General features: G+C 45.6%; 3 protein-coding genes across 3 annotated transcripts in view; all 3 read left to right on the top strand.

Annotated features, from left to right (window-relative positions):
* OAS1 (2'-5'-oligoadenylate synthetase 1) overlaps positions 1–6,025 on the top strand; it is a 22,762-nt gene extending 16,737 nt beyond the window's left edge. The window contains exon 7 of the mRNA XM_030939099.1: positions 5,765–6,025. Coding sequence (XP_030794959.1) covers positions 5,765–5,768 — 4 coding nt within the window. The 3' untranslated portion in view covers positions 5,769–6,025. The remainder of the gene's footprint in view (positions 1–5,764) is intronic.
* A 6,383-nt stretch (positions 6,026–12,408) lies between these two features.
* Positions 12,409–41,013, top strand: OAS3 (2'-5'-oligoadenylate synthetase 3). Its single transcript, XM_010368753.2, has 16 exons — positions 12,409–12,961; positions 15,848–16,130; positions 18,711–18,886; positions 20,975–21,213; positions 22,171–22,324; positions 23,089–23,433; positions 24,931–25,213; positions 29,171–29,346; positions 30,783–31,033; positions 31,444–31,594; positions 32,338–32,511; positions 33,840–34,125; positions 35,514–35,689; positions 36,031–36,269; positions 37,694–37,841; positions 38,048–41,013. Exons 1-16 carry the CDS (start codon positions 12,785–12,787, stop codon positions 38,057–38,059), a joined length of 3,270 nt encoding a protein of 1,089 aa, XP_010367055.2. The 5' UTR covers positions 12,409–12,784; the 3' UTR covers positions 38,060–41,013.
* A 10,569-nt stretch (positions 41,014–51,582) lies between these two features.
* Positions 51,583–71,098, top strand: part of OAS2 (2'-5'-oligoadenylate synthetase 2) — a 32,907-nt gene continuing 13,391 nt past the window's right edge. Inside the window, exons 1-3 of the mRNA XM_010368755.2 lie at positions 51,583–51,972; positions 60,082–60,352; positions 68,977–69,155. Of these exons, the coding sequence (XP_010367057.1) occupies positions 51,796–51,972; positions 60,082–60,352; positions 68,977–69,155 (627 nt within the window). The 5' untranslated portion in view covers positions 51,583–51,795. The remainder of the gene's footprint in view (positions 51,973–60,081; positions 60,353–68,976; positions 69,156–71,098) is intronic.

Raw genomic sequence — 71,098 nt, 5'->3', positions numbered from 1 at the left:
CAACAAATGGTGTCTGGAAACCTGAATGTCCACATGCAAAAGAATAAAACTGGACCCTTACCTTACACCACACACAAAATCAACTCAAAATGGATTAAAGACTTAAACATGAGACCTGAAACTGAAACTACTAGAAGAAAACATGGGGAAAACTTCATGACATTGGTCTTCCCAGTGATTTCATGGATGTGACACCAAACGCACAGACAACAAAAGGCATTTATGTTCATATGGCATGTGAGGAAGGGGTTCAGTTCCAGTTCTTCCAATGTGGATGCTCAGTCATCCCAGCAGCATTTGTTGAAGGGACCATGCTCTCTCCACTTCTTTGCAAAACCACCTCTTAAATATTCTCAGAGTCCCTCTCTGTGGGATTCTGTTTCTGGACTCTGCTCTTTTCCATTGGTCTATTTTTTGTGTCCTTGAGTTAATACAACCTTGTCTTAATTACTATAGCCTTATAATTCTTAATATCTTTGGGAGAACTCTGTTCTCTTTTTATCAAGTCTTTGGTTCCTCTTGGCCCTTTTTATTTCTACATTAATTTTATACTCAATTTGTTAAGCTCCTCCCAAAATATGGGGAGGCATTTGATTAGAATTACACAGATTAGCTTGGGAAGAATAACATCTATATTATATATATAGATATATAGATCCATGTAGAATTTGATGATTCTGACCCATGAACTTAGAGTTTCTTTTCATTCATTTTAGTGTTTAGTGACAGTGACAATGTTTTATCATTTTCCCTGGAGAGGGCTCTCATGGTTTTTGTCATATGTATTCCTAGGTATTTGTTTCAGTACTATTGTACTTGGCATGCTTTCTTTAATTTCATTTTGTAATGGTTGGTTCATGGGAGATTTAAACGTTTTCAGTGGTGATATTTGGCTATAGTATTATAGGTGATCTTTATACTTTTCTAAATTTTCTGTGGCCATGGGAAATAACAAAGACACTTTTCTTGCCAAAAAAAAATAGCTTTTGACAAGTATTTCTCTCAGCTAAGCTCTGATAGTTTATGCAAAGTTGGCAGGCACAGGCTACAGAAAGCTCCGGGGTGCTGTTGTTTGGAGCTGCTGGTTCAAGGACAGATTCACAAGATCTGGAAACAGAGGAGCAAGTGTGTAAGGACAAGGGAAACTATCATATAAAATTGAAGCACCTGAGCTGGAAATTTCTGAGCCCCCAGAGATAAATTTCCTCAGCTCCTCCCTGAGGAGAAAACAAAACTAAGAGAGTTAACGTTTAGCCAACAGAAATGAGAGCGAAGTTCATGGAAGAAATTAGGACACAGTGGAAGTGTTCAAAATGAGGAAACGCTCAATGTCAAGTTTGAGGTCCAGGGTCGATGGGTGAACTCTGCACACTCAGCTTCATGTTAGGTCTCCTAGCTCAATGAGGAGGTGAATTTTGATGTACTGCTGTCTTTGAGGCCCTGTGTGAACTCTCCCAGACCCTCCCCCTTTTCCTCACACAAATCCCCTCCTTGCACAGCCCTCACACCTGTCTGTGAGGTGCCAGGGTCCCCTCTCCCAGCCAGCCACAGGCCAGTATTGCCCCTCTCCAAACTTCCCTTCAGGCAGATCAAACCCAGGGCTCTGGAGTCAGACTGCCTGGGCTCAAATCCTACTTCTGAATCTTACGAGATGTCAAGTCACTTACCTAACTCCTTGGTGAAACAGGCTCTCCTCTGTCAAATGGGAGGGCATGCTTTGGGAGGCCAAGGCAGGAGGATTGCTTGAGCCTAGGAGTTCAAGACCACCCTGGGTAACAGAGTGAGGTCCTGTCTCTATAAAAATAAAAAAAAATTAGCCAGGTGTGGTGGCTCATGCCTGTAGTCCTAGCTACTCAGGAGGCTGAGGAGGAAGAATTGCTTAAGCCCATGAGGTCAAGGCTGCAGTGAGCCATGATCAAGCCATTGCACTCCAGCCTGGGCAACAGAACAAGACCCTGTCTCAGAAATAAGTAAATAAATAAGTACATAAATAAATCTGGGTGCAATTGTGGCTCTTAGTGTTATAGAGAGGACTGAATGAGCTAATGGATGATGGATTTATGCCAGTACCTCACATATAGCTTATCCTGAAGGAAGTTAGAGCTTATTATGATGATTATTCAAAAAATATTTATCAAAGGTCTGCTGTGGGCCATGTTCTGGCTCAGTGCTGGGGATGCAAAGATGAGCAACAGACTTCTCAGGGACAATTGTCTGATGAGGTAACAGGCACTATTTATGAGTGGTCTAATCAATAGAGTTCTATTTATCTTATAATTATCTAATAAATGATCTAATAATTTATTAGAGAGCTAATAAATCTGATGGCAGGAACCTGTGAGGGGCAATGGCCAGTTCTCACTATGGTACCCAGGCTGGTCTTGAACTCCTGGGCTCAAGCAATCCTTCTGCCTCCACCTCCCAGCATTCTACAATTACAGAGGCATGAACAACTGCACCTGGCCTAAAATTTTATGTTAATAGAAAAATGCATGTGTTTGAGGAGTACAACATGATGCTTGAACATCATACTGTGTCAGGGGAAACCAGCCCCCAATACTTCAAAGTAGATTCTTTTCTATTTTCCCTAAGTGTTGGCTGGTCTGAGAAATAAAGGGCAAGAGAACAAAAGGGAGAAATTTTAAAGCTGGATGTCCAGGGGAGACATCACATGTCAGCAGGTTCCGTGATGCCCCCTGAGCCATAAAACCAGCAAGTTTTTATTAGCAATTTTCAAAGGGTAGAGAGTGTACAAATAGGTGTGGCTCACAGAGATCACATGCTTCAAGGGCAACAAAAAGATCATAGAGCAGAAGGTCAGGGTGAGATCACAAGGTCAGGGTGAAACTAGAATTACTAATGAAGTTTCATGTCCCGCTGTGCACGCATTGTCATTGATAAACATCTTAACAGGGTTCAAGAGCAGAGAACTTGTCTGACTAGAATTCACCAGGCTGGAATTTCCTAATCTTAGCAAGCCTGGGGGCGCTGCAGGAGGCCAGGATGTAGTTCATCCCTTATCTGCAATGGCATAAGGCAGACACTCCCAGAGCACCCATTTTAGAGACCCTACACTGGGAATGCATTCTTTTCCCAGGGCTGTTAATTATTAATATTCCTTATCGGGGAAAGATTTCAGTGATACTTCTCTTACCCATTTTCAGTAATAGGAGAAATAAGGCTCTGCCCTACCTGGTTCCCAGGCAGTCAGACTTAATGGTTATCTCCCTTGTTCCCTGAACATCGCAGTTATTCTGTTCTTTTTCCAAGGTGCCCAGATTTCATATTGTTCAAACACACATGCTTTACGAACAATTTGTGCAGTTAACACAATCATCACAGGGTTCTGAGGTGACATAAATCCTCAGCTTATGAAGATGATGGGATTAAGAGATTAAAGTAAAGACAGACAGGAAATTATAAGAGTATTGATTGAGGAAATTATACATGTCCATGAAATCTTCACAATTTATATTCTTCTGTCACGGCTTTAGCAGGTCCCTCCGTTCGGGGTCCCTGACTTCCCACAACATCACTGTATACCTGAAATTAGCATCGATTCTAATTCTCTGGTCACACGTCATTCAGAGCATAGGATCTTCGGTAAATTTAAGAAGTGCCTCTCTCCCTACTTTTAGCCATGTGACTCCCAGAATCCTGTGAAAGTAAAGATCTTGTGTTTGGCCATAGGAGACTTCTATTCACCATCTTTGCTCTCTCCCACAAATGGTGAGGTCTCCACAGTCTCCCACATGACAGCTTTGTACTAAAATCAACCTTACTCTGTAGAACATGCATGATTATGGCAGGACTACTACGATCTTGGTATATCACATGGGACAAAGTTTGATGTATTAGTTAGGATAACATTAGCTGCTGTAACAAGCAGTCCCCCAAGCTGCAGCATGGCTCAGATGCAGTATAGGCGTCTTTTTCACTTATATCAAGCAAGAATTATCAGATTTTCTGATTTTTTTTCCGCTGTGTAGGGAGAAGTTGTCAGAGGTCACATCACAGTTCACAGCAACCATCTATGTTTGGAAGCAAGGATGCTGGAAACAGAATCCAGCATAGTTGTAGCTTGTCCAAAATTACAGACACCTTTGCATTTACTGAACTGAATCCTATGACTTGAAGACCAAAGACTGTATCATGCCTAAAGGGACAGCCTCAGAACTGTGGATGCCTGTCCCTCCTGGTTTGGGTTTGTGCTGACCATAGGCAAATCCACTGAACTCAGGATCACTGTATAAATATGTAGGCTCAATATGTAGGCTCACATATTGAGCCTAGTGCCAAAATAAATCTGAACAAAATCAGGGTTCATTTTAATAGCAACAGGCTGCTAATGCAGGCATCAACTCCATCAAACTGTGTTCCTTCAAATGTTATGTTCCCCTGAGAGTATCCCACACCCTGACATCACACATTCACTCAGTGAAACCCACATTCATTCGGGGAGCTCTTTCTCTTTCTCTTTTCTCCAACACACACACTCTCCTTGGTTAGCTGGCTGCTGATTCACATTTCTGGATATACTGGTTTTCGGGAAAATAGGATGGTTGGCTTCCAACCCCAGATTTTTCACTGATGGGTTCCATATTTACACCATCTTGGCCAAAGTCTCTGGGTCACCACTTCCATACATACCCACACACTATAAAGAGATGCTTTTTCGGAGCCTTCTGTTCATGCAGTCTGGAATTGTATTTACTTTTGTTTTGGGGCATCCTGGGTAGCTCATTCCACTAATAGGCATAACCATAACCATTGCAGTCTCCACTTATTGACATTTACAACTTTCCAGACACATGCTAGGGAACTTACATTCATTATTTCATTTAATTCTCACATCACAACCTTGTGAGGTGGAGGAGCATGATGGAAGGAGGAAGGAGCTAAAAGCAAGGAATCTGGAGTCCAACTGCCTGGGTTCAAATCCTGGCTCTACCAATTACCAACTCTGTGACATGGGGCTAATTTCCTAACCTCTCTATGCTGTTTCCGTATCTCTAAAAGGAACCTGACAATAGCATCTACCTCATAGGATTTGTACGAGGATTAAATGAGTTAATATTGGCCGGCACGGTGGCTCAAGCCTATAACCCCAGCACTTTGGGAGGCCGAGACGGGTGGATCACGAGGTCAGGAGATCGAGACCATCCTGGCTAACACGGTGAAACCCCGTCTCTACTAAAAAATACAAAAAACTAGCCGGGCGAGGTGGCGGGTGCCTGTAGTCCCAGCTACTCGGGAGGCTGAGGCAGGAGAATGGCGTAAACCCAGGAGGCGGAGCTTGCAGTGAGCTGAGATCCGGCCACTACACCCAGCCTGGGCGACAGAGCGAGACTCCGTCTCAAAAAAAACAAGAGTTAATATTTATAAAGTGTTTGGAATGATACCTGACATCTGGTAATTGTTTGATAAATAAAATCCATTTTAATGACGAGGAAACAGACTCAGAAGAGGGCACTCATTTGCTCATGTGGTACAGATAGGTGTCAGGCTCAAACTCAAGACCATCTGACTCCAAAACATCTAAAACTGTTGCCCTGCATTCTCTTCATTTGACAGATAATAAAACTGAGGCTCAGAGAAGCTAAGTGACTCACCTGGGACTGCACAGCAAAACAACACGAGCAAGACCTAGGGTCTCCTGACTGCCAGAGCGGAGATGCTTCTATAGGCTTTTCTCACTGATGCTCTCTGGGCAGACAGGCTGCTTAATATGAGAGTGAGCACACACTCCTTTTTTCATTTTCAGGTAAACCTGACACCGGTTGGCAGAAGGCACTACACCAATAATTAGTGAACATGTGGTGAATTTGCAGCAGACAAGAGGAGCCTCATTATCCCATATTTTCCAGGTTGCTTAGGGAGGCAGGAATCACAGCAAGGAAAATCTTCAATAATAAACAGACGTCTCATAAAATTAATTGCAACCCAACCTCTCTCTCTACTTAAAATTAGCATCTATTTCCAGCTCTGCTTTCAATGCCCCCATATGCATACATGTGAACTCCCTCCCTCTCTTCCTCCCTGTCTCCTTCTCTCTTTCTCTCTCCCTCATTAAAAAATAAAATTTAAGAAAAAAATACTAGGTAGATTTACACAAATAGTGGGATCTCAGTCTTGAGTTAGCTATGTATGACTGAAAAGGATGCTGTGGTTTAATCTTAATAATCATCATAAAAACAATGATATGGCCAGTCACAGTGGCTCATGCCTATAATCCCAGCACTTTGGGAGGCCGAGGTCGGCAGATCACTTGAGGCCAGGAGTTCGAGACCAGCCTGGCCAACATGGTGAAACCACGTATCTACTAAGAATACGAAATTTAGCCGGGCATCATGGCCAGCCCCTGTAATCCCAGCTAATCAGGAGACTGAGGCAGGAGAATCGCTTGAACCTGGGGAGTGGGGGTTGCAGTGAGCTAAGTTTGTGCCACTGCACTCCAACCTGGGCAACAGAGCGAGACTCCATCTCAAACAAACAAACAAAAAACACAATAACATAAAAGTAATAAAAACAAAACAACTGCTATTTACTCAGTGCTTATCTGATGCCAGCCACTTTGCTAAACCTATGAATGCGTTATTTCCCCGTTGCTACAGATGAGAGAATTGAGGTTCAGACAGGTTGAAGTCATTGTGCCCAAAGTCATACAACTGGTGAGTGGCAGAGCTGGTATGCAAACCCTAAACTGCCAGCCTTCAAAGCCTATGCTCTTAATCTCTACCCTGCTGTCATAGTACTTCCTTGTCCATTTAATTAAGCTCCATAGGCACACATTCCCTGCCCTGCTTTGCTGTACAGTCCCAGGCAAGTCACTTAGCTTCTCTGAGCCTCAGTTTCATAATCTGTTAAATGGAGGTAACGCAGATAACTCCTAGTTGTGATGAAGAATCAACATAGAAATCTGCCATTTCCAGCCTATTATGCAATTCCTCAAGCACTGTGACTCCAAGTGGCATCAGCTCCTGGAAGAACACACTGTCTTACTGTCGTTCCCTCCTTTGTCAATGGATCCCCCCTTGAACCTCACTCTATCCCTGCTGTCAACCCCCATGTACCGCCAGCTGATTAAATAAAATATTTTTTGAATATCATAAGTGTCATGAGTAAGGTTTCTTAGTGTTGATGTAGAAGAACAAAACAGAATTGTGAAATGAGAATCACTGCAGCTATCATTAAGTCCCACCTACCTGCCCAGCAGTTGCTAGATTGGCCAAGTTTTCCCCGTGAAGGGCAATATAGTAAATATTTTAGGCGTTATGGGCCATCCAACCTCAGTTGGACTCTTCATCTCTGCTGTTGCTATAATGCAAGCAACCATAGACAATATATAAACAAATGGGTGTAGTGGCATTTCAATTAAACTTTATTTATGGACACTGAATTTCCTAATTTTCATGTCACAGAATATTCTTCTTTTATTTTTAATATTCTTCTATTGATTTTTTTTTTCTTAACCATTTAAACATGTTAAAAAGTACAACAGTCAGGTGCAGTGGCTCACATCTATAATCCCAACACTTTGGGAGGCCGAGGCAGGCAGATCACTTGAGGTCAGGAGTTCGAGATCAGCCTGGCCAAGATGGTGAAACCCCGTCTCTACGAAAAATAGAAAAATTAACCAAGTGTGGTGGCAGGTGCCTGTAATCCCAGCTACTCAGGAGGCTGAGGCAGGAGAATCGCTTGAACCAGTGAGGTGGAGGTTGCAGTGAGCCAAGATCATGCCACTGCACTCCATCCTGGGCTACAGAGCGAGACTCTGTCAAAAAAAAAAAAAAAAAAAAAAAAGTACAAAAACAAGCAGAGGCTGGACCAGATGCGGCCCATGGGTCATAGTTTGCCAGTTTCTTCCAACATTTCATTAATAAAAATTTCCAAGCAAACAGCCACATTGAAAGAATTTTGCAGTGAACACTCATATACTCACCACATAGATTTTACAATGAAAGTTTTACGGCACCTGCTTGATTGCATATCTACAATTTCTTCATCCTTCTATCCATCCACGAATCCAACTTATTCTTTTGAAGCATCAGAAGATTCTTTTTCTGCCGGGCGCAGTGGCTCACTCCTGTAATCCCAACACTTCGGGAAGCCAAGGTGGGTGGATCACCGAGGTCAGGAGTTCGAGACCACCCTGGCCAACGTGGTAAAACCCTGTCTTTATACTAAAAATACAAAAATTAGCCAGACATGGTGGCACACACCTGTAATCCCAGCTACTCAGGAGGCTGAGGCAGGAGAATCGCTTCAACCCAGGAGGCGGAGGTTGCAGTGAGCCAAGAGTGCACTGCTGCACTGAAGCCTGGGTGACAGAGCAAGACTCTGTTGAAAGAAAGAAAGAAAGAAAGAAAGAAAGAAAGAAAGAAAGAAAGAAAGAAAGGAAGGAAGGAAGGAAGGAAGGAAGGAAGGAAGGAAGGAAGGAAGGAAGGAAGGAAGGAAGGAAGGAAGGAAGGAAGGAAGGAAGGAAAGGAAGAAAGAAAGAAGGAAAGAATATTCTTTTTCAAAAAGAAACCAGCAGCAATGTCTTCCTGGGACAGTACAAGGTGGTGAGTGAGTTGGCTAAGCAGACAGGCAAAAAGAGAGAGTCGCCTGTAATCCCAGCACTGTGGGAGGCCGAGGCAGGCAGATCACGAGGTCAGGAGATCGCGACCATCCTGGCTAACACGGTGACACCCCATCTCTACTAAAAATACAAAAAATTAGCCAAGCATGGTGGCGGGCGCCTGTAGTCCCAGCTACTTGGGAGGTTGAGGCAGGAGAATGGCGTGAACCTGGGAGGCGGAGCTTGCAGTGAGCCAAGATCACGCCACTGCACTCCAGCCTGGGCAAAAGAGCGAGACTCCATCTCAGAAAAAAAAAAAATAATAATAATAATAGAGAGAGTATCTGTAGGTGGATACTGGCACCTTTTATATATAGGCAATAGGCAATAGTTTTCTAAGGAGAACAGTAGATGATTTGCTACTGTATCAACCAAGAATATGTTTGACAGTAGTAAGTAACAGAATGTGTAACAGACATTCTGAGACATTTTGTTACACCCACAACTGTGAGTGACCTGTCCAGATATGCCTTCTAATTCCAAGCAAACCAAGAAAAACCCTCTGCTTAAGATTTTATCTAACCATGAATCCAACATTTTTTCACTTATTTGCTTATTAATTTTTTGTCCATCTTCTCTTGTTAGAATATAAATTCCATGAGAGCAGAGGCCTTTTCACTTACTCACCACATGTTCTGTGCTAGACAAGTGCCTACCATAAAGGAAACACTCAATATTTATTTATTTATTTATTTATTTATTTATTTATTTATTTATTTATTTTTGAGCCAGAGTTTCACTCTTGTCGTCCAGAGTAGAGTGCAATGATGTGATCTCGGCTCACTGCAACCTCCGCCTCCTGGGTTCTCCTGCCTCAGGCTCCTGAGTAGCTGGGATTACAGGTGCCTGCCACCAGGCCCAGCTAATTTTTGTATTTTTAGTAGAGACAGGGTTTCACCATATTGGCCAGGGCAGTCTCAAACTCCTGACATCAGGTGATGCACCTGTCTTGGCCTCCCAAAGTGCTGGGATTACAGGCATGAGCCACCGCGGCCAGCCTCAATAAATATTTATAATAAGAAGGAATAGATCTGTTTTCCACATCTCATAAATTGTCTTTTATACCTTTCTTTTCTATGTCTTGCTTTCCTGTAATCTTGGGTAATTTCCTCCATTCCGTCTTCCAGTTTACCAATTTCATCTTCAGGTATACTTATTCAGCGTATCTATGGAGAAGATTTGGTTTTTCTGTTCATCTTTGGTTTTATTTTGCATTATTTTTTCACTTCCAATGTGATGGTGGTGGCAGTTGATTTTCATAACTTCTTATTTCATGGATATGATGAATAATTATGAATACAATGAATAATTATAATGGATATAATATCTAATCCCTCTGAGCATGTTAATTCTATATTTCTAAGACCATCTTAGTGCAATTTGTACTTCTAAAACAGAAAGCCACTAGGTAATTAGCAAATAACAGAAATTTATTTATCACAGTTCCAGAGGCTGAGAAGTGCAAGATAAAGGCTTCAGCAGGTTAAGGCCTGGTCTCTATGCTTCCAGGATGACACCTTGAAAAATGCTGTGTCTTTTGGAGGGGAGGAACGCTCTGTCCTCACATGGCAGAAAAGCAGAAGAGAATGAACCCATTCCTGCAAGCTCTTTTCATAGTGGCCATAATCCATTCATGTGGGCAGAGCCCTCATGACACAAACACCTCCTGTTAGACCCCGCTTCCCAAGTGCTGCACTGGGGAGTAAGTTTCCAACACATGAATTTTGGGGGACAAATTCAGACCATAGAAGACTCCTTCTCCTTTATTGATTATTTTAACGTCCTTACATGTGAGTTTTTATATTCATAGCATTCAATCTCCCAAAATAATCTGGCACCTTTGGATGTGTGCTTTTTGCTCACTGGGGATGTTCTGCTTGTCTCCCTGTGAAGTGGGTACCTTCTTACTGCATCTGGAGGCAGAGGTGAGAAAACAGGAAGTGCCAGGAACGAGTCTTCTGCATACAGGGCTTCCTGTTCTTTCCGGATGTGGCCAGGTATGCTGGGCACTTCCCTGCCTCTCTGCCCCACCCTCACTGCTCCCTCCTTAAACAGGCACCTCTGCCGCCTGTTACTCAACACAGAAAGGTTGGGATGGGAGAGCGCATGTCTTTAGAGGCTGTCATTACTATGCCAGCACAACTGACAACCATGACAGTTAACCTAGGGTCTCTCCTCCTTCAATCCACTGCCTAGAGCCTGCAGCCCCTCAGATCCTTTCCACTCTGCATAGGCACCCCCTCCTTTATGTGTTTTGGCTGCAATTTCCTCCTTCATCCAATCCCATATCTCTGCCAGGGATCTCAGTTTCCGGTTTATCTAGGGCACCTCTGGTTAGGACCCAGCGACATTATTAAAGTTTTTCCATCTCTTTCCTGCCACCTCTAGAGGCCTGGGATGAACGTTGAAGGCTTGTGTATATGTTCAGTCCACCATCCTGACCCAACATTGACCCTTCTGTGTTCCATCTTCTAAAAATGCCTCAAATGTCCTGTTCCCTTTACTCCACTTTTTCTCAGTTTCCAACCCTGTTGATTTCCATTATGCTTTTAATATATCTTTGCTGCTATTTTAATAGAATTTTGAGCTTGTGTTCAATCCACTCTCTTGAATAGAAAGTTTCTAAAGTGGCCTGTGACTCAGGAAGAAGACTGTGATTAATGGACAAGCATGAAAATCTTGCAGAATCCCTTGACTTAAATCCCCGCCACAACACCTGGCCTACAAAATAGTCTCCTGCCCATACTTGAATATTCCAAGTGATGCAGCATTCACTACTCAAAATACTGCATACTACGTATGTTGTGATGTACATACTACAGACCCAGCATCTCTCCCTCTGGTTGACCATGACCTCTGAAATTCACACTCTAATCCTATCTATTTCCTTTCAGTTAACATGAAGATGTCAGGAAGCACTTGTTAAGACTATTACCTGAAAAGTACTCAGAGACAGAGTAAATGCTGGGTCCCGGGGCGGACAGGAGAGAGGATCTGTGAGTTTTTTAGTAAGATGGGGAGGAGGAGATAGGTTATGGCTTGTACCAGGCCTGGAAGAGAGCTCAGGCGTGCAGTCTCTGGGAACCTGGGTGGAGAAGCAGCAAGAAATAAGCAGAAAAAGGAGGAGACAGGCCATGAAGATAGAAGCGCAATGGTCCTGGATTAAAATCTCCACTCTGCAGCTTATAGCTTACAGTCCGCTTAGCTTTGTGCCCGTTCGGAGAGGATTTCCCTATTGCAGCTTTACAATGTTTTAATATGTAGTGTTGTTGTTCAAGGTACCATTCTAAACTGACTGACTTTCCTTCCTCCCTTCTCCTCCAAAATAATTTTTAATTCTTGCAGACAGACTTTAGATCGTGTGTTTGAAGTTTTTAAAAATGGAATTTTTATTGGAACTGCATTACACATATAAATTATTTAGGAAGAGTTGGCTTCTGAAGAAGGCAGCTCCGTGGGCTTGCGCTGGGTTTGAATCCAGCCAGATAACTTTCCAGCCGTGTTACCTTGGGCAGTTACCTAGTTCCTCTGTACCTTGACTTCCTCATCTGTCAAATGGGTGATGATAATAGCACCTACACCATGGTCGTTGGGAGGAGTCAGTGAGAGTCTCCAAGTGTGCTTTATTATCATTAGTGGTGGTAGTGGTGTTTAGAACACATTCCTCAGCCAGACGGCAACATAGGAGTTCTCCGTTTATTAAATCCTGATTTTTTTTTTTTTCATGTAAAACCTGCACATTTCTGAAATGCTCAGAGTGTGTTACTCAATATGTACCCATACGTTCTGTGGACCTGCTTCTGTCAAGATACTTTGTTAGGTTGTGATTAGTTCGTTGCAGCTGGTGGTTGCAGGGACAGCTGGAAGCAAGGAGACGAAGGAGAGGAAGTCGTAGGTGGAAAGGGAACCAGGAAGTGGGTGCCAGATCCAAGAGCTGCTAGAAAGAAATGAAACTGAAAGCAGGGAATTTCCCAAGTTTGGGGAGGAGTAGAGAAACCTAAGGAAGACAGAACCTGCAGTGCCGGTCCCCATTTCACGCCACTCTCGAGACCGAGGACCTAGGTCCTGGCGAGCTGGGCGTGGTGCGGAGAGCCGAGCAGGGAAACCAGAAATCTAAAGGCCGCGCCAGAACCCTGCTTCCCCTTGCAGCTGCGCCAGGTGGCCATGGACTTGTACCGCACCCCGGCCAGCGCGCTGGACGGGTTCGTGGCCACAAAGCTGCAGCCGCGGAAGGAGTTCACAGAGAAGGCGCGGCGCGCCCTGGGAGCTCTGGCCGCTGCCTTGAGGGAGCGCCGGGGGCGTCCCGGAGCTGCTGCCCCGCGAGTGCTGAAAATCGTCAAGGTGAGGTGCCGCCTGGGGGTCTTTATGTGTCCAAAGGGGACAGTCTTGGGAGGACGCTTAAGCCTCACATAGCCTTACGGTGGGGGTGGCTTTTATCCACTTGTGCACCTCTCATTCATTTCTTTAACAAACACTTCCAATGTGCCAGCCCTGTACTAAGTCCCCTGAACATACGAGCCAGGTAGGTACTCTTAAGTCTGCTTGACAGATGGAGAAACTGAGGCACAGAGCGGCACAGTGACATGTCCAATCCTGTAAGAGGCCCAGCCAGGATTCAAATCCAAGTAGCCTGATTCCTGCATCTCTGCTCTCAGAGGCTGCCTCTCATCCATTTTCATTGACTCACTCACTCACTCATTGACCCAGTCATTCAGACAGGCTGGGGGCCTCACACTATGCCAGACCCTAAGGATACAGAAGTAATAATGCTCCATAACAGCCAGAATAGCCCAATTTACCGAGACATTACCAAATAACAATGAAAATTCTCTCATTAAATGAGTATTACCTCGTTTCATCCCCACATTCAGTGAGGTAGGTATTATTGTACCTGTTTTATGGATAGGGAAACTGAGGCTAAACGCCAAACTACTGCTCTGAGTCACTTTTTTTTTCTTCTTTGAGACAGGGTCTCGCTGTGTCACCCAGGCTGGAGTGCAGTAGCACGATCTTGGCTCACTGCAACCTCCGCCTCCCGGGCTCAAGTTATTCTCATACCTCAGCCTCCCAAGTAGCTGGCACTACAGGCACACACTACCACTCCTGGCTAATTATTCGCATTTTTTTTATAGAGATAGAGTTTTGCCGTGTTGCCCAGGCTGGTCTGGAACTCTTGGGCTCAAGTGATCAACTTGCCTTGGCCTCTCAAAGTGTTGGGATTACAGGTGTGAGCCACCGTGCCCAGGTAATTTTTGCATGTTTTGTAGAGATGGGATTTCACTGTGTTGCCCAGGCTCCAGGTCACTTTTTGTCACTTAAGTACAGCCACACTGCCACTGTGATCCCAGGACACTCGCAGATTCAGGGAGGAGACAAGTCATGAGCTACCTTATCCTCAGGGTAAATTCGGGGGTACCAGGGGTGGATGGACCGAGGGAACTTGGGTGTGCTAAAGCAGATTTGGAGGTTGTCAGGAGAGGGAGTGAAAACGCAGAGTAGAAATGGCCTCAGAGCACCTAGTGGTTTCCTGGGGCTGACTCTCAGCTTGGGAGGTGGGGAAGGAGGACAGACTTGTTGCCTAGGAGGTGTGAAGTCCCGTTTCTACCTGGGAGACAGACAGGAGGGATTTCTGTGCAGCAAGAGAAAGCCCTGGCATCCTTAGCTTCCCTGGAAAGGAGTACGGCAGGCGGGGGGGCGGGGGGGCGGGGGTCTTGAGCACAATTTCCGTGTGCTTTCATTTCCTCCTTAATAAAGTGAGCACTGTGCTTTTGCTTCCTCTTTTGTAAATTGGTACCTTACTTCCGGGGCTGTGAGGAAGGTTCAGTGAGATGAAAGTGTGTGAAACGTGCAGGAAGTGCCCAGCCTGTAATATTCCCTCTTCTCACTTTGTCAGCAGCCCCCACATTGTGGGAGCTGGAAGTAAAAGGACTGGCATAATCATCGGGATAAGTAGGGGGTCCCAGTTTGGGGCAAGACTTGCTCCTGGAGGGCTCCATCCTGGTTCTTGCTGTTTACTGGCTGTGTAACTCATTTCACCGTCTGAGCCTCACTCCCCATATCTGCAACCACATGTAACTACATCACAGTTGTTTTGTGTTGGAAGTGAGAGTAGAGACGTCAGATCCCAGACACACAACAGTGGCTCTGACAATGTTTAGGAGTTTCTTTTCCAAATTCGCAGGTTGGAAGCTTTGCTGAAAGAAACACTGGTCACACAGGTCTCAGAAATTGAGTCATATCACAGTTCTGTACCCATTCTGAGCAAAGATTGCGAACGTGTGTTCTGCAAAGCAGAATTTGTTTTACCTGCGGTCTTGAGTTTTTAAAAAGTTAGTTGCCAACATTTAAAAATCATGGCTATAGGCCTGGCACGGTGGCTTACTTGGCCTGTAATCCTAGCACTTTGGGAGGTCAAGGAGGGCAGATCGCTTCAGGTCAGAAATTCGAGACCAGCCTGGCCAACATGGTGAAACCCCATCTCTACTAAAAATACAAAAATTAGCTGGGCGTGGTGGTGCACACCCGTAGTCCCGGCTACTCGAGAGGCTGAGGTGGGAGAATCGCTTGAAATCTTGAGATGGAGGTTGCAGTGAGCTGAGATGGTGCCACTGCACTCCAGCCTGGGCAACAGAGCAAGACTTTGTCTCAAAAATAAAAATAAAATAAAAATTATGGATTTAGCCCAGCACGGTGGTGCATGCCTGTAGTCTCAGATACTTGGGAGGCTGAGGCAGGAAGATCACTTGAGCCCAGGAGTTCCAAGCTGCAGTGAGCTACAATCGTGTCTGTGAATAACCACTGCACTCCAGCCTGGGCAACATAGCAAGACCCTGTCTCTTTAAAAAAAAAAAAAATGTAAAAACTAGCCAGGCATGGTGGCATGTGCCTGTAGTCTCAACTACTTGAGAGGCTGAAGCAGGAGGATCACTCGAGCCCAGGAGTTCAGGGCCGCAGTGAGCACAATTATGTCACTGCATTCCAGCCTGGGTGACAGAACAAGACTCTGTTTCCATGGACAAAAAAATCATGGATTTACATATTAAAATTGCTTCTCTTGAAATCTCAAGCCTGGCTACCCTGGACTCACATTCCCGTGTGGCTTCAACATCTAGAACCATGTGGCCACAGTCTCTCCCCAGCACCCTCACTTCACTTAAGTCGCCTGCCAGGTTGCAAGGCCACTAGAATTGGACAGTATGAAATTCTGAGTTATTTTTCTTTGCCCAGGGAGGCTCCTCTGGCCGGGGCACAGCTCTCAAGGGTGGCTGTGATTCTGAACTTGTCATCTTCCTCGACTGCTTCAAGAGCTACGTGGACCAGAGGGCCCGCCGTGCAGAGATCCTTAGTGAGATGCGGGCATTGCTGGAATCCTGGTGGCAGAACCCAGTCCCTGGTCTGAGCCTCAACTTTCCTGAGCAGAGCGTGCCTGGGGCCCTGCAGTTCCGCCTCACATCCATAGATCTTGAGGACTGGATGGATGTTAGCCTGGTGCCTGCCTTCGATGTCCTGGGTGAGGGGTTCCTGGACTGTTCCAGGATTGGGGGCAAGATCACTGGGAACAACACAGGACTTCCAATTCTAGCCCAGCCACCGACTTGCTATGTGACCTGGGCCAGCCTCTACCCCTCTCTCAGCCTCAGTTTGGGGACTAAACATATTGGACTTGTGCCAGACAAAGGCAGAGAAAGCCCAGTTCCTCCTGGATCTGTGGTCCTGCTGTCAAGGAGCTTGGCCCTCCCACAGGCATCTGGTAGTTTCCCTCAGCCACTGCCTGGAGCAGTTACTGCTCAGCCCTTCCACAAATATTCCCAAAAGCTAAGCCAAGTGGACACGTGGCTAGCAGTAGGGGCCTGGGGACCAAACCAGAATTCTGCAAAATCTTGTATTTTATCTTGAAAACATTAATGTGATTTTTGCATTCTTCGTAATATACCTGTGCTTGAATTAAGATAAAAATATGTCTTTTGTGTCCTCATCCGTAAAATGAGGATAATACCAATGGGGATATTAGTAATCTTATCGAGTTGTCAGAAGAATTAAATGCATTAATATATGTAATCAAGCATAGAATTGTGCCTAGTGGGCCAGGCGCTGTGGCTCGTGCCTGTAATCCCAGCTTTGGGAGGCCAAGTTGAGAGGATCGCTTGAGCCCAGGAGTTCAAGATCAGCCTTGGCAAAACAGCAAGCTCTAGTCTCTACAAATAATAATAATTAAAAAAATAGCCAGGTGTAGTAGTGCATGCCTCCCTGTGGTCCCAGCTGCTGGGGAGGCTGAGGTGGGAGGATTGTTTGAGCCCAGGCAGTGGAGGCTGCAGGGGGCTGTGATTTTGCCACTACAATCTGTTTAAGACTTCTTAAAAAAAAAAAAATGTCTAGCATGTGATAAGGGTTGTAAGAGTGTTTGCTATTATTATTTCTATTATTGTTGTTGTTTCTATTATTATTGTTATTATTATTATTTACCTTGATGATCTGGGGGATAGCTTTATCCTTTGGGCAGGTAGCCACATCCCCTATGCCTGGTACCCCATGCCTAGTGTATCCACTTACTAGGTACACACACACACACACACACACACATTTTTAAGACAGGGTCTCATTCTCATCCAGGTTGGAGTGTAGTGGCATGATCCTGGCTCACTGCAACCTCCATCTTGGGTTCAAGCAATCCTCCCACCTCAGCCCCCCGAGTAGCTGGGACTACAGGCATGCACCACCATGCCTGGCTAATTTCTTTTTTTTTTTTTTTAATAGAGATAGGGTTTCACCAAGACCAGTAGGCTGGTCTTGAACTTTTGGGCTCAAATAATCCACCTGCCTCAGCCTCCTAAAGTGCTAGGATTACAGGCATGAGCCACCACACCCAGGCTGGGTACACATATATTAGTCATAATGGTTCCTACTTATTAAATGCTTAACTATTCCAAGAACTTGACATGTTTTATCTCATCAGTTCTTCACAACAAACCTATGAGGTTTCAGCTTCAATTTCACCAATGGGGAAACGGAGGCTCAGAGACATACAGTGACCCACCCAAAGCCACACAGCAGGCAAGCGGAATTATGGAGAGTGTTTACTTCTCCCAAGTCACGCCCATGGGAGTGGTGGAGGAAAAGGTGCATCCTGTAAAGTCCACCAGCTCTGAGCTCAAATCCTGACTCCATTGCATGCTGGCAGTATAACCTTGGGCAAAGCATGGAATTTCTCTGTGCCTCAACTTCCTCAGCTATCAAATGGGATGAAGAACTGTACTTGCCTCATAGGGTTGTGGTGGAGATACATGTAAAGACCTTCTGTCCAGTGCCCAGTATGCAGTAAAAAATATATAGATAGATAGATACAGAGTTCTTGAGTTCAAGCGATTCTCGTGCTTCAGCCTCTGGAGTAGCTGGGATTACAGGCGAGTGCCACCATGACTGGCTAATTTTTGTATATTTTTAGTAGAGATAGAGTTTCACGATGTTGGCCAGGCTGGTCTTGAACTCCTGACCTCAGGTGAACTGCCCACCTCGGCCTCCCAAAGTGCTGGGATTACAGGTGTGAGCCACAGCCCCAGGCCTGTAGTAAAAAATATCAACAACCACTGCTAAAGGATCAGGGCTTTTTGCCTTTTATTGCTTGGGCATCATTTTCCTCTCCGTGACACCTCTTAATTAAGGGTATGTAGAGTGGTGTTTTGAGGAAGGCTCACAGAAGGAGAGAGTTGCCAGGCTGCAGGTACTGCTGACTCAGCTGGAAGCATCTTTCCTGTTTAACCATCTTAGAATGCAGCTGCTCTTCTTTGAGCTGTTGCTCCAAGGACTGCCTGGCCATTTGGGAGGGAGGGACTCTCCCACTGCATTCTGGAGTGCCGCTTTTCTTCCCAGACTCCTGAAAAGCTCCGGGCTCTCTTCCCAGTCCCCCGACTCCCATGTTGCCAGATTTCTTCCCCTCCAAATTCTTCCCATTCTCTCTCAGTGCCCCAGGCTGAGCTCGGCAACCCCCATCCTGGGTTCAAGCAATCCTTCCACCTCAGCCTGTGGGCTGCCCACCGCCCTCCATCCTGTGTCCTCAGTGCCCTTCCTAACTTACAGCACTTCACACCAACAGGTCAGGCCGGCTCTCACGTCAAACCCAAGCCACAAGTCTACTCTACCCTCCTCAACAGTGGCTGCCAAGGGGGTGAGCATGCGGCCTGCTTCACAGAACTGCGGAGGGACTTTGTGAACATTCGCCCAGCCAAGTTGAAGAACCTGATCTTGCTGGTGAAGCACTGGTACCACCAGGTGAAGCCACTTGGGAGGGTTGCTCCAGACATGTGACTATTTGCTTTGTACTTCCATAGTCGTGAAACTGTTGTCATACATTCAGTGGCCATTCATGTTCTCTTTCTGGGAATTATCTGTTTATGTACCTTGTGCATTATTTTCTCCTGGGTTAGCTGTCTTGTTATTGATTTGTTGAAGCTCTTTATATATTGTGGATACTGATCCTTATTTAGTTAATATAATGCATTCTTCCAGTATTCTTCCAGTCCGTGACTTGGGCTTTTGCTTTGTTTAAAGATTATTTGTAGGACAAAATATTTAAATTTTAATGTACTCAGATATATCCTTTGAAAAATGAGTTATTCTTAGTGTGTCTTAAGAAGTCTTTCCCTATCCTGCCAGGTGCAGTGGCTCACGACTGGAATCCCAGCACTTTGAGTGGCCGAGGCAGGTGGATCACTTGAGGTCAGGAGCTCAAGACCAGCCTGGCCAACATGGTGAAACCCTGTCTCTGCTAAAAATACAAAATGTAGCCAGGCGTGGTGGCACACACCTGTAATTCCACTTACTTGGAAGGCTGCGGCAGGAGAATCACTAGAACCCAGGAGGCAGAGGTTGCAGTAAGCCAAGATTGCACCACTGCACTCCGGTCTGGGTGACAGAGCCAGACTCCATCTCAAGAAAAAAAAAAAGAGGTCTTTCCCTATCCTGACTTTGTAAAATGATTCTTTCATATTTCCTGCCACCGTATTGTTTCCCATTGTATTTCTGTTCATATTCAGGACTTTGGCCTGTCTGGTATAGTATGAGGAAATGTGGAGGTAGTACACCTCCCTCCCCAGCCTCAGGGATGCTCCCTTGCTCTGTTCATGTTTGTTGCCAGACTCTTATGCACTGGGGAAAGTGTGCCAAGCCTATGCCTGGAGATGGAGGAACAGGCTCCCCTAAAATCTTGCAGCACATGGCTTGGTCATTCTGATGGACCAGGCATCATAAGCAGTCTGTCTAGGAGATTCTGGATTCCAATTCTGGCTCAGCGATCTTCTTGCTGTGTGACCCTGGACAAGTTCCTAGCCTTCTCTGGGCCTCTGTTTCCTCCACTTGCACATAAATAAATATATGTGTTGGTAAATCTTACTCAGGTTCTTTCCACATAAGATTCTCCAGGGGCAGAAAATGCTAATAGCCTGGTACTTCTTAAAAGGGCAAACTGCTGGATATGGTGACTCATGGTTGTGGTCCTCTCTACGCAGGAGGCTGAGGCGGGAAGATCACTTGAGCCCAGGAGTTCAAGGCTGCAGTGACCTATGATTGAGCCACTGCACTTCAGCCTGGGCAACAGAGCAATACTCTGTCTATAAATTAAGTAATTAATTAATACAACTATGGAGTCAGCCTGGTTGGGCGTTAGAAATTCTATCTTGATCTGGGTGGTGGGTATACATGCGCACCCAGGCGTGTTTATCACCCCAAAGACGGGGTGAGTGGAGGGAGTATGGAGATGCTGGGTGCTTCTAGTCAGGTGGGTCACCTTCTGGCAAGCTAAAGCATCCCCTCTGGAGTTACTCAGAGGCCTGGGATTCTTGCCTTGGCATGGAGTAATCCCTCCCTGGTACATGGAGATCCCAAGTATATGGTTCACAAATAGAAATCATGCATTTTGGGATGGGGGATAGACAGCTGGAGTGAGGAGGGAAGGACAGAGTCCTGGCCCGCTGCCCCACCCCACTCCAGGGGTGAAAGGGCGACAACTTGGTGCCCTTCTCCAACCATCCACGAAACTGGGACCCCAGATCTGCTTCACCTTTATTTGAGGATAGGTAGCAATTTGAGACTACCCTTGGCTTCTCTCTGACTGCTCCCTGCCTCCTTGGGACTTGAAACTTACACCCCTCCCTCCCACCACTTCCCCATCACACTAGCCAACCACTTTGCTGAAGCTACCAGTGAGGGCTGGTGAGAAATGCCACTTGTTCTTGGAACAGGCTTGGAACACAGCATCTTGTCTCAGGCTCAGCCTGGAAGGTCCCCAGTCTGGTTCTGCAGAGAGCTGGGTCTCTTTCCTCTCCTTCATCCTTCTGAGTCCCCTGCCATGCCCTCTCACAGGTGTGCCTACAGGGGTTGTGTGAGGAGACGCTGCCCCCGGTCTATGCTCTGGAATTGCTGACCATCTTTGCCTGGGAGCAGGGCTGTAAGAAGGATGCTTTCAGCCTGGCGGAAGGCCTCCGGACTGTCCTGGACCTGATCCAACAGCATCAGCACCTGTGTGTTTTCTGGACTGTCAACTATGGCTTCGAGGACCCTGCAGTTGGGCAGTTCTTGCAGGGGCAGCTTGAGAGACCCAGGTACCTCCTAATAATACCTGTTCTCCTGTCCTGGGGCTAGGGGGAGATAATTAACAAGGATAAAACTGGTCACATCTACTGAGTGCTTGGGTGTAGGCCAAAGCTAAATGCTGCATGTACATGTTTTAATTCACTGGATTCAGCCCAGATGCAGCACATTAGAATTACCTTGGGGAGTTTTAAAAAATATACCAGTGCCTGACCCCACATGTTTTATGTGTGAATGTTTTGCTGATGTATAGCAGAAAGTGCATGTTCTGATGAATGTGTGAAGACTGCATACTTTGAAACCATCACCCAGATCATGGTAGAATATTTCCAGCACCTCGCTGGTTCCCTCTCAGTCAGTAACCTTCCAAAATAACCCCACTTACACTTTTAAGATTACAGTTGTGCCTTTTCTTAAATCTTATTTAAATGGAATCATGCCACATGTACTTTTGTGTCTGGCTTCTTGTTCTGTTCTCAAGATTAAGTCTTTGAGATTCAGCTATATAGTTGTGGATCATTCTTTTTTGTTGCTGTATAGTATTCCATTGTGTGAATTTCTCAAAATATGTTGTCCATTCTACTGATGATGGACATTTGAGTTCTTTCAACTTGGAGCTATTACAAATAGGGCCATTATAAACATTTTTGGACTTTTTTTGGCACATATGCATATCTGTTGGAAATATACCTAGGAATGAAATTGCTGAATTGTAGGGTGTAACTCAGGAACCCTTGAGAGTGGATCCTGGTGTCTTGTGATTCCAACGTGCAGCCAGGGTTGACAATGATAAGCAGGCAATGTTGTTATCCTCATTTTGCAGACAAGGAAATTGAGGCTCAGAGAAGGTAAATCATTTGCCCCAGGTCACACAGCTGGAAAGTAGCAGAGATGCGATTGGAACCAGGTCCATTTCACTCTAGAACCCTCTTGCTAACCAGAACCTTCTTGTCTCTCTGAAATTGCAGGCCTGTGATCCTGGACCCTGCCGACCCCACATGGGACCTGGGGAATGGGGCAGCCTGGCACTGGGATTTGCTAGCCCAGGAGGCAGCATCCTGCTGTGACCACCCATGCTTTCTGAAGGGGATGGGGGATCCAGTGCAGCCTTGGCAGGGGCCAGTAAGTGAGGGGGTCCCAGGACCCTTGGGTTTTGCACTTTGTTTATATGTCCAGTGTTTCCTGAGCATCTACTATGTGCCATATGGTGTGGAACAGGCTTTAAAAAGCAGGGGTGGCTGGGTGCGGTGGCTCACACCTGTAATCTCAACATATTGGGAGGCTGAGGCGGGCAGATTACCTGAGGTCAGGAGTTCGAGACCAGCCTGGACAACATGGTGAAACCTCGTCTCTACTAAAAATACAAAAATTAGCCAGGCGTCGTGGTGGGTGCTTGTAATCCCAGCTACTCGAGAGGCTGAGGCAGGAGAATTGCTTGAACCAGGGAGGCAGAGGTTGCAATAAGCCGTGATCACTCCTTTGCACTCCAGGCTGGGTGACAGAGTAAGACTCCATCTCAAAACATAAATAATAAATAAATAAATAAATATTCACAGGGCAGCAGGCATGTAAAACGGTCTTATCACCAAGCTCAAGCTGAAACTGCCAGGGCGAAGGAGCCCTTTGTTTTTCTGCACCTATGGTCTGCTTACCAGGCCTTTCTGCCCATAACAAGGGCACCCATTTTGCGGTTTATCCCTTCAGAAAGGCACCTTTTTCAACTCTGCCCAAAGATGCCAGGTGGGTTAGCTATGGCCCTCCCACTTCCCCTCTCTAAGCCTCAGTCACCCTGACTGTACAAAGGGCGGGAGCTGGGGAGAGAAGGCACTAGGTTGATGCAGAAACCTCTGCACCTGGCTGAGGCAGCTCCTTCAACGACCTTCCAGGGCCTTCCACGTGCCAGATGCTCAGGTTTGGGCCACCCCATCCAGCTAAACCCTAACCAGAAGACCCCTGAAAACAGCAAGAGCCTCAATGCTGTGTCCCCAAGAGCAGGGAGCAAAGCACCTTCATGCCCAGCTCCCGGCCCCGCTGGGGCAGCCAGCGTCACCCCCTCTGTGCCGGGAATGGCCTTGGACCTGTCTCAGATCCCCACCAAGGAGCTGGACCGCTTCATCCAGGACCACCTGAAGCCGAGCCCCCAGTTCCAGGAGCAGGTGAAAAAGGCCATCGATATCATCTTGCGCCGCCTCCGTGAGAACTGTGTTCACAAGGCCTCAAGAGTCAGCAAGGTGAGTTGGGCCAGTGGAGACACGGGGGGACCCTATCGAGGGGTCAGCGTGGGAAAGGGAAGGAGATACAGCAATGGAGCTGAGGTTGGGCTGGGGAACTGCACGGCCCGGGAAGGATGATTTGCTGGCTTAAATAAAATATATTTAAGTGCCAGCTTAGATTTTCTTTTTTTAATGATACAATTTTTAAAACACTATTATGAGAATCAGATCACTTGCCTCCTCAGCTCAAAATTCTCCATGGTTTCACAGGGTGCAGAGGCCTCAAGTCCTGTAGGGTGGGCCCTGGTCTCCCTCTGGCCTTGACTTACTCCACACTGGCCTCCTGGCTGCTCTGAGCTTACCAGGTCCACAGGCCCATTCAAGGCCTCTGTAGTGGCTGTTTTCTCTTCCTAGAAGAGAATGAGAATTCTCTTCCCCATCCATTTGTCTCTCTCTTTCTCCTCTTCAAGGTTCTTGATCCAATGTCCTCTTCCACTGAGGCCTGACCACGCAATTTAAAATTGCAGTCTTGCCCGGGCACGGTGGGTCACGCCTGTAATCCCAGCACTTTGGGAGGTCAAGGTGGGCAGATCACCTGAGTTCAGGAGTTCGAGACCACCCTGGCCAACATGGTGAAACCCTGTCTCTACTAAAAATACAAAAATTAGCCAGGTATGGTGACAGGCCCCTGTAATCCCAGCTACTCGGGAGGCTGAGGCAGGAAAATCGCTTGAACCCGGGAGGCAGATGTTGCAGTGAGCTGAGACCGTGTCACTGCACTCCAGCCTGGGTGATAAGAGTGAAACTCCATCTTAAAAACAAAAATAAATAAATAAAAATAAAATTGCAGTCTTGCACTACCAGCCCCCTTTCTGCTCTGCACAGTGCTTAGCATTTTCCTTTTCTCCCCCAGCCAGCATGTAAGTTCCAGGAGAACAGAAATTTTGTATCCTCTCCTCTTCTTTCCTTCCTGCAACAAACATTTAGTGAGCACTGACATGTACCGGGATATGTGTGATATCCCGTGTGATACCACATTACATGTAAGTGTTCACTAAATGTTTGTTGCAGGAAGGAAAGAAGAAGAGAGGGAGGGAGGGAGGGAATTGACGGAAACAGGGCAACAGAGCGCAACTGCAGGCCCTATTTGGACTTGGGACCTCAATTTGCAACTGTTGGCCCAGATGTGCTGTCAGTAGGCGCTGCAGATAGTAGGCTAAAATGTTTGGTCGCTGCCCCTACTCAGCCCCAACTCCATTACCTGTTGCTGCAGATTGGCCTGACTTAGCTCAGGCTTCATGGATCAGAGGGCAGATGCAGGCAGTTACAACTTGACTCTCTGTCACAATTCTAAGAGGTCACAGGACCCATGCAGTCTGCCTCTGTCATAGTGCCCAGACCTGACATCAGCGAGAGGGCAGGTTCCAGGCTGTAGATGGGCGCCGGTGATGGGATCATAGTCTGACTCCCAGGCTCCTAGGAGTTCCCTGGTCTGAGCTGTACTTCCCTCCCCAGGGGGGCTCATTTGGTCGGGGCACAGACCTAAGGGATGGCTGTGATGTTGAACTCGTCATCTTCCTCAACTGCTTCACGGACTACAAGGACCAGGGGCCCCGCCGCGCAGAGATCCTCAATGAGATGCGAGCGCAGCTAGAATCCTGGTGGCAGGGCCAGGTCCCTGGCCTGAGCCTTCAGTTTCCTGAGCAGAATGTGCCTGAGGCTCTGCAGTTCCAGCTGGTGTCCACGGCCCTGAAGAGATGGACAGATGTTAGCCTGCTGCCTGCCTTTGATGCTCTGGGTGAGGGTGCCCAGCATGTCACTTGGAGAATGATAGGGACCTCAGGTGCCCATCTAACTGGGGTGCCTGCCTCCTCTTTGTGATCTTAATTCTCCTACTTGACCAAGCATTGAAAACGACTTTGAGATATTGAAAGTAATCATCACCATCAAATCTTACAACTATTTAGTGCTTTAACTTTACAAAGATTTTAATTATGAAACGTTTCAAGCATACAGAAAACTACAGACATCACACACCCATGTACCCCAATTCAGATTTTAAAAATGCTAACAGTAGGCATATCTGCTTGGTATTTTTTTTAAAGAAATTCTCATGTTATAATTTTCTTCCTTATTTTAAAGGGTTTACTTTATGGTTCATTTTTTTTTTTTTTAACTTTTGGAGGTGAATCTTAGCTTAATAATTGTCAGTTTTAGTCAACGCAATTAAAGCTACCAATTTCCCTTTCAGTACCACTTTAGTTACAGGGTAAATCTTTTGTTTGACATGTATAATTTTTATCCTCATTCCGGTCTAAATATTTTGTACTTTTAATTATGACATCATTGTTTGTTGTTTCATCCATGAATATTTGGAAGTAGCTTTCCAAATGAATGTTTTGGGGTTTTGTTTGCTTTTGACATTTACTTATTATCTTTTTTAAAACTATAGTCAGAAAACATACTTTATGTGATATCAATTATTTGGAATTTGTTGGCATTTCTTAGGTTGCCCATGGTTGAAAAGAATGCATGCTTTCCAGCCAGGCATGGTGGATCACACCTGTAATCCCAGCACTTTGGGAGGCCAAGGCGGGTGGATCACTTGAGTTCAGGAGTTCGAGACCAGCCTGGCCATAGTGAAACCCTGTCTCCACTAAAAATACAAAAATACAAAAAAAAAAAAAAAAAAATAGCCTGGCGTGGTGGCATGCACCTGTAATCCCAGCTACTCGGGAGACTGAGGCAGGAAAATTACTTGAACCTGGGAGGTGGAGGTTGCAGTGAGCTGAGATTGCACCGCTGCACTCCAGCCTGAGAGACAGAGTGAGACTCCATCTCAAAAAAAAAAAAAAAAAGATCGCACGCTTTCATTGCTGAATGCAGACTTCTATATAGGTCCTTTAGATCTAGTTTATGACCTTTTGCTCAGATAATTTTTTGTTTAGTCTCTCAATTTCTGAGCGAGATATCTTAAAATCTCCTGCTCAGAATGGAGACTTATCCATTGTTCCTTGCAATTCTGTGAAGTTTTGCTTCTAATATTTTGAGGCTATGTTATTGAGAACATATATGCACATAATTATTATACTTTATTGGATTGTACTTTTTATCATTAAGTAATAATCTTCATTACTTCTAAACGTTATCTTTGTCTTAAAGCCTTTTGTCTGATATTAACAGAGCCGCAGTCCTCTTTTGTCGGCATTTTCCTGATGTACCCTCTCCACTCTTTATTTCCTAGTATGTGTTATTAAATTGTACCCTTTATAGGCAGCACAAAGCTAAAAGACAAAAATGAAACAAGCAATAATGATATAATAATTTACACAGGTTTAATAGTATCTTGGAACTAAACTACCAGACACTAATAATAGGGGAGACTGTTTCTTTTGTTTTTGTTTTCACAGTCTGTGCAAATTAAAACCTATTAATATAATTAACAAATTTTTTCACCATTGCTACTTGATTTCCAGTTCTTCCTTCTGGATTCATTTTCCTTCTTACAGAAATACATCTTTTAGTACTTTTTCAGAAAGGGTTTATGAGTGACAAATTTTTCTCAGACTTTGTCTAAAGCCCTTTCTGTTTCACCTCCATGCTTGAATGGGATGCTTGACACTTGTTTTCCTTAGTTCTGCTGTCTTCTTACCTGTTGTTGCTGATGAGAAGTCTCTGTCAGTTGTTGAATTTTTGTTGTTAACGATCTGTTTTTTTGTTTGTGTGCGTGGTTTTTGTTTGTTCATTTTGTTTTGATTTCCCTTTTGTTGGCTTTTAAGACTTTCTCTTGGTTCATAGTATTCTTCAGCTTCTCTTTGATGTATCTGGTGTATGGATTTCTTTTTAATGTGTCCTCTTTGAAATGTGCTGTCCCTCCTGAATCTGAGAGCTCAATTCTTCCTTTAGTTTTAGGGAGATGTCTTCCAGTAGCTCTTCGAATACTGCCTCTCCCCTATTTTCTCTATTCTCTACTTCTGGAACTCCTGTTAGATAGTTTCTTATCTCATCCTCCATGGCTTTTCATCTCTCTCTCTCTCTCTCTCTTTTTTTTTTTTTTTTTTTTTTGAGACGGAGTCTCTCTCTGGAGTCTCGCTCTGTGAGAGTTCAGTGGCGCGATCTCGCTCACTGCAAGCTCCACCGCCTCCCGGGTTCACTCTGTTCTCCTGCCTCAGCCTCCTGAGAAGCTGGGACTACAGGCGCCCGCTACCAAGCCCGGCTAATTTTTTTGTATTTCTTTTTTTAGCAGAGACGAGGTTTCACAATGTTAGCTAGGATGGTCTCTATCTCCTGACCTCATGATCTGCCCGCCTCGGCCTCCCAAAGTGCTGGGATTAGAGGCGTGAGCCAGTGCGCCTGGCCGCTTGTCATCGCTCTCATTGTTCCCATCTCTTTGTCTGTCAGGGCTGCCTGTTTTTCAGTGTCTTGGACCTGTCTTCTGGTTTATAAACTCTATTAAAATAATGTCTACTCTGCTGCTTATCCTTAATTTTTTTTTAATTTCAATGACTTTTTCACCTCTAGAAGTTGTGTTTCTCTCTTTCTTAAATCAATCTGTTATTTGTTCATAGGCTTCAATTCTTTCACTGTGGTTTCAGTGTCTTTGATGTCTTTAATAACTTCCAACATGCTTATTTTAGTGCCTCAGATTGTCCAATCAACCCAGCTTCTTGAGGTGCTAATTTTCCTATTTGCTGTGTCGCCTGACTCTCCCTCATGGTCAAGCATTTCCTCATATGGTTCGTCATTTTTTATTGTGAACTGATCTTTGGGGTTTGTGGAGCTTTTGTTGTCTTTGCTTTTCCTGTGGAAGTTCCTTGTGCCATGGGTTGGAGAATATTCCCCGTGGGACCAAGTTTTCATTTCGCTTCTACCTGGACTCCAAGAGGTTCACTAATTCCCAGGCTAGATTATGCATTAATTCAACAGTCTGGGATTTCCTCACCATGCAGATACTGTACATTTGGACTTCACATCCACATCTAGCACAGGATGGGGGTCCCAGTTTCTCACAGGGGATTTTCTTTTTTCCCCCACCCAGAGCCCTAGCAGCAAGCTTCCTTAAAGCCCCTCTCTGCCAGTGGATAACCTTCTGCAGTCACTTTTCATGAAGAAGGCATTTATTTTAGAGGCCAGCCTTACGAAAGTGAGGGATGAGACTCAATTGTAGCTTCCTCTCTGTCTTGTTTTTCTTCTTCTGGAAGATAACGTTAATAATAGCAATAATTACTGCTTATTGAGCACATGATGTATTCTATACACTGTTCTAAGCACTTCACATGTAGATTTCAACTGATTCTTACAATAACCTTAGAAGGACAGGTGCTATTTATGATCCCCCTTTGACAGATGAGGAAACTATACCCGAAGAGGTAAAAATCACACAGCTTGGATTTGAACCCAGGCTTATCTGTCTCCAAAGCTCACTCCTTTAACCACTACGTGACACAGCTTTTCTGGGTCAAGATTATCCGTCTTTCAGCTTTCAGGGAAAATTTTTTTAAAATGAATAAATAGAAGATTATCCACCGTGCCATTACTGGATGGATTAGCAAAAATTATTAAAAAGCATCCAGTACAGAATTGATACTGAAAAAAAAGATAGCTCTGATTGTTATTCAATATTATAGTGTATCACTGATTGCAATGTTAGGTGATTAATGTTCGAATATTCGTAAAGGCTGGCGAATGGATGGGCTGGTAAATGCTGCTGTCTGCGATTGGAGTTTCACACTCAGGGTGTTTCAAACTTCTACAGGGCAGCTCAGTTCTGGCACCAAACCAAATCCCCAGGTCTACTCGAGGCTCCTCAGCAGTGGCTGCCAGGAGGGCGAACATAAGGCCTGCTTCACAGAGCTGCGGAGGAACTTCGTGAACATTCGCCCAGCCAAGCTGAAGAACCTGATTCTGCTGGTGAAGCACTGGTACCGCCAGGTGAGTTGCCCCTGGCTCCTCCCAGGAAGCCTCCACTGTCATGGCAACCACTCCAGCCAATCAGTTCCTCCCCTACACCCACATCTCCCCTCCTTGGCTTCTTATTGATCATCCAAAGCAAAAGGACCGGCCTCCTCCATCCTCCATTTCCTGCCCAGATCTGGAAGTCACTGTTAGAAAAAAATCTTTTCTCTATCAACTCTAAAGTCCTCATTTCTTGTACCTGGGGTTCACTGTCCCTCTTTAGCCCATCCACTTCTCTCTTTTGACACTGCAAATGTTTTCTCTGATTTTCCCCCACCTCCAAGCTTTTGCTTATTATGTTATCCCCACCACATCTCTATTTTTAGAAAAGAAAACTCCCCTTTCTGGAAGCCTAGAGCTGGCAGTGACCACCATATGGTAAGGGCCTGTCCAAGACAGAAAAACCAGAGCACTTGAACAGAAAAGATCTGAACAGAAAAGCTGATGACACCTTATGGGTTCCTGGATCAACCTGTGCCTGAAAGGAGTCTACTCCAGGGCTTTTGGGTTACATCAGCCAATACATTCTTTCACAGGCTTTTTTTTCTTTTTCTTTTTCTTTTTTTTTTTTTTTTTTGAGAAAGAGTCTCACTTTGTCACCCACGCTGGAGTGCAGTGGCACAATTACAGCTCATTGCAGCCTCGACCTTCTGGGCTCAAGCAATTCTCCTGCCTCAGCCCCCCGAGTAGCTAAGACTACAGGCATGCACTACTACACCTGGCTGACTTTTGTACTTTTTGTAGAGACAGGAGTCTTACCATGTTGCCCAGGTTAGTCTCTAACTTCTGAGCTCAAGTAATTCACCCACCTTGGCCTCCCAAAGTGCTAGAATTACAGGCGTGAGCAACCGCGCCCCAGTCTTGCTGCCTCTTTTGAGTTGCACTAAATTCTGAGCATCCTTCGGAGTTCCCTTACTAAATACTTCTCTGAATTCTGACTTGCATTCATGCATCCCTATATTCAACAAACATCTATTGAGCACCTGCTATTACTAACTCTTGTGATGGACACTGGGATACCAAGATGGATATATTGTAGCCCCTATTCCTGTACAACCACCCTATGTTATGTGATTAATGTTAAAATATTCCTAAAGGCTGGTGATGGATGGATTCGTCAATGCTTCCATCTTCAATTAGAGTTACACACTCAAGTTGTTTTAAATTTCCAAATTCCTTGAGGGAAGACACTGGGCAAAAGCCACAGCTGAGCTCTCAGTCTCACTGTATGACCTTAGACAAGTCACTACCCTCCTCTGAACCTCAGTTTACCCACCTGTAAAATGAGAAGTATCAGCAAGTTTCTATTCTTTCTGCACTTCTGTTTTCTATATTCCCTTCCTGCCCCAAGTGCTTATGGCCACACTCAGTTCACATCCACTAATCACTCATCTTGGCCTTGGGTGACACAGGTTGCGGCTCAGAACAAAAGAAAACGACCAGCCCCTGCCTCTCTGCCCCCAGCCTATGCCCTGGAGCTCCTCACTATCTTTGCCTGGGAGCAGGGCTGCGGGAAGAACTGTTTCAACATGGCCCAAGGCTTCCGGACAGTGCTGGGGCTCGTGCAGCAGCATCAGCAGCTCTGTGTCTACTGGACGGTCAACTATAGCACTGAGGACCCAGCCATGAGAATGCACCTTCTTGGTCAGCTTCGAAAACCCAGGTGAAGACCCGCTTCCCTTTGCCTGGCTTAATTATGCTTCTCCTCCCCACTGTCACCCTGGAGTCAGTCATCCAGGAGGGGTCCAAGGTAGGGTTTGGGGTAGCAATTCCGCTCCTCACTCTGCTTCCCTCTGGACTCTTTGCTGAGGAAATGTGGACATAAGGAGTCCCAAAAGGAACCAGGGCCAGTTTTGTTAGCATGATAAAATAGTATTTCTCAGTTGACGGGGCCACCCAATAGCTTTCCAACCAAGGCAGCTAATTGAGACTGCTTCTGCATTTGGACAAGACTGAGCCAATCCTGAGGTCCTGACCCTCTTTCCAGCCCTCACGCCCCTTGTCAGCCCTTCCACCCACCTCCTCTTTCACTGACTCCCACCTTCCCCACCCACCCTCTTGCTGTGCCCCCAGACCTCTGGTCCTGGACCCCGCTGATCCCACCTGGAACGTGGGCCAGGGTAGCTGGGAGCTGTTGGCCCAGGAAGCAGCAGTACTGGTGCTCAGAAAGAAGGCCTGCTTTCTGAGTAGAGATGGGACACCCATGCCGCCCTGGGATGTGATGGTAAGACGGAGGGTCCTACCTTCTAGTCAGGTTCCCTTAACCTGCCGGTGCACCCATCCCTCGCTGCTAGGAGTGTTGGTTCCTGACAACTCATAGCCACTCCTTCTCTGGAGACTTGCCTTCCGTGAAATGCACAGATTGCTACATCCCAGCCAGTGCCTGAGTGACACAGGGTTACAAAAGGCCCAACTTTGTCTCCAGGCGGAACCGACTCTGATACAATTCACGGTCCAGCGCTCCCTGTGGGATCAGGCAAACGCTTGTCTCCGGCTGAGCACCTAGCTTTGCTGAGACTCTTCTCTGCCCTCTGCTGCTGCCCTCATTCCACTTCTCCTCCAAGCACTGCCCCAATTAATCATATCCACAAGAATTCCCACCATGGGCCCTGCTTCTAGGAAAACTGAGACATAAGCCACTTGCAGCTCCCAAAAGGACATGATTTTATCACTTTTACTATTTTGCAGCAGGGTCTCATGACCAGCGTTTAATACTCAAGACAATCCATTGAGACTCGGGCTTTATTATTGCACTCATTTAAACATGGGGAAACTGAGACTGTGTATTGATGCTAGAACCAAAATTCAATCTCAGGTCCTTCTGATGCTACCTCAGAACCTACCCACCAGCTGAGAAGGAAAGAGGAACGTGGGAGACAGTGGGAGTCTTGTCCCCTCAAGGGGCAGGGCTTGGGTGAGCACTGGGAGTCCCGTCTCAAGCTAGCCCTCCCTGGATTCTCTCTGCAGCCAGCCCTCCTTTACCAAACCCCAGCTGGGGACCTCGACAAATTCATCAGTGAATTTCTCCAGCCCAACCACCAGTTCCTGGCCCAGGTGAACAAGGCTGTTGATACCATCTGTTCATTTTTGAAGGAAAACTGCTTCCGGAATTCTCCCATCAAAGTGATCAAGGTGGTCAAGGTGAGTCCTCAGAGAGCTATAGGCAAGCAATGTCCTGCAAGCTGGTGATCTCTCCCAGCCCAGGGCCAGGCCTGACCCACTTCCACCCTGGTAGCAACCAGCAAAAAGCCAGGCATAGAGAAAGAGCCAGAAAGTGATCATGGGGGATTGGCAGAGAGAGGGCCCAGATATGTCCAACAAGTCTTTTTTGGTTGCTGGTGACACCCAACTCAAAAGAGGCAGCAAAGGAATGTATTGACTGATACAACTGGGAAGTCTGGGGGTAGGGCTGCTTACAGGCATAGCTAGATACGGGAGACCAGGCAGCATCATCAGGACTCAGTTTTTCTCTCCAGTTCTTGGTTTTGCTTTTTAATGTCTTGGATAGGCCCTTAACATATGGTGGTCTTTGGCAGCTCTAAGCTTCCAGAAAGGGGAATTTGCTTTTTCTTAAAATTCAAATAAAAGTCTTGGAATTGAGTCTCATTGGCCTGCCTTGAGTAACCTACCAACCCCCAAACTAATTACTGGGGCCAGGGAGACATGATGCTCTGGATGGCCAAGAACAGGTCACACGGTGAAGTGGCCCCCGCCTAGACCTCATGGGCTGAGTGTGGGGTAGGGGTGGTCCCTCCATAGAACACCAGGATGCTGATCCCAGGTGGAAAGGACACTGGGGGTGTACAAAAGGTCACACTGTCCACGGCACTGGATACAGCCTCAGTCCACAGTTGGAGAGAGAAGTGAGACCCAGATCGGCTCAGAAAGAGTGTTAACATAAAGGCAACCAGTGAACAGTGCCAGGGATGCTGGTTTGCTGTGTGACCATAGGCATGTACCTTCCCTTCTCTGATCCTCACCTTCCTGATTTCTAACACTTGAGGAGAGTGGCTTGGCTCACTGGTTCTCAACCCTGGCTTCCCTGGCTTGACTTTGGAATCACAGTTTTCAAAAAATATGCTGATGCCCAAGCCCCAACCCAGGAAAACTTAAATCACAGTCCTGTGGGGTGGGAGCCAGCCGTTGGTCATTTGTAAAAGCCTTCCAGGTGCAGACAGGCTTGGGAGCTTCAGGGCCAAAAAAACAACCAACAAACAAAACACTTCTCAAATCCTCTCCAGTCACAAAACATGATGGAGTGAGAAATTTTGCATTTGTTGAAGGGTTTAAACTTACCTCTTGCACGCTTCTTTTTCTTACAGTCATACCAGATTAAAGATGTAACAGAGAGGTTAGGTGACTTGTCAAAGATCACACAGTAGGTTTTCTAACTCATAGTCCAGAACCCACAGGCAAAAGAATGCCAAGCCATGCTTCAAGGGTTGAGCCACCTGCCATGTCCTCTCTAGGGTGGCTCTTCAGCCAAAGGCACAGCTCTGCAAGGCCGCTCAGACGCCGACCTTGTGGTGTTCCTCAGCTGCTTCAGCCAGTTCACTGAGCAGGGGAACAAGCGGGCCGAGATTATATCCGAGATCCGAGCCCAGCTGGAGGCATGTCAACGGGAGCGGCAGTTCGAGGTCAAGTTTGAAGTCTCCAAATGGGAGAATCCCCGTGTGCTGAGCTTCTCACTGACATCCCAGACGATGCTGGACCAGAGTGTGGACTTTGACGTGCTGCCAGCCTTTGACGCCCTAGGTGAGGTGCCCTGGCATAGACCTGAGAGGGGAAAATACAGAGGCAGGCCTGCCATGCGCAGTTGTAGAGGTTGCACAGTGCACAACCAGGCCACATCTGTTCGCATCATTGCAGGCACTGTAGTTGTGTATGTTCATCACAACTTTCCTGCAAAGTATCTAAAGAAGAAAGCACCTTTTTCTAATTTGCACAGGCACTCTGTGGGCTAACAGTGGCCTCAAGCTGGGTTCTAGTCCCAGCAATTCCACCAATATGCTGGATGACCTTGAACAAGGGACTTCCCCATCCTGAGCCCCACTGTCTTTATCTCACATCTGACAGTAAGGACACTGATGTTTCTTGCACATTCCAAGCTTTGAGTGGTTTGTGTGCCATCCACCTCCTCCACCTGCTGCAGATCTATTCATTCAGTTCATTCAATACATGCATCTACTCTGTGCCCAGTGCTCTTCCAAGCACCAGAAATAAAGCCTTGAACAAAATAGATACAACTCTCTTCATATCTCTTCAACTCTCAGTTTGGTTAGCAGTTTTCAGAGTGAGAAAATCCCTCGTATCTGAATTTATTTAGTTTCTGAGTTTGAGGGAGCAGGTAGCCAAGGGAGGGATTCATGCAGAATTTTGTTTTAAGAGACAGGGTCTTACTTTATCACCCAGCCTGGAGTGCAGTGGCGTGATCATGACTCAATGCAGCTTCGAACTCCTGGGCTCAAGTGATCCTCCCGCCCCAGCCTCTTGAGAAGCTGGGACTACAGGTGCATACCACTATGCCTGGTTAATTTATAGAATTTTTTGTAGAGATGGAGATCTCACTATGTTGCCCAGGCTGATCTGAAACTCCTGGCTTCATATGAGCCTCCTGCAGTGGCCTTCCAGAGTGCTGGGATTACAGACGTAAGCCACTGCACCCAGCCCAGCAATTTGTCTGAATCTATTCAGTTCCTCAGTTCAGAGAGCGAGAATTTGGATATTAAGGAATGCCTTTAAGTGCAATGTAACCAGAATGGTGATGTCAACTCCATACATAGCTCTGTTACCTGCAGGAGGTTGTAAGACCGAGGCCTGTCCTCCCCCAGTTAGAGAGAAAGATAAGCAAGTATTAGAGAGGTGTTAAAGAAAGACTAGCTCCAAGCTGAGACTTTTTCCAAGATAGGTAAACAGATGGTTTGAAAGGGAGCAGAAAAGGGAGTAAGACTGTCACCAGGGATTTAACGTGGGTCATGCCACATCTGTGTTCCACCTAAAAACACCCTGTGGCCTCCCAGTGGATCCCAGACCACCCTTAGGAAAACACCCAAGAGGTAGGAGATCTCAGAAGTCCTTTCTAAGTTGGCCCCATTGGGACACCGTGGGAACCAGAGTGATGGTAACCGTCTCCCCACCTCCAGGCCAGCTGGTCTCTGGCTCCAGGCCCAGCTCTCAAGTGTACGTCGACCTCATCCGCAGCTACAGCAATGCAGGCGAGTACTCCACCTGCTTCACAGAGCTACAACGGGATTTCATCATCTCTCGCCCTACCAAGCTGAAGAGCCTGATCCGTCTGGTGAAGCACTGGTACCAGCAGGTTCGGCACATGGATGGGCCACCTTCCCCAGCAGCCCTAGGCTCTGCCTCTGGAGCACTTTCCTGGGAGGAGGCAGGGCCCAGCCCTGGCCAGGAACCCGGGTTGGGGGAGCAGAGCAGAAAGAGTGCTATATCTCAGCTGTGGGACCTTAGTTTTCTTATCTGTAAGATGGGGGTGATAAAGCTATGTTGCAGGATATGATGGGATAATGCATAGCAAGGCATCTGGCACATGTAGTGCTCAATAAAAGTTTTGGGGTTGCTTTGCCAAGTCCAGAATAGTCCCTTCTGTACCTCATCAGTGCCAATATAAACCAACACATCTTTCTCCTCGTTCTCCAGTGTCACAAGATCTCCGAGGGGAGAGGCTCCCTACCCCCAAAGCACGGGCTGGAACTCCTGACTGTGTACGCCTGGGAGCAGGGCGGGAAGGACTCCCAGTTCAACATGGCTGAGGGCTTCCGCACGGTCCTGGAGCTGGTCACCCAGTACCGCCAGCTCTGTATCTACTGGACCATCAACTACAACACCGAGGACAAGACTGTTGGAGACTTCCTGAAACAGCAGCTTCAGAAGCCCAGGTTCGGGTCTACCCCCAATGTTCCAGAATTTCAGACCTGGGATCACTCACTCTCCCCACTTTCTAGATTGCAGAGCAGAGACGGGAAAACACTCTTCGTAGAACTGATTCGTTTCTAGAAGTTATATTCTTAGCACCTGAGGGACAAGCAGTCAATTTTCTGGTCACCCAGGAATAGGGTTGCCAGATAAAATGCAAGACCCCAAGTTAAATTTGAGTTTCAGGTAAACAGTGAATAACTTCTTAGTGTAAGTATGCCCAATGCCATATTTGAGACATAATTATGCTTAAAAATTATTCACTTTTTATCTGAAAGTCAAATTTTACTGGGCATCCTGGTTGGTTGTTGCTGTTGTTGTTTGTCTGTTTTTGTCGTCCAGGCTGGAGTGCAATGGTGTGATCTTGGCTCACTGCAACCTCCTCCTCCTGGGTTCAAGCAATTCTTCTTCCTCAGCCTCCTGAGTAGCTGGGACCACAGGCACATGCCACTATGGCCAGCTAATTTTTGTATTTTTAGTAGAGACAGGGGTTTCACCATGTCGGCCAGGCTGGTCTCGAACTCCTGGCCTCAAGTGACCTGCCCGCCTCGGCCTCCCAAAGTTCCAGGATTACAAGCATGAGCCACTGTGCCCAGCCTTGTATTTGTATTTGTTAAATCTGACCACCCTACCTGTGAACCCACCCAGGTGACATAAGCATGTTTCATTCTTTGGGATTTTGCCTACCTCGGAAATGGGTACAGAGGTAACAGAGATGCTTTTGCAAACTCAGGATGCATCTCCAGTCAGTGCGTAGTGGCTACTTAGAATGATGTGTTGAAAAAGCTTCTGAGGTTGTGATTTGATGCAGCTGGAAACAGCAGGCTAACCAACTAGTGGTGTCCAAACGTTGAGCATCCCAAATGCAAAAATTCAAAATCTGAAAATGGCCCAGAATTTGAAGCTTTTTGATTACCAAAAAAACGCTCAAGGAAAATGCTCATTGGAGCATTTTGGATTTTCAAATTAGGGATTCTTAACTGGTAAGCGAAGAGTCCAAAATCTGAAAAATTTGAAATCCAAAACACTTCTGGTTGCAAGCATTTTAGATAAGAGATACTCAACCTGTATCATGGATGCAGAAAGGGAAAGTTGTGGAACCAGTGCTGTGATTGATTAACAATGCCTCCCCTGAATAAGGAAGGGGTAAGCGGTAGCACTGTGGTTGGTTAGTAATGTTTGCCTGAATACAGAATGGCAAAGTGGCCATGTGTGTCTTATTTTCTATACCTGCCCTGTAGTGTGTGCTGGGAGCGCTGAGGAATCTCTGAGCCTGGCCCTAGCCCCTGCAAACTGTTAGGTGAAAAGGGAAGATAGTCCAATCGGTGCCAGAGGTGGACACCGAGATGTTGCCAGGAATAAGACTGACCCTGGGTGGGAATTACAGGCCTATCATCCTGGATCCAGCTGACCCAACAGGCAACCTGGGCCACAGTGCCCGCTGGGACCTGCTGGCCAAGGAAGCTGCAGCCTGCATGTCTGCCCTGTGCTGCGTGGGACGGAATGGCATCCCCATCCAGCCATGGCCAGTGAAGGTAAGAGATCTGTGGTGTCAAAGGAAGTACCCTTTGCGGGTAAGTGGGGAGCATGGCCAGGGGAGGGACATGACTCCTCCTAAATGGACAGGACCCAGTGACGGCCCCAGGTGTGCCCCTGTGCTTCCATTTTCCCATCTGGCTATGTGGTCTCAGCTTCTGCAGAAAGGATGGGGTTACTAACATCTCCTATAATACTTCCCTAGGCTGCTGTGTGAAGTCAAGAAAATCAGTGGTCCTACTGGATGAAGAGAAGATGGACACCAGCCCTCAGCATAAGGAAATTCAGGGTCCCCTGCCAGATGAGAGAGATTTTGTGTGTGTGTGTGTGTACACATGTGTGCATGTGTGTGTTTTAGTGAATCTGCTCTCCCAGCTCACACACTCCCCTGCTTCCCATGACTTGCACACTAGGATCCAGACTCCATGGTTTGACACCAGCCTGCATTTGCAGCTTCTCTATCACTGCCATGATTCTATCCTGCTTCCCACGACCACTGCTGCTTCCCACCCAGCTGAGAATGCCCCCTCCTCCCTGACTCTCCCTCCCTAATCTGCCCATGCAAATTAGCTCACATCCTTCCTCCCGCTACAATCCAACCCTTCCTCCCACTGGCCTCTCCTTCTTCCCAAATCTAAATACTTTATATAGGGATGGCAGAGAGTTTCCATCTCATTTGTCTGCCACAGCCATTTGGTACTGGCTACCTGGAGCCTTATCTTCTGAAGGGTTTTAAAGAATGGCCAATTAGCTGAGAAGAATTATCTAATCAATTAGTGATGACTGCCATGGATGCAGTAGAGGAAAGTGGTGGTACAAGTGCCATGGTTGATTAGCAATGTCTGCACTGGATGCAGAAAAGAGAAGGTGCTCATAGGTTTACAGTGTATGTCTGGGCTATTGAGGAGCCCTCTGAGCTCAGTTGCTAGCAGGAGAGTATGCCCATATTGGCTTACTTTGTCTGCCACAGACACAGACAGAGGGAGTTGGGACATGCATGCTATGGGGACCCTCTTATTGGACAACCAATTGGATGCCTCTTCATGGGAGGCCTCCTGTTCTTCACCTGTTATGCTGCACTCCTCCCTAGTTTACACATCTTGATGCTGTGGCTCAGTTTGCCTTCTTGAATTTTTATTGGGTTCCTGTTTTCTCTCCTAACATGCTGAGATTCTGCATCCCCAGAGCCTAAACCTGAGCCAGTGGCCAAACAACCATGCTCAGCCTTTTTCTCTCTGCCCTCCAGAGCAAGGCCCACCAGGTCCATCCAGGAGGCTCTCCTCACCTCAAGTCCAACAACAGTGTCCACACTAGTCAAAGTTCAGCCCAGAAAACAGAAAGCACTCCAGGAATCTTAGGCAGAAAAGGATTTTATCTAAATCACTGGAAAGGCTGGAGGAGCAGAAGGCAGAGGTCACCACTGTAGCTGAATCAGAGGTCAGAGAGCCACCACTGCTGCTGCTAATGCCACCACTGCTCCTGCCATCACCGCCTCACATGCACAAAACTGGAGTCGAAACCTTGGTTAGATTCCTGCAACCACAAACATCCATCAGGGATGGCCAGCTGCCAGAGCTGCGGGAAGACAGATCCCACCACCCTTTCTTAGCAGAATCTAAATTACAGCCAGAACTCTGGCTGCAGAGGAGTCTGAGACATGTATGATTGAATGGGTTCCAAGTGCCAAGGGGCAGAGTCCCCAGCAGATGCATCCTGGCCGTCTGTTGGGTGGATGAGGGAGAGGGTCTGTCTCAGAGGAAGGAACAGGAAACAAATAAAGGAAACCACTGAACATCCCTTCTCTGCCCCACAGGAGTGTCTTAGACAGCCTGACTCTCAACAAACCACTGTTAAAACTTACCTGCTAAGAATGCTAGATTGAATGGGATGGAAAGAGCCTTCCCTCGTTATTGTCATTCTTGGAGAGAGGAGAGCGACCAAGGGCAGCTCCTCTGAGTCACCTAGAGCCTGTTCTCTGCCCTGTTTGGCTCAGCCTACAGAGATTAGAGTAGGTGAAGGGACAGAGGACAGGGCTTCTACTACCTGTGCCATATTGACGGCCTCCATCTCTGTCCCCCGTCTTGGTGCTGAACCAATGCTAAGGGCACCTTCTTAGACTCACCTCATCGATACTGCCTAGTAATCCAAGGCTAGAACTCTCAGGACCCCAACCTCCGCCTCTTGGATTGGCCCTGGCTGCTGCCACACACACATCCAAGAGCTCAGGGCCAGCTCTAGTGGGCAGCAGAGACCTGCTCTGCCAAGGTGTCCAGCAGCAGAGTGGCCCTGGACTGGGCATTGCAAGCCAGTGATGCTCCTGAGTAGACCAGGTGGCTATTGGGTGCCTTCCATTCCCACCACACAGACTCTGGGCCTCCCCGTAAAATGGCTCCAGAAGTAGGGTAATTATGAGATGGTGGGAACCAGGGCAGCTCAGGTGCATGATACAAGGAGTGGTTGTCATCTGGGCAGGGCAGAGAGGAGGCCTTGCTGATCTGAAAAGGGGTGTATTTCATTCCAGGCCCTCAGTCTTTGGCAATGGCCACCCTGGTGTTGGCATATTGGCCCACTGTAACTTTTGGGGGCTTCCCGGTCTAGCCACACCCTTGGATAGGAAGACTTGACTGCATAAAGATGTCAGTTCTCCCTGAGTTGATTGATAGATTTAATTGTCACCCTAAAAACACCCACATATGCTTTTCTATGGAACCAGATAAGTTGACACTAAAGTTCTTATGGAAAAACACACACACAATAGCTAGGAAAACACAGGAAAAGAAGAGTGCTGAGCAGGGCCTAGTCTTAGCCAATATTCAAACATACTATGAAGCCTCTGATATTTAAACAGCATAGCGCTGGTACGTAAATAAACAGACCAGTGTGTTGGGTGACTCTTTCCAAGACTCTGGGGAAAAAAGTAGTAAAAAGCTAAATGCAATCAATCAGCAATTGAAAGCTAAGTGAGAGAGCCAGAGGGCCTCCTTGGTGGTGAAAGAGGCTTGCATTTCTTGCAGCCAGAAGGCAGAGAAAGTGAAGATCAAGTCCAGAACCGAATCCTAAGAAATGCAGGACTCCAAAGAAATTGGTGTGTGCGTGTGTGTGTTTAATTTTTAAAAAGTTTTTATTGAGATATAAGTCAATACCATAAAGCTCTCACCCTTTTAAAGTGTACAATTCAGTGGTGTGAGTATATTTGTGAGATTTATACTTGGTGATTTCATAAAACTTATATTCAACATATTCATAACTAGAGCCATATCACAGATACATTCATCATAGTAATTCCAGACATTTTCATCACCCTAAAAGGAAACTCTGACACCCATTAGCAGTCATTCCCCATTCCTCCAACCCATTCTCTCCCTAATCCCTAGAAACCGCCAATCTACTATGTATTTCATCTATTGCAAACCTTTCATATAAATGGCATCATACAATATGTGGCCTTTTGTGTCTGGCTTCTTTAACTGAACATGTTTTCAAGATCCGTTCATGTTGTAGTATATGTTGGTGTTTCATTCCTTTTTATTACCGAATGAGGTTTCCACTGCATAAATGGACTACATTTTGTTTATCCGTCTTCCATGGATAGGTATTTGGATATTCTCCACTTTTTTGTTATTTTGCTGCATTTTTTTGCTATTATGACTAATAGCTGCTATGGACACTCTTGTATGAGATTTTGTGCGGGCATATGTTTTCATTTTTCTTAGGTATAAAAGGCAGTCCGCAATTGATGACCCCATCATAAGCCAAGGAGCATCTATGTGCTGTATTAATCAGAGTTCTCCAGAGAAACCACGCCATTAGAATAGAGAGAGATATATAGAAAGAGATTTATCATGAAGGTTTGACTTGTGTGATTATGGAGTCTGAAAAGTTCTGTGATCCACCATCTGCAAGCTGGAGACTCAGGAAGGCCAGTGGTTGTAGTTTCAGACCAATTCAGAAGGCTGAGAACCAGGAGATTGCTGGAATAAGTCCCAATCCAAGTCTGAAAGCCTAAGAACCAGGCGCATCAATAGCCAAGGACAGGAGAAGACAGATGCCTCAACTCACTCAGGGAGAAAAAAATTGCTGCTCCTCTTTTTGTTCTATTCAGGCCTCCAGTGGATTGGAAAATGCGCACTCACCCTGGTGAGGGCTGTCTTCTCTGCTCAGTCTACAGATTCAAATACTAATCTCTTCCAGGAACATGCTCACAGACACATCCAGAAATAACATTTTACCAGCCATCTGGGCATCCCTTAACCTCATCCAGTAGACACATAAAATTAACCCTCATGTGTACCTAGGAGTGGAATTTCTGTATCACGTGATAACTCTTATGTTTAGCCATTTGAGAACTGCCAGACTGTTTTCCACAGTGGCTGCACCATTTATACACACCCACCCCTGGCAGTGAATGAAAGTTCCAGTTTCTCTGTATCCTTGCCAACACTCACTGATCATGTAGATTATAGCCATCCTAGTGGGTAGATGAGAAAGTGATGATATGCTGTCAAAATAATCAGGTCTGCTCAATGTGGTCAGGACCCTACATGGTAAAAAAGAATAGGGCCTTGACACATAGAATGGGGACATTCAGGTTGATGCCACTGAGAATCTTGTTGTTGTTGTTGTTGTTTTGAGACAGTGTCTTGCTCTGGCACCCAGGCTGGAGTGCAGCAGCACAATCTCGGCTCACTGCACCCTCCACTTCCCAGGTTCAAGTGGTTCTCCTGCCTCAGCCTCCTGAGTAGCTGGGACTACAGGCACATGCCACCACACCTGACTAATTTTTGTATTATTAGTAGAGACAGGGTTTCACCATGTTGACCAGGCTGGTCTTGAACTCCTGGCCTCAAGTGATCTGCCCACCTCAGCCTCCCATAGTGCTGGGATTACAGGCAAGAGCCACCACCCTGGTCCCACTGAGAATCTTGAATCCCCAGATTCCTCTGACTCCTAAGAGATGTAGAAGTGACCCATCCATCCCTCCCTGTTAAGAGCTAACCCTCCTCCCTTGCTTGGAAACCCTACAGAGGCATCTCATCCACAAGATGTTTGTCCCTATGCCCACCTCCTCTCCTGCCCACAAGGGTTGTGACTAGGCTTAAATTCCAGCAAAAACCAGCCAGGGATGTGATGGGCCTCATAGAGGAGGAAAGGGCCTATATCCCAAAGTAGCTGGAGGGCCAAGCCAGCATGACCAGCAGAAGTCGGGTGAGTATGTGCAGGAGTGGACCTTGAGGGTACTCAATCAAGGGGCTGTAGTGTGAGGTCAGATAAGAAAGGGTTTATTGATTCGGAAGTCTTTTGGAAGTTCAGGGCTGCACACCCTGGCAAGGACTCCAGGAGAAGGTGTAAACTTGCTGCCAGGAGGGCTCCTAGAAGAGGAGAAAAAGTAGGAGGTCATGCTAAGTGAGATCCAAATGCCAGAATTGCAGGGGAGATGGTGGCAGATGGGATGAAAGGTCAGGGAAGTGAGAATGCTTGGGAAGGCTGCGTAAGACCCAGGGAACCAAGATTCCCCTTTACCAAGGCCACAAGGAGTGGACCAAGAAGACGACACCAGCCAGCATCACAGAGAAGCTCAGAGAGCCTCTTCTGCAAGAGATGCCATCACAGGATGGTGGGTGAGGACCCTTGGGAGCTAGGCTCACTGATAGCAAAGGGGATGGTGGAACCCTGGAGTAACAGAGGCCAGGAGATAGCACCCGTTAGGGGACACAGTCCTCACCATGAGTGATAGGGCCCAGGAATGGCCAGGAGGGCCTGGCCTACAGAACATGGAGATGACCCTTAAATCTTGGTGTCCATAGGGACAGACTAGATGGGCCACAAGCAGGGAATTACTCCATTAAATTACACCATTAAAATACCTCAAGAATGAACACCGAGGAAACTTCCCCCAGTAAAAACATCACCATTGGCCAGGCGCGGTGGCTCACGCCTGTAATCCCAGCACTTTGGGAGGCTGAGGCGGGTGGATCACAAGGTCAGGAGATCGAGACCATCCTGGCTAACACGGTGAAATCCCGTTTCTACTAAAAAAAAATACAAAAAATTAGCCGGGCGTGGTGGCAGGCGCCTATAGTCCCAGCTACTTGGGAGGCTGAAGCAGGAGAGTGGCGTAAACCTGGGAGGTGGAGCTTGCAGTGAGCCGAGATTGCGCCACTGCACTCCAGCCTGGGCGACAGAGCTAGACTCCGTCTCAAAAAAAAAAAAAAAAAAAAAAAAAAAAAAAATCCCCATTGTTTTCTTAGTGGGCTTCCCAGGAAACACGTCTGTCACATACTTCAGCTAAATGTCATGTGTGAGCCTAGATGTTGGCAGGGGGGATGCTATAAAGAAGAGTATTGGAATAATTGGTAAAATTTTCAGTATAAGAATATATTTATGGCTGGATGCAGTGGCTTATGCCTGTAATCCTACCACTTTGGGAGGATGAGACAGGCAGATCACTTGAGCCCAGGAGTTCAAGATCAGCCTGGGCAACATGGTGAGACCCTACCTGTACAAAAAATACAAAAATTGGCCAAACATGGTGGTGTGTGCCTGTAGTTCCAGCCACTCAGGAGGCTGAGGTAAGAGGATCACTTAAGCCTGAGAGGTTGAGGCTACGGTGAGCTGAGATTGTGCCACTGCACTCCAACCTGGGTGACAGTGAGACTCTGTCTCAAAATATATATTTATGCAATATTTATATAATAAATATATACTTATTATATATGTTATATAAATTATATAAAATTATATTTATTATATATGTTATAAGAGATGATGGCATTGCATCAATGCTAAAATTCTGAATTGGACCATTGTTCTATACTTCTGTAACACAATATTCTTGTTCTTAAGAGATACAGGTTGAAGCATTTAGGAGTAAAGGGACATAAATCATGCAACATGGATGTTTGGATGAACGGAGGCAAGATGGCGCACTTCCGGGTTCTTCATCCCCCCAACTTTTCCCGCGCGCGCGAAAATCCAGCCGGCGACCCGGGAAGGTGCAGACCAACTAGGCATGCGCCAGGTGATGTCAATCTGAAGAGACCAAGATTTACCTGGTCGCACCTGTGGAACGCCCCCTGACACGCCCGTGCCCCGCCTATTGCCCTCCCACTCCTAGAAAAGCCGCTCCAGAGGCACGCCACGCGCGGCCTTCCTCAGTCCTCCACTCCTGTCGGGACGTCAGGACTGTGGGAACTCCGTCCGAGAGCTGTACGGGTGACTCTGGGGGCCCCTTTTGTCGGGGGGCCAACAGACCTCTCCCTACCCACCTTCTTCCCTTGAAGCTAGGTGACCAAAATAAACTTGCAGTTTTGCTCCTACCCTTGCCTAGTCGCTGGTTCTTTTGTACCCGCTCTGGTGGTCTTAGAAAAACAAAACAGTTGGTGCCGAAGACCCGGGAGGAGACCCCTCCTCAGGCCTCTAAGGGTTGAGGAACCTCCTCCTGCTCCCACGCAGCAGACGGACCAGGACCTGAGACCCGCTTCCCTCACTCTCACGGCCTCTCTGGGGTAAGTGCCCTTGTCTCCTCTTTACCTCCCTCGGCCAGAAATCCTGCGCAGGTCCGGGGTCCATTTGGAGCCACCACGTGGCTCGGGAGACCCGTTCAGGACGGAGACATCCGCCTGAAGGTAATCTCCACTTAGGCTTCAAGAGCCTCTCGTCTGTCTCTGCTGGTTCCAAAGGACGCTTTGAAGCCAGGCAGGGATCCATTCCCATGTCCATTGGGTCCATTGTGTCGGTAAAGAGGAAACAAATGGGAAACCCCCAGTCCAAATTTTCAAAGAGCACCCCCTTAGGGTGCCTCCTAGCCAATTTAAAAACCTTACAGCTTGAACAAGACCTTAGGAGGAAGCGGTTAATTTTCCTTTCCACTGTGGCGTGATCGACCTCAGCAATTTCTGCCAGCGGCTAGGCAAGTGGTCTGAAATTAATTACGTACAAGGCTTTTGGGCCTTAAGCTCTCGTCCCTATACTCCTCCTTCTCTCCCTGCTCTCTCCACCCCCTCCCTTCCTGCCCAGACTCCTCCTTCCTCCTCCTTACCTACTAGTAATCCACTCAGTCCCGTGCTTCCTTCGGGGCCCCCAACTGGCTGTCTTGAGTCTCCTGTCTCTGCACACACCCTCTCTAAGTGCCCTGCTGATGCCTCCACTCCTGCCCCACACCCTCCTACAGTGTTAGCGCCTTTGCGAGAGGTGGCTGGGGCGGAGGGGGTAGTCAGAGTACATGTCCCTTTTTCATTGGCCGATCTTTCCAAAATTGAGAAGCGTTTAGGGGATTTCTCAGCTAATCCCACCATCTACATAAAGGAATTTAGATACCTTTGTCAGGCCTATGACTTAACTTGGCATGACCTCCAGGTTATCCTAACCTCCACCCTAAACCCTGAGGAGCAAGAGCGCATCCTAGCGGCCGCCAGGCAGCATGCCAACCAACTACATTTAACTGACGCCACCATCCCACTAGGGGAGCAAGCAGTCCCCTCGGCAGACCCGGACTGGAACTATCAAGCAAACCAGCCTGGGCGCCGTAGGCGAGACATAATGGTTCAGTGTTTGTTGGCTGGTATGCAAACAGCCTCAAACAAAACTGTAAATTTTAACAAATTAAAATAAATTATTCAAAATCCAGAAGAAAATCCAGCCGCATTCTTAAATAGGCTGACTGAGGTTCTAACCCAATATACCCGGTTAGATCCGGCCTCCCCTACAGGGGCCACCATTTTGGCGTCTTATTTCATTTCTCAATCAGCTCCTGACATTCGCAGAAAACTTCAAAAGGTAGAGGATGGTCCTCAGGCACCAATACAAGACCTGGTTAAATTAGCCTTTAAGGTCTATAACTCCAGAGAGGAGACGGCTGAGGCAGTGCGACAGGCACGCCTCAAACAGAAGGCCCAGCTCCTAGCAGCGGCTTTACGGCCCAGTTGTAACCCCAGACCAGAGAGCACATACTCCGCAGACTCCAAGGCTACAAAAGGAGCCTGCTATAAGTGCAGCAAGGCGGGACACTATGCCAACAGGTGTCCGCAAGGTCCCCGAGCCCCAACGCAGCCTTGCCATAAGTGCAAGACGTCAGGACATTGGGCCAATGAATGTCCTAAGCCTCGTCCACCAGCAACCCCCTGCCCTGCTTGCCAGCAGGGAGGACACTGGAAGTCTGATTGCCCCACCCTGAGAACAGGTGCTGCGTCTCCACGTGACCCCCTTTCCCAGGATCCTGGGAGCTCCTTCCAGCTCCTACATCTGGACGACGACAACGACAACTGAAGGTGCCGAGACTCGGGGACCCCCATCACCCTCGCCGAGCCGCGGGTAACTCTCCTGGTAGCGGGTAAGACAATTGATTTTTTAATAGATAGTGAGGCTACCTATTCTGTTTTGCCGTCCTTCTCTGGACCTAGCCTTCCATCCGATATCTCTGTAGTAGGAGTAGACGGAAAGCCATCCACCCCACGAAAAACTCCACTCCTTAATTGCTGCCTGGCCAACAATTACTTTGCGCACTCGTTCCTCATTATACCCTCATGCCCTACCCCCTTACTAGGCCGAGACATCCTGAGCACCTTAAAGGCCTCCATATACATTCCCACCAACTCATCCACTCCCCTTCAACCCCGTCATGACCTGTTGCTCATGCTTTGTGCAAGTGCACAGGCTCCTCCTATGTCGCCCCCACCCCCCATCTTCCCTATTTCTGTACACCCTCAAGTGTGGGACACTTCCACCCCGGTCATAGCTGCTCACCACCCACCAGTTCTCGTCAAGCTCAAAGATCCCACTCGTTTCCCAAACCGTCCCCAATTCTCTCTCTCTCCGACACATCTACAAGGTTTAAAGCCAATTATCACGCGACTACTTAGCCAACATATTCTTGTCTGCAAACATTCCCCCTGTAACACTCCAATACTTCCAGTTAAAAAGGCAGATGGAACGTATAGGTTAGTACAGGATCTTCGGCTAGTCAATGAAGCCACCCGTCCCACGCACCCTGTAGTTCCCAACCCTTACACCCTTCTGTCCCATATCCCCACCAATTCTACTTATTTTACTGTGCTAGACCTTAAGGATGCTTTCTTTACCATACCCCTACACACAGACTGCCAGTTCCTTTTTGCTTTCACATGGGAGGACCCAGACACATCTCCAGTGGCAAGGGACACTCCGTGACTACACTGAAAATGAAGTCTCATTTTATACTTATATTGCTGTTTCACTCATACACTCAGACCTTTGCTAGTCCGCCTACTGTATGGCAATTTTTTTCTCATCACTGAAACTTGGCCATAAGATAGCCGAACACACTCAGTAGTACATAGTTCTGCCAGTTGTCTTCCTTAAGGCTATTTCTCGTGCAACTGCCCAATTCTTCCTTTCCGTTATTCAACTCCAAATTCATCCTGAGGTAATCATACTCAGGCACCCAATGGAGGCCAAAACGGCCCCCATTGAAGGCTATTTCTCGTGCAACTGCCCAATCCTTCCTTTCCGTTATTCAACTCCAAATTCATCCTGAGGTAATCATACTCAGGCACCCAATGGAGGCCAAAACGGCCCCCATTGAAGGCCCGATCCTTCCTTTCCGTTATTCAACTCCAAATTCATCCTGAGGTAATCATACTCAGGCACCCAATGGAGGCCAAAACAGCCCCCCTTGAAGGCTATTTCTCGTGCAACTGATCTCTCTCTAAAACTCTTAACCATACAGCCACTAACTGATCCCTCTATGTCCCTGTGTCCGTGGTCCCCAGTCTAACTCTATACAGCCAGGCAGAAGTAGCAGAGCTTTTCCAGCAACTTTCCATGCCACTACGCCACTCCCGTCAAAACGGGCTGTTTTTCCTCCCTCTAGTTATTGGAATCAGCTGAAAGCCTGGCCTCCCTGCAGCGCCGAACTACCTCAATAGCCTAAGTAGCTGCCCAAAACAGGCAAGCCCTAGGCTTGTTTGCAGCTGAAAAAGGAGGCACTTGTCTCTTCCTTAGAGTGCTGCTATTATGTTAGCAAGTCAGGCCTAGCAGACACTAACATTCAAACCCTCAAATGCTTCCATACCTCGTTCCTATACTAATACTGTGCTTTATTTTATTCTTCATCCGTACGTCCAAGTGCCAACCATGGGCCCCGACCTTAACAGCGCCCCTTAACAGCAGGAAGTAGCCAGACAGACCACGGCGCCCCTTTATCACTATTATCAATAAAAGGTTGGACTGTTTGGATGAACGGAGGCAAGATGGCGCACTTCCGGGTTCTTCATCCCCCCCAACTTTTCCCGCGCGCGCGAAAATCCAGCCGGCGACCCGGGAAGGTGCAGAGCAACTAGGCATGCGCCAGGTGATGTCAATCTGAAGAGACCAAGATTTACCTGGTCGCACCTGTGGAACGCCCCCTGACACGCCCGTGCCCCGCCTATTGCCCTCCCACTCCTAGAAAAGCCGCTCCAGAGGCACGCCACGCGCGGCCTTCCTCAGTCCTCCACTCCTGTCGGGATGTCAGGACTGTGGGAACTCCGTCCGAGAGCTGTACGGGTGACTCTGGGGGCCCCTTTTGTCGGGGGGCCAACAGACCTCTCCCTACCCACCTTCTTCCCTTGAAGCTAGGTGACCAAAATAAACTTGCAGTTTTGCTCCTACCCTTGCCTAGTCGCTGGTTCTTTTGTACCCGCTCTGGTGGTCTTAGAAAAACAAAACAATGGACTCAAATTGTTCAGGAATAAAAATACTCATGAAGGGCTGGGCATGGTGGCTCATGCCTGTAATCCCAGCACTTTGGGTTGCTGAGTTGGGAAGATCGCTTGAGGCCAGGAGTTCAAGCCCAGCCTGGGCAACATGGTGACATGTTGGTAGAAACCCCCGTTTCTACCAAAAAATTTAAAAAATTTAGCCAGGCATGGTGGTGCATGCCTATAGTCCCAGCTACTCAGAAGGCTGAAGTAGGAAGATTGCTTGAGCTTGGAAGGGGAAGGCTGCAGCGAGCTATAATCATGCGACTGCACTCCAGCCTGGGCGACAGAGCAAGACTCTGTCTCAAAAACAAAACAAAACAAAAACCTCCTAAAATGCATAAATAGCAAGAAAATGAGGGGCAAATGTGGTAAAAATATAATGGGTAAAAAGTCTAAGGAAGTTCTTTGTGTGCATCTTGTAAATTTTCTCAGCATTTCAAATTACTTCAAAATAAAGGGTTTTTAAAAATAACAAATAAAGCACAGGCTTTGGGGTCAGGCAGTGTGTTGGTGTTAGAACCTAACCCGACAACTTGCTGAGCAAATGTTTCCACCTCTCTGAGCCTCCATGTTCTCATTTGAAAAAGGAGCCTTAAGACTACTCCTGCCCAGCCTGCCTACCTCTGGGTGTTGCAGTAGAAGTTGGATAGAGGCAGGGAAGGCCCTTAATGAGCATGAGCATTAATTGAGGTTTTCCAGAACCAACAGGGTATGTACATTTATTTTGATGTATTTATTTTAAGGAATTGGCTCATGTGAATGCGGAGGCTGGCATATCCAAAATCGGCAGGGTAGACTGGCAGGTGGGAGACCCAGGAAGGAGTTGCTGCTGCAAGTGGAGGCCAAGGCAGTCTGCAGCAGAATTCCCTCTTCCTTGAGCGAGCTCAGTCTTTATTCTATTGAGGCCTTGAACTGATTGAATTAGGCTCACCACCTTACAGATGATAATCTGCTTTCCTCAGAAAAAAAAGTCTACCAATGTAAATGCTAACCTCATCTTAAAAAATACCTTCACAATAAGGTCTAGGATAATGTTTGACCAAATATCTGGGTACCTGGGCTCAGCCAACTTGACACATAAAATTAACCATCCCAGCATGGAAGGGCCCCGGTCCCCCACCTGACATCTTGAAGATTTTTGCCTTCTCTGTGAATTATTCTTTCTGGGCCAAGGCAGCTGTCTGGGAGTTCTCTGTGAGTTTTGTTTTCAAAGCTCTGGGCACAGGAGTTGCGTGTCTCTCTCCTTTTTGGCTCACGCACTTGGGGCATGTTTTCTTGCCCTTGAGGGACTGGGCAAGTGCCTCATAGGGTCCCACGGCTGTCCACAAGTGTGCTGAGAAACTGGACACACAGAGGCTCCCACCCGCTGACCACTCTGGGGTCTGTGTTTACACAGAAGCAGACCAAAACCTGAGTCTAGTTAGGTCCCTGCTTTGCTGTGTCCCTGAGCAAGTCAGTTTCCTCTCTGGATCTCTTTCTCCTCTGTTCCTCTCCCTGAATCTGAGTTCCCCGGTCACTGAGAACAGGGGGAAAGGGACAGAGCCTCAAAAGATGACCTGTGCCCCCTGCTTCTAAGCACTTTGCAGGTATTATTTAATCATCAAGCTAATCCTATGAAAGAGCTGCTTACAGATGGGGCTTACACTTTCCCAGCTTACAGATGGGGAAATTGAGGCACAAAGAGGGCAGGTGATGTTCCCAAGGACAGATGTCTAGCAGGTATGAAGCCCTCATAATGGGGTTCTAGAGGCTGTTTGGTTAACCTCAAGTTTTGGGGAGCCCTGAAGGGCTGTTCACCATGCTGCAGGGGACAGGAAAAGCCTCTGAGCTTGAGTCAGTTTTGGTTTCCCTGCTGGGGTGCAGGAGTCGGTAAACCTTGCTGTAAGGGGAAGGCGAAAGCCTCTGAGCTTAAGTTAGTTTTGGTTTCCCTGCTCCGGATGCAGGAGTTGGTAAACTCGCTGCAGGGGGCGGGGCAGAGCCTCTGAGCTTAAGTTAGTTTTGATTTCCCTGCCCCGGATGCAAGAGTTGGTAAGCTCGCTGCAGGGGCAGGGCAGAGCCTCTGAGCTTAAGTTAGTTTTGATTTCCCTGCCCCGGATGCAGGAGTCGGTAGCTCGCTGCAGTAGGTGGAGAGAGGCCTCTAGACTTCAGTTTCTGTTTCCTGGCTCCGGGCAGCAGCAAGAATTCCTCTGCCTCCCATCCTGCCATTCATTGTCTTGCCGGCAGCCAGCTGAGAGCAATGGGAAATGGGGGGTCTCAGCTGTCCTCGGTGCCTGCTCAGAAGCTGGGTTGGTTTATCCAGGAATACCTGAAGCCCGAGGAAGAGTGTCAGACAATGATCGACGACATGGTGAACATCATCTGTGATGTCCTGCAGGCACCCAAGCAGTTCCCCCTGGTGCAAGGAGTGGCCATTGTGAGTCCAGGGCTGAGGTTGGGGCTATGGGAGGCAGGCGGCAAGGCCGAGCTACTGGGTGCTGGGTGCCTATTATGTGTGAAGCGCACACTTGGGTGGGATGTGGTGTAGGAGTTTCAGGCTCTGGAGCAGGCTCTTGCTCCAGAGCTGTGTGACACTGGGCAGGCTACCTAACCTCTCTGTGCCTCAGTCTCTGAATCTGTAAAATGGGGAGAGACATAGTACCCACTTCAGAGTATCGTAAGGCTTGAGCACATCACATTCTTAGCAAAAGACTGGCACATAGTGCTCAGTGAACTCACTGTGATTACTCACTGCCATTTTCTTCTATCCTTTCCACAGTACAGAGGAGTAAACTTATGGAGGCTAGAGACTTTGGTCAAACTATCCATGTTGCCTTCTGGTTTCTCCGCAGCAAGAAGGAGTGGCTTTCATCAGTTAGAAATATTTGGTTTTGGGGACACAAATCTCAGGACTGAGGCTGAAGATTCTGGACCTCTGGGGAGGAAGGGGGATTGGGGAGGTGCCAGGACCCTAGAATTGGGGGCGTGGGGGTCCTCATGGCCCAATACTACCCTCTTACCCTCCTGCACTGCTGACGTCCCTTCTCTGCTGGTGCCACACTTTTTGGTCTCTACCCTTTGCACACACCAGCTAGTGCTGCAATAAGGAAATCTAGACATATGGTGGTCCCCAGCCCTGGCCCAGGTCAGGAAGCTAAGGTGAGTTTGGTTACCAGCTGTTGTCAGAACTGGGATTTTAAGCCTGGGTAATTGACTTGAGGGCATGCATGTTTAACCACTACGCTATCCTGCCTCTCAATACTGTTAACATTTTTCCTCACTGAAGTAAAACAGAAAAACTGCCCAGATCAAAGTGTCCAGCTTGATAGGTAACCATAAACAATGTAACTGTGTAGCCCCCACCCAGATCCAGAAACAAAACATTCTCAGCGCCCCAGAACCCTGGGCCCCCAATCCAGTCAATACCTCCAAACCCAAGTAGGCAATCTCCTGACCTCTAATAGCAGAGACACGTTTTGCCTGTTTTTAAACTTTTTATGAATATAGGGTGACCAACTATCCCAGTTTGTCCAGGATTGGGGTGTTTCTGGGATGTGGGATTTTGGTGCCAAAACTGGGAATGTAAACCAGGATGCATGGGTGACCCTATATAAAAGGCATCATGGGTTCTGTGTGCTTTAGTGCATGGTTTCTCTGTCCGAAGATGTTTATGAAATTTATGTTGTGGAGTGCAGTTGTTTATCTTTTCATTGTTGTGTCAATTCCATTGTGTGAATATACCACATTTGTCCATTCTACTGTTTTTTATTTTTACATAATTGTACATATTTATATGGGGTACATGTGATAGTTAACACATGGATACAATGTGAAATGATCAAGTCAGGGTAGTTAGGATATCCGTCATCTCAAACATTTATCATTTCTTTGTGTTGAGAACAGTTCAGATCTTCTCTTCTAGCTATTTTGAAATAGATAATAAATTATTGTTAACTATAGTCACCCCATTGTGCTATCAAACACTAGAATTTATTCCTTCTATCTAACTGTATGTTTGCATCCATTAACCAACTTCTCTTCATTTCCTTCTCCACTCCCCAGCCTCTGGTAACTATGATCCTACTCTCTACCTCCATGAGATCAACTTTTTTTAACTTCTACATAAGCACACGCAATAATTGTCTTTCTATGCCTGACTTATTTCATTTAACATAATGACCTATAGTTCCATCCACATTGCTGCAAAGGACAGAATTCCATTCTTTTCGTGTCTGAATAGTATTCTACCGTGTATATATATTACATTGTCTTTCTCCATTCATCCTCTGATGGATACGTTGGTTGATTCCGTATCTTGGCTTTTGTGAATAGTACTGCAATAAACGTGGGGGTACAGTTATCCCTTTTTTTGGATAAATACCTAGTAGTGGGATTGCTGGATCGAATGGTAATGCCATTTTTAGTTTTTGAGAAACCTCCATACTGTTTTCCATAATGACTGTCCTAATTTAAATTCCCACCAACAGTGTGTAAGATTCCCTTTACTCCAAATTCTTGCTAGCATTTGTTATTTTTTGTCTTTTTGATAATAGCTATTCTAACTGGGGTGATATGATATCTCATTGTGGTTTTGATTTGCATTTCCCTAATGATTAGTGATGTCAAGCATTTTTTTCACATACCCATTGACCATTTTGTATGTCTTCTTTTGAGAAATGTCTAGTTCCTTTGCCTGCTTTTTAAATGGGATGGGTTGTTTTCTTTGCTGTTGAGTTGTTCAAGTTCCTTGTATATTCTGGATATTAAACCCTTTTTGGAAAAATAGTTTCCAAATATTTTCTCCCATTCTACAGTTTGTCTTTTCAGTCTTGATTGTTCCCTTTGCCATGCAGAAGCTTTTCCATTTAATATAGTCCCAATTGTCTATTTTTGTTTCTGTTGCTTGTGCTTTTGAAGTCTTAGCCACAAAATATTTGCATAGACCAATATCCTGAAGCATTACTCTTCTGCTTTATTCTATTAGTTTTATTGTTTCAGACCTTACATTTAACTCTTTAATCCATTTTTTAGTTAATTTTTTATAAGATGAGAGATGGGGGCCTCATTTCATTCGTCTGCATGTGGATATCCAGTTTTCCCAACACCATTTATTGAAGAGAGTATCCTTTCCCCAATGGTGCTTTCTCAATCAGTTGACTGTAAATATGTGGCTTTGTTTCTGGGTTCTCTATTCTGTTTCTTTTGGTCTATATGTCTGTTTTTATACCAATCCCATGCTGCTTTGGTTACTATAGCTTCATAGTATATTTTGAAGTCATGTAGTGTGATGCCTCTAGCTTTGTTCTTTTTCCTCAGTATTCTTTCTGCTATTTGAGATCTTTTGTGTTTCCGTACAAATTTTAGGATTGTTTTTTCTATTTCTGTGGTATTTATAAGGATTGCATTGATTCTGTAGATTGCTTTGGATAGTATGGCTATTTTAACAATATTAATTCTTCCAATCCATGAGCATGGGATGTCTTTCCATTTGCTTGTGTCATCTTCAGTTTCTTTTATCAGTATTTTGTAGTTTTCATTGTAGAGATCTTCCACCTCCTTGGTTAAATGTATTCCTAGCTATTTTTTGTTAAATACTATAAATAAGATGCTTTCTTGATTTCTTTTTAAGCTAGTTCATTATTGATGTGTAGAATATGTTGATATTTCAGTATGCTGGAATGGTGTGTTGATTTTGGTATTTTGATTTTGTATCCTGCAACTTAACCAAATTTATCAGTTCTAAGAGGTTTTCTTGATGGAGTCTTTAGGTTTTACTATATAGAAGATCATGTGGTATGCAAAGAGCGGCAATTTGACTTTTTCTTTTCCTATTTGGATGCCTTTTATTTCTTTATCTTGTGTGATTGCTTTGGCTAGGACTTCCAGGATAGATGTGAAAGCCTTTCTCAATTCAGTACAGTGTTAACTGTGGGTTTGTCATATATGGACTTCATTATGTTGCGGTATGTTCCTTACATGCCTAATTTGTCGAGGGTTTTTAGCATAAAGGGATGTTGAATTTTACCAAATGTTCTTCTACATCTACTGGGATAATTACATGATTTTTCCTTCATTCTGTTGATGTGGTGTGCAAATGTTCAACATTTATTGACTTGCTCATGTTGAACCATCCTTGCATCCCTGGGATAAATCCCACTTGATCATGTGTTATCTTTTTGATGTGTTATTGGATTTGGTTTGCTAGTATTTTGTTGAAGGTTTTTGTGTCTATGTTCATCAGGGATATTGGCCTGTAGTTTTCTTTTTGGTTGTCTTTGGTCTGGTTTTGGTATCAGGGTAATGCTGACTTCATAGAAGGAGTTAGGAATAATTCCCCAATTTTTTTGGAATAGTTTAAAAAGAATTGGTGTTAATTCTTCTTTATAAGTTTGGTAGAATTCAGCAGTAGAGCCATCTGGTCCTGGGCTATTCTTTGTTGAGGAACTTTTTATTACTGATTCAATCTCCTCACTCTATTGGTCTGTTCAGGTTTTCTGTTTCTTCCTGGATCAATCTTAGTAGGTTGTATGTGTTCAGGAATTTATTCATTTCCTCTAGGCTTTCCAATTTATTCACATATAGTTGTTCACAATAGTCTCTAATGATCCCTTGTATTTCTGTGGTATCAATTGTAATGTCTCCTTTTTATATCCCTGATTTTATTTACTTGGGTCTTCTCTCTTTTTTTAGTGTACTTAGTCTAAGTAGTGGTTCATCCATTTTGTTTATGCTTTTAAGAAACCGACTTTTCATTTTGTTAATTTTTAGCCTCTATTATGTTTAGTTCTATTTTGATTTTTATTATTTCTTTTCTTCTGCTAATTTTAGGTTTGGTTTATTCTTGCTTTTTTTGTTTGTTTTTGAGATGGATTTTTGCTTTTGTTGCCCAGGCTGGAGTGCAATGATGCGACCTCCGCTCACTGCACCCTCTGCCCCTGGGTTCAAGTGATCTCCTGCCTCAGCCTCCTAAGTAGTTGGGATTACAGGCATGCGCCACCACACCCAGCTAATTTCGTATTTTTAGTAGAGATGGGGTTTCACTATGTTGGTCAGGCTGGTCTCGAACTCCTGACCTCAGGTGATCCACCTGCCTCAGCCTCCCAAAGTGCTGGATTTTCAGATGTGAGCCATATGCCCGGCCTTTCTTGCTTTTCTAATTCCTTGAGATGAACTGTTAGGTTGTTTATTTGAAATTGTTCTACTTTTTTTATGTAAGCATGTATTGCTTCAAACTTTGCTGTATCCCTTAGGTTTTGGTATGTTGTGTTTCCATTTTCATTTGTTTCCAGAAATTTGATTTCCTTTTAAATTTCTTAATCAGCCCAGTGGTTGTCCAGGAGCATGTTGTTTAATTTTCATGTATTTGTACAATTTCCAAAGTGCCTCTTGTTCCACTGTGGTCTATATCCATTGTGGTAAGTATCCATTAAGATACTTGACAGTATTTCAATTTTTAAAAATTTGTTGAGACTTGTTTTATGACCTACCACAGGGTCTATCCTGGAGAACATTCCCTGTGCTAATAAGAATGTGTATTCTGTAGCTGATTAAATAATCTGTAAACATTCATTAGGTCCATTTGGACTATAATGCAGACTAAGTCCAGTATTTCTTTGTTGATTTTCTGTCTACGTGATCTGTCCAATACCAAAAGTGAGATGAACTTCCCAGCGATTATTGTATTGAAAGCCTCCCTCTCTCTCTCTGTTTAGTTCTAATATTTGCTTTACATATCTCAGTGCTCCACTGTTGGGCGTATATATGTCTATATATATATATACACATGCTTATATCCTCTGGCTGAATTGATCTCTTGATCATTAATTATAAAATGACCTTCTTTGTCTCTTTTTATGTTTTTGACTTGAAGTCTACTTTGTCTGATATAAGTATAGCTACTCCTGCACACTTTTGGTTTCCATTTGCATGGAATATTTTTTTCATTCCTTCAGATTCAGTCCACATGTACCTTCACAGATGCAGTGAGTTTCTTGGAGGTAGCACATAGTTGGACCTTATTTTTTATCCATTCAGCTTGTCTATATCTTTTAACTGGAGAATTTAAACTGTTGTTTAATTCAGGGTTGTAATTGATAGTAACAACTTACTCCTGTCATTTTGTATTTGTTTTGATTGTTTTGTACATTCTTTGTTCTTTTCTTTCTCTTTATTGCCTACCTTTCCAATTGTTGGGGGTTTTGTAATGATAACATTTGACTCCTTTCTCTTTGTCATTTGTGTATCTGCTCTACCAGTGAGTTTTATACTTTTGGGTGTTTTCATGATGGTAGACATCATCCCTTTGCTTCCAGATGTAATGCTTTCTTAAGCATTTTCTGTAGAACTAGTCTAGTGGTGATGAATTCCCTCTGTTTTTGCTTGTCTGAGAAAGGCTTTATTTCTCCTTGATTTTTGAAGGATAGCTTTGCTGGGTATAGTATTCTTGTCTGAAAGGGTTTCTTTTTTCAGCACTTTGAGTATCTCATCCTATTCTCTTCTGACCTGTAAGATTTCTGCTCAGAAATCTGCTCTTAGTCTGAGGAGGATTCCCTTATATGTGACTTTATACTTTTCTCTTGCTATTTTCAGAAATCTATCTTTGTCTTTGACTTTTGACAGTTCGACTATAATATGCCTGGAGAAGACCTTTTTGGGTAGAATCTATTTGAGAATCTTTGAGCTTCCTGTATCTGGGTGTCTAAATCTCTTGTAAGACATGGAAAGTTTTCAGCTATTACTTCGTTAAATAGATTTTCTATGCCTTTGCCCATCTCTTCTCCTAGATCTTTCCAAATTTAAATATTTGATTGCTTTATGATTACCAATATGGCACATAGGCTTTCTTCACTCATTTTTATTTCTTTTTCTCTCCTTTTGTCTGGCTGGGTTATTTCAAAAGACCTGTCTTCAAGTTCAAAAATTCTTTCTTCTCCTTGATCTAGTCTATTGTTAAAGCAGTGAGTTGTATTTTTATTTTATTCATTGATTTCTTCAGTTTCAGGAATTGTTTGGTTCTTTTTAACAATATCTATCTCTTTGTTGAGTTTCCCATTCAGAGTATGAATTATTTTCCTGATTTCTTTGTATTGTTTATCTGTGTTTTCTTGTATCTTACTGAATTTCTTTAATATCATTGTTTTGGATTTTTCTTAGTCATTGCATAGATATAATTTTTTGGGGGGATCTGTACTGAAGAATTATTGTGTTCCTTTGGAGGTGCCATGTTTCCTTGCCTTTTCATGTTTCTGTGTCCTTACATTGATATCAGCACAGCTAATATAACAGTCACTTCTCCAATTGTATTTATTGGCTTTCATAGGGAAAGACATTTTCCTCTGCTGGGCATGGTGGCTCATGCCCATAATCCCAGTGACTCAGGAGGCTGAGGTGGGAAGATTGCTTCTGGCAGGAGTTTGAGGTTACAGTGAAATATGATTGTGCACTACACTCCAGCCTAGGTGACAGTGCAAGACCTTGTCTCTAAAAAATTAAATAAAAATAAAATAAGAAGATGTTTCCTGTAGATGTGTCTATAGTGTTGGTTGAGTGGAGCACTTTGGCTTTGATTCTGTGTGCACACAGTTAGTGAAGCCTCCAAATGATTTCATTAGCATCAATGTTGTCTGTGAGTTCCTCAGTGTCTGACACTGTAGTTGTTGACGGAGTCTGTGGAAAGGCTGTGCTGGGAACAGGGACATCAGGCAGGCTGATCTTCGAGCACTAGTGGTGACAACAGTGTGCCAGGCATGCTGGTCCTCAGACCCCCAGGCAGTGTATGTGGGTGCCAGTGCTGGTGTGTCCAGGTGGGCAGGGTTTTAGACTTCAAGGCAACATGTTCAGGTGCCAGTGGTAGCAGCAGTGGACTGAATAGGCAGATCCTTGGGCCCCGAGGTGGCCTGTGTGGAAGTGGCAGCAGCAGGCCAACCTTCAGGCCCTCAAGTGGTGTACACAGGCATCAGTGATGGCAAGCTGGGTAGGCTGGTCCCCAGGCCCTTGGGAGACACATGTGGTCACTGGTGGCAGGCAGAGTGGGCCCATCCTTAGACCTCTGGATGGTGTGTGCCTGTGCTGCTGGTGGTAAACAGGATGGGTCAGTCTCCTGGCCCCTGGGCAGCACATGTGGATGCTGGTGGCAGGTGGGGCAAGCCTGTCCTCAGGTTCCCGGATGGTGCGTGCAGGTGCTGGCAGCAGGTGGGACAGTTTGACCCCTATACCCCCAGATCCGCACAGGCACCCGCAACAATGGTGGGTGGGGCAATCCTATCCTCAGGCCCTGGGACAGTAAGCACAGGTGCAAGTGGTGGCAGGTGGGGCAGTTCAATCCGTTTCTTTTGTCAATAGCCATTTGAGTCACCTCCAGCTTGGGGCTAGCATGAAAAGTGTTACTATGAGCATCCCAATCAGGTCTTTGTGGGGCAAATGGATGCCTGCCACTCAATTTTAAGACCATTTTTGGCTTTTACTTGAGTTGAGAAGTACCACTGCCTGCTAGAGATCCCTGTGACCCCAGAATCTAGTCTCACATCTGCTTCTTTGTCACTGGCAGGGTGGCTCCTATGGACGGAAAACAGTCTTAAAAGGCAACTCCGATGGTACCCTCGTCCTCTTCTTCAGTAACTTAAAACAATTCCAGGATCAGAAGAAAAGCCAACATGACATCCTCGAGAAAACTGGGCATAAGCTGGAGTTCTGTCTGTACACGAAGTGGATGAAAGACTGTTGCGAGATTCAGAAGTCCCATGATGGCTTCACCATCCAGTTGTTCACAAAAAATCAGAGAGTCTCTTTTGAGGTGCTGGCTGCCTTCAATGCTCTTAGTAAGTATTCCTGGGTGTTGGGGGAGAAAAACCAAAGAAGGGGGTGCCAGATAGCCCCATGCAACCTCTAGGCCATGGGTGACATAGATACCACTGCTGCTTTCAAAAAATGGGAGACCATAGACCCTCAGGAGAGAAGAATCCTTTCTACCCTGGACTCACTCTCTTCTCTAGAACTAACTTCTCCCCCATATCCTGATTGTCTTTGGAGAAAATGTTCTGGATTCTAGAATCTAAGGCAGAGCCTTTTAAGCCATACTGTATACATAAATCACCCAGAACCTTGTTAAAATGCAGATCCTGACTCAGAAAGTCTGAGTCAGGGCCCAGGATTTCATATTTCTAGCCAGCTCCATGATGAGCTGCTAGTCCGCAGATCACGCTTGAGGGTGTTGACCAGAGTCAGTGTTGGTTAGAGTGAGAGGATGAGGCAGACATCTGGGAAAAGTCCAGCTGGGGGAAGCATTTGAAGTCTGCCTTCCTACCAGGTCAAAATCAAGGCAACAACCTTCCACAGATAACTATCAAAGCTTGAGGGGTGCCTTGAACCCAACTCGTAAATCCCCAAGACCTGTCTACCTCTTGTGTCTCCTGTCTCAGCAAACATTCCCACACTCTTGCTTATTGTTAAAGTAACCTCTGCTCACCAGGCTTCTGGTTTAATAAAAGATGGCTAGAATGACTCCATCTTAAAGTGAGTAGCTAGGCACTCACAAGGAACCTACAGGCTTAATAGTTGGGTCTGAAAATAGCCACAGTCTAAGCTGACCACCAACTATAACTGCAGAATATTTATGGCCATACAAAACATCTCCCACTAAGCCTACAAAATGTCCAGATGTCCTAAAAGTACAGCCCACTTAAAGTCAACACTAATGAGCAGGCTTAGGTGGAAGGATTAATGGTCATCAATACCACTGTCAAGAAGAAAGTTCTTAGCCAAATTGAATTTAATAGAGTTTAACTGAGCAGACAATTCACGACTCTAGAGGCCTCCCGAGCCAGAGTAGGTTCAGAAAGTCTTGAACACAGTCATGTGGTGGAAGAAAGATTTATGGACAGGAAAAGGAAAGTGATGTACTGAAAAAGAAAGTGAGATACGGAAGCAGCCAGACTGGTTATAGCTCAGCACTGGCCTTATTTGAACGAGATTTGAGCAGTTGGCCACCTTTGATTGGCCAAAACTCAGTGATCGGCACAAGAGTAGGTTGCAGTCTGTTTGCACATCCTTTTAGGTTATAGTTCACCATGTACAGAGAAATTTTAGACCAAACTTAAAATATGTAAGGAGGCAGCTTTAGGCTAAACTTGACTTAACAGCACCAATAGCATCTACCTTTAGTGAGCACCTCTGCACATTCCAATTTTAATTATAATTATAGCTCCTTAGAGTTTCTTATAAACAAAGACACTAACAAAAAAATGGCACATTCTTCCTCCTCCTTTCTGAGGACGCCCTACCCTGTAACAAAGTAGTTTCTAATAAATTTGCTTCTTTCACCATAGTCTGTGCTTGCCTTGAATTCTTTCCTGCATGAGATCCAAGAACCCTCTCTTGGGATCTGAATCAGGACTCTCTTTTCCAGCAACGCTATCACCTGTAAACCAAAAGTATCTGAGACAGGTCTCAATCTATTTAGAAAGTGTATTTGCCAAGGTTAAGGATGTGCCCATGACACAGCCTCAGGAAGTTCTGATGACATGTGCCCAAGGTGGTCAGGGTACAGCTTGGTTGTATACGTGACATGGTTTGGCTGTGTCCCCACCCAAATCTCATCTTGAATTGTAGCTCCCACAATTCCCACATGTCATGGGAGGGACCTGGTGGGAGGAAATTGAATCATGGAGGCAGGTCTTTCCCATGCTGTTCTCAAGATAATGAATAAATCTCATGAGATCTGATGGTATCATAAAGGGGAGTTCCCCTGCACAAGCTCTCTCTGGCCTGCCACCATGTAAGACATCTCTTGCTCTTCCACCATGATTGTGAGGCCTCCCCAGCCATGTGGAACTGTAAGTCAATCAAACCTCTTTCCTTTATAAACTACTCAGTCTCGGGTATGTCTTTATTAACAGCATGAGAACAGACTAATGCAATACATTTTAGGGAGACATGAGACATCAATCAATGTATGTAAGAGGTACATTGGTTTGGTTTGGAAAGGCAGGACAACTCAAAGTGGGGGCTTCCAGGTCATTGGTAGATTTAAAGATTTTCTGATTGGCAATTGATTGAAAGAGTTATCATCAATAGAAAGGAATATCTGGGTTATGATGGTAAGGGATTGTGGAGACCAAAGTTTTATCATGCAGCTGAAGCCTCCAGGTGCAGGCTTCAGAAAGAATAGATTGTAAATGTTTCTTATCAGACAAGAACCTGTTCTATCACTAATTCCAAAAAAGAGGGAGGTATCATGAGGAATGTCCAGCTCCTCCTTCCCATCATGGCCTGAACTGGTTTTTCAGGTCAACTTTAGAATGGCTTTGCTGAGAGGAGGGGTCCATTCAGATGATTGGGGAGCTTAGAATTTTATTTTTGGTTTATACACCTAAGCCAGGATTGTATCTCCAACTCCCCCATCTCCTCACTCACAGCCCATCACTAAGTCCTTCCAGTTCTGCCTAACTTGCTCCTAAATCTGCATCGTTTCTCTCCCTTCCCACTGCTACTTCCCTAATCAACGTCACCACCAGAGATGTGGTAATGGCTTCTTAATAGTCTCCCTGACTCCTCTCTCTACCCTGCAGCTGGTGCTCTCTTTCCATGCACACATATCATTGTGTCACACACTCTGCCTCTAATAGCTTTTCATTGCATTTAGGAAGTTGACCAAAAATGCCAAACTCTGTAAAATATTTTAAGAGGTTATTTTCTGAGCCAAATATGAAGACCATGACCTGTGACACAATCAGAAGTTCCTGAGAACATGTGCCCAAGATGATCAGGTTACAGCTTGATTTTTATACATTTTAGGGGGACAGAATTTACAGGGAGAAACATAAATCAGTACACATAAGGTATGCATTGATTCAGCCTGGAAAGGCAAGATATCTCAAAGTAGGGTCTTCCAGGTCATAGGTGGTTATAAAGATTTCCTGATTAGCAGTTGGTTGAAGGAGTTCAGCTTAAGAAAAGGGGAGTTGTGGAAGACAAGTTTCTTATTATGTAGATGAAGGCTCCAGGTAGCAGACTTCAAGGACAATAGGTAGTAAATGTCCCTTATCAGACCTTACAGGTGTCAGACTATTAGTTAAAATCTCTCCTGAATCAGGAGAAAATCTGGAAGGGGAAGGGGATTCTCCACAGAATGTTAATTTTTCCACAGGACACAGCTTTGCAGGGCCATTCCAAAATGTGTCAAAGAAATATATTTTGAGCCAGGCACAGTGGCTCATGCCTGTTATCCCAACACTTTGGGAGGCCAAGACGGGCAGATCACCTGAGATTGGGAGTCTGAGACCAGCCTGACCAACATGGAGAAACCCTGTCTCTACTAAAACTACAAAATTAGCCAGGCGTGGTGGTGCATACCTGTAATCCCAGCTACTTGGGAGGCTGAGGCAGGAGAATCGCTTGAACCCGGGAGGCAGAAGTTGCAGTGAGCCAAAATCACACCATAGCACTTGAGCCTGGGCAACAAGAGTGAAACTCCATCTGAAAAAAAAAAAAGAAATATATTTTGGGGTAAAATATTTTTGATTTCCTTTAGGGCCTGTTATCTGTCAAGTGATGCCAGAGTTAAGTTGGAATTTGGTGTTATACTGCTACAAAGAGTCTGTTCTGTCAGTCTTGGGATCTCTACTTTAATGTTAGCATTTGTCAAGTGTGCCTGAATTCCAAAGGGAGGAGAGTATAATGAGGTGTCCGAGTCCTCCTTCCCATTATGACCTGAACTAGTTTTTCAGATTTCTTTGGGGGGTCCCCTTGGCCAAGAGAGGGGTTCATTCAGTAGGTTGGGAAGGCTTAGAATTTTATTTTTGGTTCACAAGGATAAGGATCCAACTCCTCAGCAGGACAGGACTTTGATGATCTGGCAGCCCCTACTGACTTACCTCTCCAGCTATACCACTCACTACCAACTAACTCTTTATGCTGCAGCCACTCTGGCCTTCCCTGAGCTCCTCAAACCCACATGATGCTAGCTCAGCTTGAGACTTTGACCCATACTGTTCCTTTGCCTGAAACATACTTCCCCCAGCCTTTTATTTTTTGATAACTCCAACTCATCCTTTAAATCCTCTGGCTCTCTACGTCTGGGTTAGATCCACTTTCCACATGCTCCAATAGCAATTTGTGCTTTCTACATCATGAGATTTATCACCTTGCAAACCCCAAATATCTGAGACAGGTCCCAGTTAGTTTAGAAAGTTTATTTTGCCGCCGGGCGCGGTGGCTCAAGCCTGTAATCCCAGCACTTTGGGAGGCCGAGACGGGCGGATCACGAGGTCAGGAGATCGAGACCATCCTGGCTAACACGGTGAAACCCCGTCTCTACTAAAAAAATACAAAAAACTAGCCGGGCGAGGTGGCGGGAGCCTGTAGTCCCAGCTACTCGGGAGGCTGAGGCAGGAGAATGGCGTAAACCCGGGAGGCGGAGCTTGCAGTGAGCTGAGATCCGGCCACTGCACTCCAGTCCGGGCGACAGAGCGAGACTCCGCCTCAAAAAAAAAAAAAAAAAAAAAAAAAAAAAAAAAAAAAAAAAAAAAAGAAAGTTTATTTTGCCAAGGTTGAGGACGGGCACCGGTAACACAGCCTCAGGAGGTCCTGATGACACGTGCCCAAGGTGGTCAGAGCACAGTTTGGTTTTGTACATTTTAGGGAAACATGAGACATCAATCAACATATGTAAGATGAACAATGGTTCACTCCAGAAAGGCAGGACAACTCAAAGCAAAGTGGGACAACTCAAAGTGGGGAGAGGGCTTCCAGATCATATGTAGATAAGAGACCAATGGTTGCATTCCTTTGAGTTTCTGACTAACCTCTTCCAAAGGAGGCAATCAAATATGCATTTATCTCAGTGAGCAGAGGGATGACTTTGAATAGAATGGGAGGCAGGTTTGTCCTGAGAAGTTCCCAGCTTGACTTTAATTGCATGATTTTGGGGCCCCAAGATTTACTTTCCTTTCACAACTTACATGGAAATAATTTATTTAGCTTTCTCCTCTCGTAGACTATAAGCTCCATGAGGACAGGTATCATGAGTATCTTGTTCTTCTCTGATCTCTAGTACAATGTTCACCAGTAATAATAGTTGTTGGATGGATGGATGGATCATGATGGATAAATGGATGGAAGGTAAATGGATGGACAAATGAATGTAGATGGATGGATGGATATTAAATATATATATATATATTTATAGATGAGGTAGATAGATGGATAGTCTCAAGCACAAAGCATAGTCTCAAGTACAAGTGCACATATAATCACAAACTTAATTCCAGGCTGGGCACGGTGGCTCATGTCTAGAATCCCAGTGCTTTGGGAGGCTGAGGCAAGAGGATTGCTTGAGGCCAGGAGTTTAAGATCAGCCTGGGCAACATAGTGAAATCCCATCTCCACCAAAGAATTAAAAATTAGATGCGGTGGCATGCACCTATATTCCTAGCTACTGGGGAGACTGAGGCAGGAGGATCACTTGAGCACGGGAGTTCAAGGTTGCAGTGAGCTTTTATCACACCACTATACTCCAGCCTGGGCAACACAGCAAGATCCTGTCAAAAGAAAAAGAAAAAGAAAGAAAAGAAAAGGGGAGGGGAGGAGAGAGGAGGGGAAGGGAAAATTCCCAAGCTGAAACTTAAGCCATCGTTAAACAAATGGGGAAACAGAAAAGCCCAGGTCTTCTAAGCCCATGGCCAGAGTACCTTCCATCACATATAGTTTTAAGGAATTTCTGGGTTACCAGGAACCATGAAGAACGATTAGCCCAGGCATCACTGATAAGGAGGAGACATACAGACATCCTGATAACTCACATTCACAGAAAGGTGGCCTAGCTTGGGGAAACATGTACCAGTTTGGGAGATTAGCAGTTCTGAGTTCTTATCCTGGTCCTACTACTCACTTATGCCTGCCAGCTGTACAGTCAGACTAGAAACTAGCTTCCAGGGCCATTAGGATGCTCACAGGGTTGGGGGTGGGAGCCTGCTTCAAACAGGGGCTGGAGTCAAAGCGGGAGACAAGTGCACTCATAAGTCTCACAGTAAAGTCCTGTCCTCCTGTTCCAAGTGCCATGCTGGAAGACCTGGCCAGAGCGCCCTCTACTGGGCTCATCCCATCATGCAAGGATAATGTGAGTGAGAAATAAGGTCTTCCCCATATGTGCTACCCAGAAGCCGCCACTAGATGGTAGTAGAGCTGCACATTCCAAATTATTACACGCTCTCTTTTCTGCAAGGAAACACAGGGTCACTTTCTGAGAAAAGCAACCTACAGGGGAATTGGTAACTTGTTTTTCTTTTTTTTTCTTTTTTTTTTTAACTAAATATTAGCCTAACTAATCTGGCCTATTTTTACACCAGGTCCAGGCTAGCTGTCTCCAATTCTGCATCTCTTTCCGCTATTGCGTACCACCACAACTCTCCCCCGGGGCCTTTGACCCAAAGCAAGAAGTACCTATTTACTAGACTTGCTGGTATTTCCACTATCCTCATCTGTAAATTAGTAATTGCAATTGCACTTGCCAGAGTTTTGTGAGGCTTGTATGTTTCACTGTACATAAAAGGCTTAGAGTAAACACACCATAAATGTTGGCTATTTATTATCATTATGGAGGAAGATAGGATGTTATTTCTGTCAACCTCCCTGCATGCCAAGTGCCCAGAACCAGGCCTAGGGAGTCAGTAAATATCCATTGGGGTGTATGAAAGGAACAAGTTAGCTGCTTTCTCCTGGTTGCTTATCTAAATGTGTTTGTGGGCCAGGGTGCCGGCTCACATCTGTAATTCCAACACTTTGGAAGGCCGAGATGGGAGGATCACTTGAGGACAGGAGTTCAAGACCAGCCTGGGCAACATAGTAAGATGCTGCCTAAAAAAAAAAAAAAAAAAAAAAAGCCAAACATGGTGGCACACTCCTGTGGTCCCAGGTACTCAGAAGGCTGAGGCAAGAGGATCACTTGAGCCTTGAAATATATTTGAGGGTACAGTGAGCTATGATTGTGCCACTGCAGTCCAGCCTGAGTGACAGAGAAGACTCCGTCTCTAAAAGTAAGAATAATGATGAAACAAACCCAGTAGTCTCATAGACCACTTTTTTGTTTGTTTTTGTTTCTGTTGGTTTTTTGGAGGGGAGATGGGGGGCTCTTTTGTTTTGTTTTTTAATGAACATAGAAATTGACCCTTCTGATCTTAAAGCTTGAAACTTACATTTGTTTTATCTAAGTTCCTTCCTCAGAAAAGGAACCTCAGACCTCTCAAAAAGTATCAAAGAACTGAAACTCACCAGTCACTGCATCCAGACAATGGGATGTCAAATCCCTTATTCCTTATGATTACCTCCTCACCCCTCCCTAATTCCCGTTTTCCTACACATAGGTACATTTCTTCCCTGCTGCATAGAACCCTAACTTTAGTCTGTCAGGGAGAAGGATTTGAGACTGATCTCCCATCTCCTCGGCTGCAGCACCTGATTAAAGCCTTCTTCTTGGCAACACTTGTTGTTTCAGTCATTGGCTCTCGGTGTGGTGAGCAGCAGGACCTAGACTGAACCCCTGGTGTTTCAGTATCAGTAATCAATCAATAAATGTGTTTGTTTTATTTTTAATTTTATTTTGAGACAGAGTCTCACTCTGTCACCCAGGCTACAGTGCAGTGGCACAATTATGGCCCAGTGCAACATCTGCCTCTCAAGTTCAAGGAATTTGCATGCCTCAGCCTCCTGAGTAGCTGGGATTACAGGCATGTGCCACCACGCCCAGCTAATTTTTGTATTTTTGTATTTTAGGATTTCATCGTGTTGGCCAGGCTGGTCTCGAACTCCTGGTGATCCACCTGCCTTGCCCTCCCAAAGTGCTGGGATTACAGGCATGAGCCACCGTGCCTGGCTAAATAAATGTGTTTATAAACAGTGGAGTTCAGCTAGCAAGAATGAAAACCCATTGATTAAACCAGCCTCTGTCCCCAGATCTCCACGGCCCTGCTGCCACCTTGCCTGCCTTCTCAAAGTCCCTGTACCCTGACACTCTGAAGTAAAATATTCACTGGATGGACTCAATGACAGAATATATTGCATGTAAAATATAAACTTTCCTTTCTTCCAGATGTATACTAATTATGCCAACACCAACAATTTTTTAAAGAACCCACTTGTTCCCTACTAATTTGGAGAATTCTGTTTCTCATTTATAATTCCATCTCTTATCCCTCCATTAGGTTCTGCTGATCTTGTCTTGGGTTAACACCATACCGTTTTCATTACAGTCATTTTAGACTACACTTTATTACCTAATGGGCCAAGTTGCCCTTTCCTATTATGTTTTATATAAAGGTACCAGTCCTCTGACTGATTAAACAAGGATCATGTGCTGTTAAACTATAACTGACTTTCATTGTAGAGCAACCCTGGCTCTCTGAGACCAGGTTACATAAATACCAAAGTTCCAATTTCTCTTTCACACCAGGCTTAAATGATAATCCCAGCCCCTGGATTTATCGAGAGCTCAAAAGATCCTTGGATAAGACAAATGCCAGTCCTGGTGAGTTTGCAATCTGCTTCACCGAACTCCAGCAGAAGTTTTTTGACAACCGTCCCAGAAAACTAAAGGATTTGATCCTCTTGATAAAGCACTGGCATCAACAGGTAATTTTCCAACTGTCTACATATGGTTACCATTCATTTCCTTTTTATCGAGATAATTGACATCCAGTAAAGTGCAACAATCTTAGGTGTACAACTCAATGCATGTCTTGCAATCTTACCAGCAACACCCAAATTAACATAGGGAACATTTCCTGCACCACAGAAGGTGCCTCAAGCCCACTGTCTCCCCAGTAATCCTCCCAAACAAACCCCTATTCTAACATCTGTCACCACCACAGATTAGTTTTGCTTGATTTTAAACAATATAAGTGGGATCATACAGTACATACTTTATGTCTGCCTTCTTTTGCTCAACAGTACGTCTGAGAGACTCATTCATGTGGTTGCAGGATCTTGCTCTGTTACCCAGGCTAGAGTGCAGTGGTATGATATTGGCTCACTGCAACCTCTGTCTCCTGGGCTCAAGCAATCCTCCCATCTCAGCCTCCCACGTAGCTGGAACTACAGGAGTGTGCCACCACACCTGGCTAATTTTTGTGTTTTTTGTAGAGATGAGGTTTTGCCATGTTGCCCAGGCTGGTCTTGAACTCCTGGGCTCAAGCTATCTACCCACCTCGGCCTCCCAAAGTGCTGGGATTACAGACATGAGCCACGGCACCCAGCCATCGAAGCACTTTTTCTCACGTTTTGCCATATTCCATTGTATGAATGTAACACACATTTATCCATTCTGCTGTTTTGGGTTATTTTCAAATTGGGGCAATTTTCAAATAGATGATTGGGTCATTTTCAAATTGGGCAATTATGAATTAAGTTACTATGGATATTTTCCTACATGTCTTTTTGTGAATGTAAGCATTCATTTCTCTTGGGCAAATATGTAGCAGCAGAATTGCTGGGCTATCCAGTACACATATATGAATGTTGTGTACATATATGTGTGTAAATATATCAAATATATTGTGGTTTACTTGTTTTTTTGTTTAACCATAGCAAATCTTGCCATATCATTTCCAAAATCTTACCAAATTATACTCCCATCAGCAAGATATAAGTTTCAGGAATATTATCAAACCCAACTGGGGATCTACCCACCCAGCGCAGCAAAACCAAACACAGACTTTGGGATTGCAGTGAGAGAGTGAGACATTTATTGCAGGGAGCCATGCAGGGAGAATCAGGCAGCTCATGTTTAAGAGCCAAACTCTCCGATGGCTTACAGGTAAGTGTTTTAAAGGTGAGGGGACAGAGGTTACAGGCAAAGCCATAAATCAACACATGGAGACTGTAGATTGGTTTGACCTAAAAAGGTGGGACGTCTCCAAGCAGGAGGGAGGAGATGGATGGATGGCTCAGGTCACAGGATTCAAAGACTTTCCGATTTGTGATGGGTGAAATGGGCGAAGCTTATCTAAAAATTTCAGATCAGCAGAAAGGAACGTTAGCTCTGGCTCGTAGGTGTGACCTCCTCCAAGACCCTCAGGAAGAAATTTAGAACAAAGAATGAGGTCAGGGTTCAATCCTCAGTTTCCCCTTATCTGAGGTCTACCTGCCAGTCGATTTGCTTGGTGGGGGCCTGAGTTTCTGAAAATCAACTCAGGGACAGGGACATACTTTAAGATGTTATCTTTAGTTTCTATAGGGAACAAAACATCTTCTGACTCTAGCTTCCTTGGCTACTGTTTTAAGTGACTATTACCTTCCTTTTTTGTTGTTTTTATTTTATTGGGTTTTGTTTGTTTGTTTGTTTGTTTGTTTGTTTGTTTTCACTGCTCCTGTAGACCCTGAATACTATATTTTTGCTTATCAAGTTGCTCATTGACTTTTCAAGGCTAGTAAGGTGCCTGGAATTTCCCTCGAAAGAACTCCAGATTTTCCTTTATTTTTATGCTTGTGGGATGGGGGCAGTGGGTGGCCTGCAGGCCCCTAAGAGAGGTCCCTGCTGCATCCCAGTTGTTCCACATCTTTGTCAAGTCTTGGTA

Source organism: Rhinopithecus roxellana, chromosome 10, assembly GCF_007565055.1.
Source record: "Rhinopithecus roxellana isolate Shanxi Qingling chromosome 10, ASM756505v1, whole genome shotgun sequence".
NCBI classification, from domain to species: Eukaryota; Metazoa; Chordata; class Mammalia; order Primates; family Cercopithecidae; genus Rhinopithecus; species Rhinopithecus roxellana.
The sequence above is the reverse complement of the archived record's forward strand: the minus strand, read 5'-3'. Positions and strand labels throughout refer to the sequence as shown.

Coding starts and splice junctions, on each gene's coding strand:
- OAS3 (XM_010368753.2), top strand. CDS start 12,785: ATGGACTTGTACCGCACCCCGGCCAGCGCGCTGGACGGGTTCGTGGCC. Junction 29,347..30,782: donor TGAAGCACTGGTACCGCCAG/GTGAGTTGCCCC, acceptor TGGGTGACACAG/GTTGCGGCTCAGAACAAAAG. Junction 31,595..32,337: donor TGCCGCCCTGGGATGTGATG/GTAAGACGGAGG, acceptor TTCTCTCTGCAG/CCAGCCCTCCTTTACCAAAC.